This window comes from Centrocercus urophasianus, unplaced genomic scaffold (genome assembly GCF_019232065.1).
Source record: "Centrocercus urophasianus isolate 14NV4802_14NV808 unplaced genomic scaffold, USGS_Curo_1.0 seq_17, whole genome shotgun sequence".
NCBI classification, from domain to species: domain Eukaryota; kingdom Metazoa; phylum Chordata; class Aves; order Galliformes; family Phasianidae; genus Centrocercus; species Centrocercus urophasianus.
Window position 1 is genome coordinate 31,400,285 of NW_024884722.1, and position 72,089 is coordinate 31,472,373.

The 72,089-nt window shown below is 38.8% G+C and overlaps 1 long non-coding RNA gene across 1 annotated transcript; it reads right to left on the minus strand.

Moving 5' to 3' along the window:
- Positions 1–12,590: 12,590 nt before the first annotated feature.
- LOC122160432 lies at positions 12,591–26,092 on the minus strand. The gene is made up of 3 exons (XR_006168819.1): positions 26,029–26,092; positions 19,535–19,610; positions 12,591–12,778 (listed from the first exon to the last, which is right to left on the minus strand). It is a non-coding gene; the product is annotated as an uncharacterized LOC122160432 (long non-coding RNA).
- Between the last annotated feature and the right edge of the window lie 45,997 nt (positions 26,093–72,089).

Below are 72,089 nucleotides of genomic sequence, written 5' to 3' on the forward strand. Positions count from 1 at the left end.
TTTTAATTGATAGACAAAATAAAAACCTAAATGTTTCTAGAATTATGACTCAAACAAATAACAGTACTAATCATGTTAAATGGCAATTTCATAAATTCTTAGTATAGTTCAAGTAATAACAATCTGAGAGCATTACATAGCCATAAAAGTAATGTGAAGCAAAGTTTTATAATTTAGTTTCCATTTACATACATTACTTCCAATATTAGGAAACAAAAATTTGTAGTTCAAGCTGTCTTCCTTGGATGCATTCAAATTACATGAGATTAAAAAGTATGTAGTTTAAATTACTGTAATGCAATTATCACAGATTATTACTTGTGCCCCCAGAATAGAATTTTAATTGAATTTGGGATTGGTTTAGAAAGAAATGGTGCAGCTGCTGGATTTCAGCCATCATTCTAGTCACTTAGACAACAAAGTCACCTTCTACTTCTTATTGTTTTATACTTAAGTGAAAGCAATACATTAACTAGAAAACTGATACATGGATAAAAGTAAAGGAAAATGCATCTCAATGCCTTTGCATATAAAACAACCTACATATGTATACTAACAAACCCTGCAAAGACCTATGGATATATTTTCTGACATGTTCTCTTCGCCATCTTTGATGATTTTTAATTTTATTTTTTGTATAATTTCAAAGGCCAAGCAACAACTAGAAACAGTCAAATAATAATGGAATAATAATACAATATTGCACCCATTCAGAAGCACTTCATTTTCTCCTTCCTATTGACCATTGCTTGAAAGTCTTTGGAACCTATTTCCCCTTTCTGTTGTGTTCAGTAAAGTAAATGTGTGTGCACATGTAGTGTCACGTAGGCAGATAAAAGTAGTATGGCTGCATAACTGAGAGAAGGGCTGGTATCAGTTAGAAGGAGCTGTATCTGTTGCCCTAGAATCTGTTTATTGTTTCAGAAAGGACCATAGGGAAGCTCTGTAAATAGAGACTTCTCAGAGCCTGGCATTGTTTTTGTGACTTGCTCTATCTAACGTGCTATCGCTCTGTTAGAATTTGTCTTTTTTTGCTTCTGTGTTTTGTAACTCACATACAGAGATGACCACGGTAAGCAGAGATATCAAAATATCAGCAGAAAGCAGAAAATTGGTATTAGCTGCAAAGCGTAAGGATGCATTACTTCATATCTGAATCCCTCACTATCTCGACAGAAAAATAAATTGTCTTACATTTTGGAGCCAAACGTGTTTAAAGGACTAGCTCCAGGTCACTGAGAAAATAGGGAGGAAATTACATTTCAAAAGCAAATGGGAATTATTATGTTGATATTCCTCTTTTTTTTTTTTTTTTTTTTTTTTTTCCACCAGTAGTACCTGAAGTCAAACATGCTGAGACATAAACTAGATAAACAGCTGAATAAATAAGGAAAAACTGTAATTTCTACTTAACAAGTAACCTGAATAGCAGTTGCTGACAGTGAAGTCAGATCACCAAAACTTTTCTAGCATGTTTTTCATTTACTGGCCTGAATTCTCCGCAGTTCTTTCAGAACTCCATTTTGGGATACTGTCCATGCATTTCCACAATTTTCCCACTCCACCACTCCATATTTAATATTAAATATAAGATGCTTTCCCTTTGAAACAATTTATCTCATAGCTGCCACTAGAGGAGCAAAAGTGCAGACAAGAACACATTACATTCATGTGAATTTCTAACGTGCTAATTTATGAGGGTTTATATGCAGCTGCTGAGTGCCCATAGCTTCCTGGCCCCTCAGGCCTCCAGTCACCAATGGACACAGCAGAGCTTTGCTTGGGGTGGAAAGGAGTTGGGATCAGCCTGCCTGTGCTTTGACTTCACAGCTCCAAAGCACACAGGGCCCTCCAACCTCACCATTAGGTACAACCCACAGTAATGTCTTGCTTAAACCGATGTTTCATCAAATGCAGTTATGCTGCTGGCGCAAAGTTGTTACTGCAGGCATGGACATCTCACTTCAGAGTTGGAACACGCTGCTGGGGACAGGACATGGCTCTTTTCCCCATGTGTATCCATCTGCTTTAGGACTATGGAACGTACCAGTCTCCAGCATCACAGTTCTGGTGAAGTGTACTGCTGGCACATTCTGGTTAAACTTTCTGACAGGCCATTATGGCTTCTCTGAAAGAAAATCTTACATCTGAATGACTAACTACATTCCACATAAGCCCAGTGCTCTTTTGTACTGTAAATTACCAATCGCAGCATTACCAAGATATGAAACTGTAACTAAAGAGGAAAAAATATTTCTTATGGCTCTAGGATCTGATGACTCCTACCCCTTTCTCCCCTTGATATTTTCTCTATTCCATCATGTTCAGTTGAAAATTAAGTAGAAGATATGAGTTAGCATCTTTCCTATAAGAAATACTTCTGCAGAATTCTAAACATTACATAGCACAAGCTCCAAACTGCACGTGTAGCTGAGTATTAGGTTGTTACATCTAAGTCCTTATCCTTTTTCCAAGTACAGATACATGTTTTTAACTTATTTGCATCTGTCTGAATTGCTGTTTGAGTCCATAGAAAATGGACTGAGCTTTGTAAAGGCAATTCCTTAGAAAGTACATTCTGAGCTGTTTCTCTAGATACTGCAGACTTCTGTTAGCTGTTACAGCTACAGAGCAAATATAAAAAATGTTCCCTAGTGATGCAAAGATGGCTGTGGCTTTTGCCACTGCATGCTTCTGCTTTGATAACCAAAGCCAGATGAGGATCCATCATGACCTTGGTTTGCAAACAGCCATCTAACTGCTCGCTGCCACTTGATGCAAACCTTAGATGTGCAATTGATGCCAGCTTGGCTGCATCTTTTAACTTATGCCCTCTTACATTTCCTTTAAAACTGAGCTTCAGTGATATTTTCTTGGCTCTGCTGCACATCACAAATAATTCCCAAGGTAGTTCTTTTTCCATGAAAATCTTAGTATGCTGTTTATGAAGCCAGTCTCCCAGTGCAATGCTTGGCACACACAGGGATCTCTCAGCCTTTCTGGAAATGATGTAGACAACACTGCAATCTGTGGCAGGCTGTCTGGAGGGGTATGCAGGTGCACAGCCTGCACTAAGGCCATGCAAAAGAATATTGTCACTGTCAGGGTTCTTCTAGCCCAGTACAACCACTGGCAGTCTAGGAATAGTAGATGTCGAGAAAAAAATAAAGGAAACTCAGGAGCTGAAAAGAGGAATAACTAATCTACAAATATATCAGCAAAATGTAGAACTGCATCTTTCAGAATCATTTATGCTGGGTACGCTGCCAAGCTCAGTTCTCATACAGTGGCTTATAGTAACTGCAGCATTTCAAGCAGACATTTTTCAACCAGCTGCAGCACAGCCAGCTGTCTACATCACTCATGTTTGCCTTATTCTCCTTCAAAATCAGTACAACCATCAGGTCTTTAATATCTTACCTGCCAGTGCAGAAAAATGGCAGATCTCTGGGAAAAGGAGTACACACACAGGTACTGTAGGACTTCCTCATCCATGGTCACTAGGAAGAAGAACAGATCTGGGTCTTTCTGTTATTTCATTAATTGCATTTATCTAAATTTCAAATTGATATAAGATGCATCTCATTCACTTTTATGTGGCTTTGTGCATTTTTATTGTCACAAATATTCTCTCCCAACCCTTATGCTAAATCTTTAGTTTTTGGGGTTCTGTTTTCAGGAGGAAAATTGAGAAGTAAGGCAAGAGTGAAAATTTAAGTTCCAGATGAAGTCTGATTTCAGTCTTGCTTTCCTGATCAGTACAGACTGCCAGGTTGGCCTGCAGCTCGTATCTTAACATGCATTAAATGTTTGTTCCATTTCAATTCCATACTTTTTTTTTTTTTTCTTCTCCAGAACTCAGAAAAAAAAAATTTTTTTTTTGAATTTAATCTTTCCAATCTAAAATTTTTGGGTTTTTTTTTTTTTTTTTTTTTTTTTTTTTTTTTTTTTTTAAGTTATAAAAATGCTTTCTGCTGCCTTCCAGTTATATCCAGTTATATAAAACTAGAAGAAAATTTTTACTGACTTAAATAAAACACAATAAAATTATGCACAGACTTTTCTTCCACAGACATCTTCAAAATTACCTTAGCTCATGAAATTTAGAATGCATAAATATTCAGAGCTTAAGTTCCACCGTCATGACACAACTGAAAAAATGTGTGTAAAAAAGTGTTTGTTCACATTTATTTTTTTCAGAGGAAAAAGATATTCCAATTAATTACGAACTCTATCAATTAATCAAGAAATACTGTATCATGTTTTTATGTTGTGATCCCTGCTCCCCATCCCATTTCTGGGGAACGAAACACATGGGGATGGGAGGGAGAAGACTATTTTTTTTCCCAAGATGTTCCCTGGAGGATCACTTCGAGTACCAGGTGCTTTTTTTCCACTGTACTGGGAGTAAGTTCAGGTCCAAATTGGATTTTGCTTCCATGATGACTGATGTGCATAAATATTCATGAGTTAACACCTGGCATTGGCTATTGTCTGTAAGCTGTGTAGCCATTACTGTGGTTGTAGCTGTGGACCATAACAACTCATTTGAATTCATGAGGCTTTTTATACATTTTAAAATATATATGAAGTGATATTAAAGTCTAATCAAGAATAAGAACCCCATCTGCTTTCTGCAACCTAGTGATACCTGCATAGCATAAGAGAGAGAAGCAGTAATGTAAGTAGTGAAGATGGAAACTTGTTTGTTTATTAAAACTTCAGATTTGTTTTGATCGTTCCTTTTAGTCCCTGTTGGTAAAAACTATGATCCAAAGTGGCTTCTTTCCAGTTCTCCGTAGAGATCTCTGAGTTTTAGCCCAATAAAAGTTTGGCAGAACATCTAGCTGCCAATTTTTTCTTAAAGAGGAAAATGATTTAAATTCCCTAACAACAGCCTATTTTATATGCAGCTCTGCTCACGCATGAGACTCTCTTGCAGATGTACACTCTCTTTTCTACATACAGTAAGACAAATTAATTTAGGGTTTTCAACTGAGTTTTGTGTCAGGGGAACCGCAGGGACAAGTACGGTATTACTGAAAAGTTATACTACCTGTAGAGAAGAGGACCATCTACACAACAGAAAATAACATGCTGATACCTAATCTTTTACTTCTCAACAAAATCTTTCAGAATTGACGGAACGTTGATGGAGACCAACCAGTGCATGTGAGCATAGTGGGGCAGTGGGCAGTACATCTCAGCAGTGATGACAAGTTACTGTTTCTGGTTATCTTCTTGTATTTCTAAACATGGTTGGATAAGGCTGTCTGGTTGCTTTTTCTTTGTTTTGTTTGAGTGTGTTGCACTCAATATGCACTCATATTGCACTAAATATGCCACTGTATAACAAGTGGATAAACTAAAGAGTATTGAACAAGGTGGCATTTTCTTTGTATGTATCTAACTCCAAATCCATCTGAAATCTAGTCCATTAACTGGTTGAGAATGAGCTTACTAATGGTCTATGATAAGATCCATGCAGATTCATCACAACAGGTTAAGAAGATGCTGAAGAGAATGAAAACATAGGACTGAAGCCCACAATCTGCAATCACATACAGATAGTGTCAAGCATGTCCTATGTTTCTCAAACCAAGGGTAAAAAAAGCACACAAAAGGGAAAGGACTTGAAACATTTCTCCTTTCTTTGTCCTTCTGAAGATAAGTTCTTGGGGAAGGAGAGAATACAAGAGCAAAAAGCTGTTATAAGACTGCAGAGAAGTAATGAAATGATAGGGGTAACAAGGAGCAAGAAGGACAGGTGTGGATAATCTCCACTATGTAAATTTCAAGAAGATAAAGCATTACTATTAATATTACTATTTCATGTCCAGATTAAAAGCAAAATATACTAAAGAACTAAAATCCTCCATTTTCCCTGGCTCCTTCACTACACACATTCATAATCTGTCAAAACTGCCCCTTTGTGACTGCCTCTATCGAGCACCATAGTTACAGATTTTCTGTCTCTGTATCACTGAAAAATATGCAATTGGCTACAACATTTCCTCTGTCAGATGCATTAAATGCTCCAGCAGTGCCACACACTGACTTCTCCAAGTGCCTTCCCTGCAGCAGAACTTCCCTCTCCAGAAGTAGGGAGAGGAAGCAACAGTAAACCTGACTTCTTACAATTGCTGTTACTAGCACAGAAGAAAAAATCCTGCTCTGTAAATAGAAATCTCAGTGTTTTACAAATGGCACAACAGATGCAGTACGCTGATGGAAATGGTGTAGGCAGTGATGCTGCAAAAACTCTTCAGGCAGAAACATAGTTGTCATGTACTGAGCAACATCTGACACACACATTGTCAGGGAACAATTGTAGGAACGACCGGTGGGGCTCAAAAGTAAACCCCTGCTTTTTTTGAAGTATTGGAGTTTTCATTTCCAGATGGAGAAACAATAGAGATGAGTTCATCATGTCATCTTTGGGATGACATCTCCCACGATGCGACACCCCCTGTCACTGAAATACGGTGCCAAGCATTGGGTATGAGCCTAGTACATGAGGTGGAAATGGAAACCACAGCCTCTGCTGCAGAGATACAAGCCAATAGTTGAGTCATCTCAAGGCCTTTGTATAAATCCTTGTACACTGTTTTCTACATTAAAAAAAATGGATAATCTGCTAAAAATATGTGCTGCCAGGATCCAGTCACTCAGGTGTCAGGAAGAGAGTGAAGAGAATAAATACAGAAGTACATGTTCAGGTTGATTTTTATGAAGAACAGCATGCTCCTCGTGAATTCCTGGAAGACTGTAATGAAACCTAAATTAAAATTCTATATTACAAACAAGATAAAAAAGGCAGGGAAACAAACAAAAACCAGTGATACCTGAAAGGCAAATCAAGGCCTTGCCTTGGCAAACAGATTGGCAAAGGGATGACTGGCTAAGAATTTATTCACAGTTAAGCTGTGCTAGACATGCTGTATTATTTGATGTTACCTCATCTTCTGGCTCAAGATATGCTTCATTTGTTAGGCTCTGTTTTTTAATCTCAAAATACAATGGCAAAGTGATTGCCTGTGATTTTATGCTTTTCAGTGCCCACCACAATAGGACTGCACTACTGCTTCAAAGAGCTAATACATACTTTATGATCAGGAAAGAAAAGCCAAAGCCCCCAGGGAAAGCACTTTATATTAAAAAAAAAAGAACACCTGCTACAGCAACTTTTTTCACAATACTACACTTTTAAAGTGCCTTAGATTTTCTAGAAATAAAAAGTATAGCACGTTGAGATAAGAAATCATCAGATGCATCTAAGCCATTTAAAATATTCAGGTGTCATTCTGAACTGCATTAGTCTACTGTGATTCAAAATGCTAATTGCTTCATCAAATACTATCAGATGTGAGAATTTCAGTTATAATCCGTGACTATGAAGGTTAAGGAATTGCACAGTGGGCTTCTATAACAGCATATAATCGCCTTATCTCTTAAAAAGGAACCTTCAGTTTGACACTTGCTTGGCTTTCTCTAGACAGCCCATGTGTCTGGGAAGCTTTCAGACTCATTCCAGATTATATTATACCTCACCATAATTGAGGTGGAATTAAAGTCACTGCTATAAACTCCAAGAAGAAAAGAACACCTACAGGAAAATAAATTGGACAGTTCTCTTTTTTTTCACTTCCATTTTAAGTATTTGTACACGTATGAAAACACCTTCATTCCTTCAATCAGTCTCTTCTATTGTTTATTTCAGGTGTGAAGTTGTAATCCTGCATTGGCAGCACCTGGAGATGATTGCCTTTTTACAAAATCAGCAACATAGAATTGTTGTGCAGAAGAAAAGAAGAATCCAATCTGGTGTGAAACAAGCTGCCTACTGCAAGAGATACAGGCCCTGAAATGAAAACTGTATGAGGTACTCGAAGTCTATGTAGTAAAATTCCAAGAAACCAAAGATAAATACAGAGAAAAAATAATTCTGTGGAAGAGGACACTTTTTACATTTTCTACATTTTTTAATGTAGAAAATAGTGTGCAAAAGAATTTCCAAATCAATTTTTTAATATATAAAGTAGATAAGTATGCATACATATATATACATATCTATGTGTACAAAAGCGTGTGAATATACTTAGCCTTCACCTCCTATAAACTGTATCCCAAATTCTATATCAGAATTACTTTAAGTTTCATTTTAGAAGAAAATACTGATTCACCTGACTGGGGAGTAAAATACAAGGAGCTGCTATAGAATTGAGTGAAGGTACAACGTAAATCAGAGAATATTTATTTCAGGCTTCCTATTGTAGGACCAGATGATAAATCAAATAAAAGGAAATTGGTGTGGTAAAATTAGAACAATACTGATTCAGCAAATACTGAAATTTCACGATATGTAGGAAGGGATCTCTTGACTAAGAGATAAATATCAGGTTTGCCAGAAAGATTAGAGGGACAGAAATTAGCAAGCGAAGCCCAGGATTCACAAAGATTGGGCTTATACCAAGTGCTGCAATGGTCTGCCTCACCTCAGGACACCATAGCTCAGTCTTCCAAGACTGCAGCTCTGAAGACAGCCCTGACCAGGCAGGGCTGATGGACAGTCTGTTCCTTAACATCAGTCTAGGTTTCTTTCCTTGGTAATTCTGAGGGTCCTTGATATGAAATTATCTAGTGTGTGCAGTAACAGAAGAAACACTGCTCCTGTACTGGTAGACAGTATTAATTAAAGACTGCTTTATGCCAAAAATAAAACATTAAAATAAAATCCCTTCTGCTGTCAAATATTGAGATGGTGTAATATAGGAGATATAGCACATGATGAACAAGAATTGAGACTGCAACAAAGTGAGGAAGTCCTCTTCAGTGAGACTTCCTCTTAGGAAAAGGTTTTGCATGTTCTAAGATAGCTAATGACAAATAACTCAAACCTTGATTTAAGAAGAAACCCACAATCATTCTCACTGAAATACCTTCTTCCCCTTTGTTGTGTTGTTCTCTGCAGGCAGAAGAGATGCCAGGCAAATATTCACTAGATCTGTAACAATACACAGAGTTTAGTTAATGTAAAGATAACTGGAACATAAAGCATGCAGTTAATGTCTCAGATTGTGGAAAGCTTTCAGGACAGGAAGATTAGCATCTGACAGCACAAAGAGTTATGATAACGAGACAGTGCCGTACAATACTGTTAGAATAGCAACTAATTTCCTGCACAAGTGATAAGATGTGAATTACGAAATTAAACAGACTGAGGAAACTACCACAAAAGGAAGATGAAATGTTTTCGAATCCCTACTTATCCCACAACACTATTTCTTCAGTTTTGTGCCAACAGCAAGCAGAATGACCACAAATGTTTTAAATAAATGACTGCAGTGATATGGACAACAACGAAAAGGGGTTGATCAATCTGCTGACAAAACAATAACACAAGAAAAATAATAAAAATTATTCAACTCATTTAAAACCTGTAATATAGTCTCAGGAGCATGCTGGAAGGTGTTATCACCAAGGTCTTACATGAAAGATAGAAATCCAATGTCTACTACGACAAAGAGGTATGGATCATACTTGTCAAATAAAGAACATGTTGAACCCCCAAAGAAAAGAAAAATGAAACTACTGTTCACAGAGAGCACTGGAAAGTGAAACACAAATCTGCAGTGCATCCACAACTGAAGTTTCATCTACCAGCCTTACAAGAGATGCACACAGGGTAATATTTCTGATCAGCAACTTCTGTAATAAATTTTAGTTAAAAAAATAACAGCAGCTTTGTTCTTTGATTTTCAAAGCTCTAGCATGCAATTATAGAAACACAGGATTCAGGTTGGAAAAGACCTTCTAGGTCATCAAGCCTGACCATCAAATCATGCCAGATTATAGCAAAAGCCAGACATTAAAAGAGTTGAGTATCATTCAAATCAAAAGCAAACCTCCTACTGCTTTCAAAGCAAGAATAATTTTACTGAGGGATTTCATAAAACATATACATTATGAAATAGTAAAATTCCTTACTGCTTAATTATTCTTATTTCTAATCTATAAGCATTCATTTGTACACATGCGCAGACACAAACAATAATAAATAACAATAAATGTAAACACACAAAAACACCCTCAATTATATTAATCCTAACCACTAGAAGTTTTGGCATCTTCATGGAGTTCACTTGGACAGTGAGCTTGAGGATTTACTTACAACTGGTGGGATTCAATCTAATCTTAATTAGAAGTGGTTAAAAATTCGCAATAGAACTAAAAAGGTGCGTCTCAAGGATGCTCTGGCAGATGAAAAGAAACAAAGAGTGTCATTAACATCAGGATTTTTAAAACTCCCATCTGTTTGCTGAGGTTTTATTGCAATGCACCTGTATTCTTGGTAATTTTTCACAGTTTCCATTTTCTACTACCAACATTGCATTTTCATGGTGGGAAAGCAAATCACCTCTTGGGAGAAGCACACATTCTCTGCTGATGATATCCAAAGTCATGCTCTGCTGCACACAGAGGTTGTGAGATTTTATTGACAAGATCAACATCTCACACTTCCATACATAATCCTTTAACTGAAAATCTAGTAAAAGGCAAAAATAAAATAACAAAGTTAATCCTGCAAGGGCAAGCTTATAGGTATTTTACTTTTGTTTCTCTTAGAATGATATAGAAACAGTAATTTCACTTTAAAAGATGTTACTAAGATTTCCACTTCAACAATTTGGTAATAAATAAATGCATTATTGTAATTAATATATTCACCCAGTCAAATTTTACTTGTTGAAGTTCAGCTTGAACCTCAGCTCTACTGAGGAGGAGGAGACAGAATGGACACAAAGTGAAGAGTATTCAGTCTAAAATAGACAGAGACTGAAAAGTGAGATGAAAGGAGGAGGGAAGATGAGAATTTTGCTCAGTTACAACATACATACCCAGTCTGAACTGTGTTATAGTTGATGTAAAGTCCCCTTTGCTGTAAATGGGCTTTGCAGTGAGCCCAGAAATAACGCAGAGTAGGTTTAAACTCCTTAGTGTCTTAGGATTCATTCTCCCCACTGTAGAACTGGGAAAAAAACTTTAAAATTTATTCTCTTTTGGAAGAGAGGAGGAACAAAAAGAGAGTGGGAAGAGCAAGGGAGAAAGAATGACTACTATAGAAAAAAAAAAAAAAAGATTCAGCAAGGTCAACTAGATTCGCAGGTAGTTCACAAACCATTCTACCACTGTAGAAATTGCAAATGAGCACATGGGCCTCAAGAATAGCTTGAAGAATTCTGAGGGCCACAATATTGATTGCTCTTTACTTTGAGCGTGTATAGGCCTTACTGAGTAGAGCCTGCATATGGACAGAAATGATTCACGAAAGAGAAAGTCACATATATTTAAAAAACCACAACATCTAGAAACTTCATATTTTAGCTCATGAACATAATTTAGTAAAATACAAAATATCACTTTTGCACATCAGAAGTTGCTCCTGCTGTTATTCACAGTACTTTTTTTTAAAGTTGGCAAACAGGTCCTTAACATCAATTAGTAATTTATCCAATTGTAAGTTACACTGACATTGCATGGACTTTAAACTATAAATCACTATAGATCCAAAATTACCTACTCAAAGCGGGCATCATCCACTTTTCTTCCTATTTGTTTTCTCTAGCAGTTGTTTCCTTACTCCTTCTTCTACTGCTCTCTGAATATATGCTTATATATAGTAGTACAGTTAAAAGAACTCACTCTACCTTTGGGAGAGACAGATCAAACAATGTTAAAAGACTTTTCAGTCATCTCTGTCCACAACAGGAGTAATCTCCCATGTCCCAGATGACAGTGACGAGAACATTGTCCAGTAATTGTAAACTGTTTGATGACAGATATTTTTCTCATGAATCACAAGAAACAAAACAAGACAAAATTCTAATGTCTGGAAAGAATAAGAGTAAACGATTAACGGAGAGAAACATCACATTTGCATGGTCATTCTATGGACAAATGTACTTCCAGTGACATTAACAGAAATCTTCTTGGCTTTACCTTCATTTGCTCAGTGTCTTCATCTTTCTGCTCAGCCCAACACTAGATGTGAAGCCAAGCTACACCAATTATCTCGCACAACAGATGCTGAGATCAGATTGCAACAGCATACCAAGACTTGGATTGTGAACGCCGTCACCTTAGCCTTGGCTTTACATATCTTACACATTCACCCAAATTCACACACAAGCATCTCAGGCATAGGATGATTTAGAATCTTTTTTCATGAAGAATCAACATTTAGCCAAGAGACAGAAAAGAGCACTTTCTCAAATTACGTTCTGTTTCTACCTGTGCTAGTGTGTTAGGTCCGCCTGGGATGGGGTTAGCTGGATTCAGTGCCCAGCTGCACTGAAATGGGACAAAAGCTTCATGCAGGTGCACCCAGAAAAAAAGGAGGAGGAAGTTTACCATCCCAGCCTCTCAGCCCTCATACCACACCTTGGTGAGGCTTCTTTGATGGGCTTGGTGAGTGCTTACTCCTTGAAGAAGGCCACAGTTGGCTGAGGAATGCAGCTCGCCATGTCACCGTTTGGATCTACCCATTTTCACCATGATTCACTTACTGAACAGCTGCCTGCTCTCTACTTTGGCATTTCACGTACTTACCTTAAAAACTTTAGTCTGCTTTCACATGCTTTTCCCAAGGCAGGTATCAGATGAGAAGCGAGGTTCATAGCTGTTGGCATCCAACGTCTCAAGATAGCTTGAACGTTTCTCCTGTGGACAGACTTTCCATGCTTCAGTTCTGCTACATCTGTTAAGCCTCACAGCCGAGCTAAAGAGAGAAGGGAAAATTTGACTTAGTCCAGGTATAATGTGGGTTGCAGCATAATAAGATCAAGTAGTCCCTAAGTAACTCCATACACACCCAGTGGGTGTTGGAAAACCACTCTCCACAGCCCATGCAAAGTAACTGGGGTGGGCCAAGGACCAGGCTGCGAGCAGAGGAGCTGCTCCCTATCATCAGGATGTGAGTCTGCTTGCCTCAGTCTCCCAGTCTCTGATGGCAGCCTAAAAGACGCGAGTGAACAGAAGACTGTTTTTTTAATCCACTGATAAATAATAACACTGCAGCTACTAGTCTCTGTGCGCTGCTTAGGAGAGAACAAGAAAATGAAAGGAGAGTCTCTGTTCTGCATGAGCAATTTACTTTTCTTCTTCCCCCTCCAGAAATCAAGCATGAGCAATAGGCATTTCAGTGTTTCCTGTATAACACGGGGAGATGAATTGCAATAATATAACAAATGTTTTATAGGAACATAAGCATTACAATTTCAGAGCTCTCCTGTGAATTGAATGGATTTCTGTAAGCTTTTGTTTAAAAACAAGTAGCGTGATTAGAGCAGAAAACAATACAAGCCCTAGATGATTTAAACATATGTCTGAAATATTAATGCTACTCCAAATTCTTCTCTCCCCCAAAAGCTTTTCATTAGCAAGCACATTTGGATCAGGAGGATTACTGTTACCTGTTTTTAGCTGTGGTTCTACTTCGAGCTGCTGTCAGCAGGAAAAGCTGATGCCCAGGACAACGTTATTACAGAAAAGAAATGCTGAGACCATAACCCGCTCACCGTAATGGCCCATTAGTACTGAAACATTACTGCTTCTGGTGGCAATTGGGCTGTACCTGCTAATTACCATGCATATGGCTGTCATGTTGGCTTTTAAGAACTGATTTAATTAATATGTAGCACTCAAGAAAGGATTGTTAGAAGAAAATTGGTAGGAGCAAATAAATCTAACAGCCTTCGTAAATATTATGTTGGTCGCTCCAAAAGTAATGCCTCCTATTTATTTCCATGGTAACTACAACAGATGCAAAAAACATAATGGCACTATTTCAGAGTGAAAATTCTCAGCTACAAAGCACTTTTTCAACACAGTTACCACCATCAGCTGTGCACTTTTACCAGTGATGAACAAGGGCCTGCATATCACTCATAAAAACCTGCATGGCCTTTTGGAATGTAGCTAGTTGTTGTTACCACTGCTGAAATGCATCACCCACCACCTCACTGTGCTCACATCCACTGCTTGATCTCCATAAACGTTCAGCACATAAACTGTTTCTCATCTACTCAGAAACAGTATGTCCTAAAGATTGACAGTTTCCAGAGGTATATAATGCAGATGAAGACTATTTATGTTTCCCAAGTACCACGATACCTTGTGGAAGGTAAAGCCAGTCAGAAGCAATAATGTTAAATACAACTTACTACAAAGATCAGAAATAAACTTCAGTTTTACTGTCTATACCTGTGAGGATTTGTAACAGAAAATAACTGCTAGAAAAGGACAGAACTGCTGATATATCACAGCTCTAGATTTGCGTTAGTTCATGCAGTGTGCTTGGTAACCATGGGTACTAAACAATTTCATCAAGACTTCAAATAATCTTGGAACTATAAATAGATTTGGAAACAAAGTAGGAGCTTACCCACAGTATACACGGGAAACACAATATTCTTTGTAATGTAATTCATTTCTGTGTGCTTCCTGAAAGAATCTTAAGGTATTTATCGTAATACCACCCCATTTTTGTGCCCTCCAATCTAGCCTGCCTACCCTTTCTGTCTTATTTTTCAATCAAACTGAGCTTGGGCAATAATGAACAGGATAGTAATCATAAGCTCTCACTCAACTGCATTCAAATTTTAGAGAAAAGAACGTAGAATAATAATGTGTACTAGCCAACACCAAGAAAAATTAACAATGTGAAAGATGCGTAGAATACTGGTTAAGAATTTGTCAAAAACTACTAATCAATAAAATAACTATTTTTCAATGCTGTAGCATTTTTCATTATTATTATTATTATTTAAACTCTGACTAACTTCAATTAAAAATAACAGCAAAAAATGCAGAAGAACTGAATATCTCCCAGAGACAAATGAGCAATACTGTACGCATCTCCCTACTCAAATTGTGCAGAGTCCAACATGCAGATAACTCAGTTAATCAGATCATCCAAGTCAAGGTAGAATCTGTTTCAAAGCAAAGCTAACAGTAAATTAGGTTTGGTGTTATTGGTTCTGAAGTAGGCTTGGAAATGTATGATATTATGGAGATCTCTGCCTCAGCAGAATAGGGCTGCTATAAGTATATATTCTGTCCACATTTCAGCATCCATTTGAGCATCAGTGGTGCCTGTACTTTGTGGTTCTGCTGGTTATGGCAATCGTCAAGTGAAAATAGAAGAAAAAGCAGCAGTGTGTTTCAGTATTCTCAGACACCTCAGAATACAAATGGTCTCACAAACCGAATTTGATTTCCAGCTTTGTAAAAGTTTCTGATGTGCTGCTTAAATTTGAGCAACTTCATGATACTTTCTGCCATCTGTCATCACTCAATCTATCAGCCTATGTATTTTCTATACGTCACCCTGCCATCCTTTTACGGATGCCTCCAACTTGATTTTAAGGAATGCTTCAGACCTGAACTAATCAGCCTAGTAGGCTTAATATTCAAACTCTGCTGAGACTCGGAGTAATAATGCAGTGGGACTTCATCTACAAGCAATAGTTGAAGTTCACATAATTTATCAAAATCACAGGGGGCTCCAAGGCTGTGGCTGGGTGAAATAACTGGCAGCAGTGCTTGCAATAAAGGCAGGGTGGAAGCACACCAAGTCCAAGTGAAGCAAATGCTCCAGCAGCTTTTCTCTGTCAAACTAATTCATGGGTGCTCAATTTTTAATGGGAACATCTTAATGAATTTTGAGCCAAATGGCTTTTTTTCTAAAGTCTAACCAGCATACGGATTTATACTTGTATAGCTGGAACTAATTATAACCTTTTTCCATGCTTTTTGGCTACCCTTATCATTGAAGTGGAAAAATACGTATGATTCAATATTAAGGCAGTGAAATGTTTTTCTCATTCTAGAAAGAAGTTTCAGTTATTAGATTTCTGATTTTAAAATAAGAATCACCAATAATCTGTGCCAGCACGGACTGGCCACATTAGCTAAACACATTAATGGTCTAAAGAGACTTTTCAGTACTTAACTGTGAGTATTTAAAAAGTTTAAATCATTGAGTGTTTAAATGTGCATGCTTATTGCTGAGAGATAGACTGAGGATGTCCCAGGGAGCACAAGAACCAAGGCACATGCTGGGGCTCAGCACATCAGCACCCAGCCCAGCCTGCACAGAACTGCCTAACCACCAAAAGCAACACACTACCGTGGGGCTGGTCTCTGCTGAGTGACACTGGAGAGAAGAGGCACTGCAAGAGCTCAGAGACAAAAGAGAGGACAGGAAGACAACTGCCATCCCACTTTGGTCGAGCATTCCCCCAAAATCTTCATACTTTCCCATATTTGCCCGTGACTGCCTTTTAGATCATTAACCACAAGCCGTTTATTTCAGGCATGATTTATGGCCTACATGATCATAAAAAGAAATCTGATGTGGACAAACATGTTAAAAACAAAGCTTTCCTTTTTCTTACTTTATTACAAAGTTATGCTTGACTTCACATTCATTACTAAGTATCCTCACAGTCAAGTCTCACATCCAACCTAATGCTGTCTGACATTCAAACTAATACAATCAGCTTCACGAGGGAAGCTTAGTATGCAGTGTTTTCACTTGTGTACCTTTCAAGCAGCAGCAAGATCATTTAGATATGAATTCAGCCACAACCAAAAATAATAAAAAAAAAGAATTAAAACATCAAAACATTAATCTGTATTGGTTTTCCAGTATTCCACAGAAAAAGATATCTGTGCCAATTACCTCAATAGATAATACTTTCCTTCAGTGAGCATTAGAATCTTAATAAAACCTTTAAGCCAGCTTTCCCTGTGAAAGGCAGTGAAACTTCATTAATTGGTATCATTTCAGATGTGGTTACCCAACAGAAATGGTTGGCTCCATGTGTTCTTCTTCTCAGAAGTGGAGCGAAGATTCATCATACAGCACAAAAATGACCAAATGTTTGGCAACTTATAAACAGAAACAAAATGGTACATAATTTATGTCTGTAAGACAGCTTTCAAGGTGAAGGACCCGTATCTACCTGCTGATAGTGGGCGTCTATGTCTGTGCAAAGAGACAGAAGCTGTATTTCATCCTTCTGTTAGGAGCTCTCTTTTTGGACACCAATTCTATCAGCTTCCATAAATGTCAGTAGGAGTTAGAAGTACAAGAGGAATTAATACTTCTTCCACTCAGGCCATTTTCTTCAGAAACTGCAATGAAATCTTTTTGTAAGTTTTAGTCAGGCTGAAATAAAGCCTAGGAATCCTTATCAGTTGCTAGACTGAAGTAAATGACTTCTCTGTTTCTCCAGTGAGATCAGATCATATGAGGATAGAAGAAGAGCAATTGCAAGAGGTACAGGACAGAAAAGGTAATTATACAAGGAAATGTGATGATTCATTTACAAAACCTAGAACTGCGTAAGGTGAAAAACAGACCACCATTATCATCACTTACACTGAAAGAACTCTACAGAAGAAAATTTACAGATAAAAGAAGAGAATATTTTAATAAGTACTTAGAATAAATACTCACTAATTACACAAATAGGAGATCGTAAATTCTTCACTACTTTTTTCTTAGTCTGCATTGCCAGTAACGTTCAAATACCACAGTTATTTCTCTATCAAGACCATATTTGGGTATCAAAACTTGTAACTTGTAAACAAGCAACACTTGTAATTTACACTATGCTCAGCATCTTTGAAGGCTTAAAGGATACTCTAGAAATCCCGTGGAAGTTCACTATGGAATACATTCCTTAACATGACCTTATCAAGCCTGGCAGCTATTGGAGACATCAAAATCTCCTTCTCCAACTGTGTTCATATGAATGCGAGTCCTGCACATACTTACGGTAGGCAATACAATTAAAGAAGTAACAGCAGTTACTTCTCTAAGAATCAGAGAACAAACGGAGCTAACACAAAACTGCAAAATGATTTCTTCTCTTAAGTCTTCTTCAGACAGACTGTTAAGTTCTGTGAGTGCTGACAGTGAGCTGTGCAGAAACTTGAGGTTTTCTGCTAAAATTCATACACAAAAAGCTTTCCAGCCAGTGCCATCCCTAGAGTTTGTTTTGTCATTCCTAAGGGACCAACACAAAAACCAACCACCGCTCTTAAAATTCCTGCTGCCTGATTAAAAGATGACTTACTTGACAGCTGAGACTGCCTCCTCTTACTATGGTTACCAAAGCTTCCTACCTGCTGAATGCAGGTTCCAGTTGGATCTGCTGAGTTCCAGTTGGGCTATTTCAAGCCACTGTTAAAGCTATTTGGCTTTTCTTCCTCTCTGCTGTTATTCAAAATGTCCCAGGACACAGCCCCTCTTTGCCTGCTGTTTATTGCAGTTGCTTTCAATCACTCCATTCTAGTCCATTATTCATAGAATCATAGAACTGCTCAGGTTGGAAAAGACCTTCAAGATCATCAAGTCCAACCACAGCATAACCATAGCACCCTAACAACCCTCAGCTACATCTTGTCCCTGAGCACCACAACCAAATGGTTTTTAAACATCCAGGGATGGTGACACAACCACCTCCCTGGGGAGCCTATTCCAGTGTTTAACAACACTTTCTGTAAAGAAGTGTTTCCTGATATCCAACTTAAACTTACCCTGGCGCAACTTGAGGCCATTTCCCCTCATCCTTTCACCTGTCACCAGTAAGAAAAGACCAGCCCTGCTCTCTCTGTAAGCACCTTTTAGTTATTGAAAGAGAGCAGTAAAGTCTCCCCTCAGCCTCCTTTTCCCCAGTCGAAACAGCCCCAGTTCCTCCAGTCTCTCCTCCTAGGCCATATTCTCTATGCCCTTCACAAGTCTTGCTGCCCTTCTTTGGACCTGCTCCAGCACCTCCATGTCCTTTCTATACTGAGGTGTCCAAAACTGAACACAGTACTCGAGGTGAGGCCTCACCAATGCCAAGCACAGGGGCAGGATGACTTCCATAGTCCTGCTCACCACTCCATTCCTGATCCAAGCCAGGATGCCATTGTCCTTCTCGACCACTTGGGCACACTGCTGGCTCATATTCAGCTGACTCTCCATCAGAACACCAAGGTCCCTTTCCGTCAGGCAGCTTTCCAGCTGCTCTTCCCCAGGCCTGTAGGGTTGCCTGGGGTTGCTGTGACAAAATGCAGGACCCGACACTTGGCCCTATTGAAACTCATACAGTTAACCCATCAATCCAGTCTATCCAGGTCCCTCTGTAGTGCCTTTCTCCCCTCAGACAGATCAACACCAGCTCCCAGCTTCATGTTGTCTGCAAAGTTACTGAGAGTGCACGCAATCCCCTCGTCAAGATTGTTAGTAAAGATGTTAAATAGAAGTAGCCCCAGTACCGAGCCCTGTGGGACATGGCTCAGGACCAGCAGCCAACTGGATTTAACTCCACTGATCACAACTCTTTGGGCCCAGCCATCCAGCCATTCAACATGCTTCGCAATTCTCACATTTAAAAAATTACTGCCATTCCCAGATATTAAATAGACATGAACATTTATTTAAAATAACCACGCTACACCTTGCAGATATTTGACTTACAGTTTCTTGGCTGTATCTCCTCTTGCTTTGTTTCTCCACAGTTCTTATGTGCCATTAAGCATCTTCTTTTGCACCCCTAAAATTAGCAACAATTATACTCAGCTTTTAAAATAAAACAAACCTTTGAATCGTGACAGGATTTAATTACATCCTTCTTATACTTATTTAATTTTAAAGTAACTGTCCTGAGGTGGGAGGCAGAATGCAGGAACAGCTGAAGAATCAATGAGTGCATGGGACATTAATTAAACTCACATTGAGGAGTCACCAAGTACCAATTTGCAAGTTGCAATGCAAGAACAAAGTAACAAAAAATAGCCGTAAGTATTCTAATATCCATACTCTCAAGAACCTATAAAATTCAGAAACTGTTTTTTTTTTAATGTTAGGTTTTCTAGAATTAAATATGTAATTCCTTTGCATATTTTCCAGATAATCTTTCAAATGTTCTAAGAACTTTCTTGAAAATAACTTTTCATCATCTCCAACTCCCATATTGTGTTGGGTTGTAAGGCTGCGTGATAAGGTGATGGAAGAGACCAGGGATACAGAATGTGCTTGGCTGCTTGAATCAGTTTCTCAGCTAAGTCACCAGAACTGTGTAAGTCATTTACTTATTTATTTATGTTTCAATCTGAGAAATGCAAAGCTTACAGCAGGGGGTATAATGAAATTCCTGCTGAAAACAAAATTGTATCAGGAATATTTTACGTAATTTTTTATTCTTTGGCTGCTGTTTTATTATTTCCTTTTAAAACAATATTTCAACTTAAAAGCTTTTAAACTAAAAACAAAAAATCCCAAATGATTTTGTATTAATGCTTTGTTTAAATTAATTAAAAGGGAAATAGCTTGATCTTAGGTTACGTTTGGCAGGACTGAAAGAATTCTAACTATCTTAGTGTAGAAACCTCAGCAGATTGACCTCAGTAGAATAGCTAGTGGTCAGCTAAGTGCTTGGAAATAGGGATAGCAAACCAGAAACCCCAATAATTTTGGAGCCTCATGTGGAATTCATCTTCACCACCAAATCAGAAATCACTGAGAACAGAAGTGTGGCAGGGAACTGCAGAACTCCTCCATTTCCAGGACAGCTGCTACCACAAGAAATTAATCTACAAGATAAACACCCAGGAAACTTTGGTTTTATGGGTTAGGGCCTTCAGGGTTCGTGGCACATAAAAACTAATGAGGTCTATGTACTGTAACAAAAGATCAGCCTCTTTTTTGCCTTCTGTTGACCAATAATACAAACAATTTTCATCAACAGAAAGCCATGGAGAAATGAACACTTGGATGTGTTTAGGAACGTATCACAGGATGTTTCAGGACCCCAGATAACCAAAATATCAAAGAAAGCAGTACTCAAGCAAACAGACCTGGGAAGCCTCTGGAGTAACAACACTGCTGCCCTTTTGCTGCGACTGAAAATCCAATCTCTATATGGCCTCACTGCATAGGCACCCCAAATCACTACGAATTCTGAAAACCTTGGCCAGATGAATTGCTGTAAGCACGTCCTTCACATGATGCACTGTTTTATTTTTGTTACAACATTAAAGCAACCCTGTCATTTCCTCTGAACAACAGATATTGTAATTTGCAAAACCAGGATGATGGGCAATGGGCATAAAAAGCCCAGCTCAAGTCAAGAGCCATTTTAGCTTCAAAGAGGGTATGATGGACTGAGCGATACAGAATTACAGAAAATCACTGTATAACAATTGTGGGAACACAATGGGATGTTTCAGGATTTCTAAACTGCAAAGGCAACAAAGTACAAGACGAAGGGAGATCATATTTAGGAAATTATGCAGCTGTTGATATGTTAAAGGAAGACTTAAAGCTGGACACTTAAAAGTGACATGGAACAATCAGCAACACTTGACAGCAGTGAAAAGAACTGGCTGGATCAAACCTCCTTTCCCAAATTATGCTATAGAATGTTGATGTAATGTTCCAAAAACAACAATGTAATGAAAACTAACCTTTTGGAACATTACAGTTGCTACTGTATCGTATTATTTATTTCACTGTCACCAAAACACAGCATTTAAGGTCACATCAGAAGCAAACTGATTTGATTTCTGTTTAAAAGGCAAATATGCAATTTTAATTCCATTTCCTTTTGCAGTGCCATTTAAACTCAGCTCTGACAGAAAGGAAATCAGACATTTGGATAAATGAGAGAGGTCGATTGAATATTGATAAGCCAATTTTTAATTTATCAAGGTTATCTGGAGGTGCTAACTTGATGCCGCATGCTAACAAGAAGTAGCAACACAAAAAGTGATGTGTGCAGAGAGCTGCTTCTTTGGGATTATAAAAATGAGAACTTTGCAATGGGGACAGAAAGCGACTTCCTGAGGGGGGAATTTAAACAGATAGGAAGTGTGACAGAGAGATGGAAATGAATAGGTGGCAAGTTTTATGCTTCACAGATTGCAACATTAAAGCCACATCAAATTGGTACAGATGAGAGAAAAAGGAGAACTATCTTTGTGGAAAGTACAGTTCACGTGTCACAAAAAAAATGCTCATGCTTCTCTTTGCCAAATTTCTGCAGCAAGCCAGGTAATCATGACAGATCTTACAGTGCATTCTCTACATTGCCAAAAATCTGCAAGGCTTGACAGCTACCCACAAAAGACAACGCCCAAACAGTTTAGAGTGAGCAACCATTATTCTTCAGTCTCAGGGATTCAGGAGAAAGCACAATACTAAAGCAGAAACAATGTTAGAGGAATAAACAAGACTGCAGAAAAAGAGCACATATTGGCTCACTGAAAAAATTTAATAAATGGCATTTTGTAGTGACAGTGGAGCAATCTCACATATTTGCACGCTTCTATTCATTACAGATAAGAAACTAGAATATTTCCTTCTGTAGATTTGTCAATAACTTAAAAGCAACATGAGACTCTCAAGTGCACATCAGTGTGGTGAGGAAAGAGCAGAAAAAGCTTTTCTTCAGGATTTTTGTTGTGAAGCTAGAAGAACTGACTGAAATCTTACGTAGGAGCTTCAGACTGAGAAAATAGAAAAGAATTTTGAAGCGTGGAAAGCTCCAGTGAAAAAGGTTCCAAGGAGACCTCATTGTGGCCTTCCAATATTTGAAGGGAGCATACAAACAGGAGGGGGAACGGCTATTTATGAATGATAGCAATAGGACAAGGAGGAATGGTTTTAAGCTGAGACAGTGGAGATTTAAGTTGGATATTAGGAGGAAGTTTTTCACACACACGGTGGTGAGGCACTGGAACAGGTTGCCCAAGGAGGTTGTGGATGCCCCATCCCTGGATGCATTCAAGGCCAGGCTGGATGTGGCTCTGGGCAGCCTGGTCTGCTGGTTGGTGACCCTGCACATATAGCAGGGGGTTGGAATCAGATGGTCATTGTGGTCCTTTTCAACCCAGGCCATTCTATGACTCTATGAAGGAAATTCTAGCTTGACAAAAAGACTTCAATGATACATTTCAGGGGTTTGAAACAGGCATTCCTTCAAATTTTTACAATCATCAAATACTCTTCAATAATTTTGTCTCAAAGTCTCAAAATACATGAGAATAATCATTTCTCAGAAGAAAATTAGCTGATAAGGTCATGCCTGCTTGGTAGTTAAACAACACAGGCGGATGACTGCAGCTGTGACCCACCTCCTAACTGGAGCAAAATGAACCTACCAAATTTGGGCACATTGCAGTATTTGTGGAGTCACAGGATAATTTCCTTTTTATGCATTTTAGCTCCTGCCCACTCACTCTGCCAGCAGTAAGCAGCATTGCTGTGGCACTTAACTCTTCTCCTGACTGATGCCAGCTGGGGCAGTCACCACAACAATGTCCCCATGCTGGCTGCTGGCAACACAGCTCTAGCCAGTGATTTTCTAATTACATCTTCTCTGGATCTACAAGACCTTGCTTTCTGCAAGCTGTACTTGCAGAAGTATTGGGCACATGGACTGAGATAGGATTTCTTCTAAGTTGAACTTGTAGCATTTCCTTTCATCAATTCCTCAAAAACTTCTTGCTAATATTCTCTCAAGATTTCAGAATTTGTAGCAGATTAATGCTGTATCTGCTTTATGTTTCAGAGTCAGACACAAAAACATTCTTACAGCACATTCCAAATAGAAATAGAAGTGAGTACAGTCAGCAGAGAAACTGTATATCTGCTCATCATAAGTATCACTGACCTCTTTTGAATGACCCATACTACTGCCTTGGTTCAATTCCTCCAAAGTCTTAGACCCTATTAATTGGAAATAGAAATCTGAGATATTAAACTGATAGTGCACAACATTTAATTTCCTTCAGACATAATTTGCACAGCTCTGAGAATCAGTCTCTGTGAATTAATGACGCATCTCCATATCTGTATGATAAAGATAGAGGGCTGTGACAACGTTTACATCTGATGCTATTAGAGTCTCTTCAATGATAATCATTAGCAAGTCCATTAATGAGAATGTATTTCCCCAAGGCACAATGGCCATTCCACATCATAATCTAAATCTATAGTCTCCAGAATCTCTATTTAGAAAGCAATGAAGTAAGTCCCTGAACTATATAGTGGTTATCACTCAAATCATCAAACTGCACGAAAAAGATGAGGGAGACTTCCTTCAACACTGGCAGTGTAGAACATTAAAATGTACAACTGCCTATTTTTCCTAACCAATAACTGTATTAGAAATGCCAGCAAAAAACTGAATGCAGCATCCCAATGGCTTTGAATAACTGAGCAACAAAAAACTCAAATTCTTAACTTAAAGTCCTATTTAAATGCAGTAACAACATGAAAAAAAACTCACCACACTGATTATTTTAAGCATCTAATGATTGACTTGCTAAAACACATTCCAGTTTGCCTGAAATCTATGAGTAAACTAAAGACTCCGCAATATGCATTTTCTTATTCAGATGAAAACATGATTCAAGAAATGGAAGATTTAATTTCGTTCCAAAATACTTAAATAAAAAGAAAAAAGAAAGCAAAGAACAAATGATCAAACAAAACAAAAATCCAGCTTTCTACCTGCTATGAAACTAATAATTCACCCTACAGCAGCTATCTAACTTGTCAGTTTCACAGCAACAAATACTGTATGTAAAAACAAACCACTGTTCAAAGTCCTAATATCTACAGAAAGAAAACAGGAGGGCATCTCTCCTCCAGCAACCTTGGAGCCAACACTGTTTCAGACCCCTGGACAACATGCTGGTACCCTTCATCAGCGTTAAACTGAAAGCTTGCCAGAGGTAGCAGAATTGAAATTCTCCTTTAAATCCATATTTTTGTTTCTTAAACCACAACAGTGCCATGTCCTCCCATTCATGGTTCTTACTAAAAGATTCTTCACAAAGGCCCAATTTCCAAGAACGTTAGTATTATGTAAAGCAAAACAATTTATGCCCAGAATATAAAGGAGATGTGTAGATTGTTGTACTGAAGCCATGGGTAGTTCTTGGAAAATGCATCTTTGTCACAACAGCCTCCGCAATCAATGCTGAACTTGTTCCACATTACTACACACCTGCCCTGACCCAGAAGGACTTCACTTTTTAAAAAATATGTATCCATTTATCTTGGAAGTATTACAGAGGATGAAAGACAGCTGGCAATAAGTTAGTTGCTTACACTGCAATACAAATGCTAACACTGCTCGTTTGATATTTTGGGGATTATCCTTTTCCGTTCCAAAATTAACCACATCCAGAAAAGTGCAGCTCCTTCATGATCATCTTAAGCAGTTGCCAAAGATGCTGACAACTTCCAACACGAAGCAATAAATTAGAAAAGAGATTCAAGAAAGGTGGTAAGTTCTCGACATAATCATCTGAAAAAATACATGGTGATGAATTTTCTGAAACACCCTGGGAAAACTGCCTCAGCAGACACAGGTATACAAACCATATTGAGTACCAACTCACAGGAAAACCTGAATTCAAAGTTCCCAGTGCAATGTTTGTTTCCCAGCAGATTCAATCACTGACAAGGCTGTTCTCTCATCCTTTGTTGCACTGGCTGAATGAGTTATACATCAACACTTCGCAAATGCAACTGAATTCAAATTCATAATAAAGGTATTTGAAATATATGCTCTTGATTTTCATTATGTATAGTGTTTCTTTTTTTATTTGTGATATGCTGAGCTTCTCTTAACAAAGCAAACACTTGGTTCTTTTTACTGACTTGCAGGAACTTCAGCAAACTGGGATCTGCAAATGTAAAAAGACATCCCTTAAGATTTCTGTGATCATCTTTACAAGATAATGTTTCTAATATTTTGCATGAGGTGCAGGATCACAGTCTTCCAACTCTTACTTCAAGCAGGGTATTAAGAGCTGTCTGCTTTTTGATCTACTATATTCTACTTGAGAGTAAACTAACACATGACTTGTTGTACTAATGAATTGTCTCCTTGAAGCTCGGCATCTTCAGCAGGAACATGATTTCCATGGTAATAAAGCAGTAGGAAGATTCCTAATTACCTTTGGACAGTTAACCTTCATTATTGTTCCAAGACTTCACTGAGTCAGTATTTCTGGATACCACTCACCACAGTCGGTGCCTCCAAAAAAGCTGACTCTGCCTGTCAAGAAAAATGCCATCGTACTGAATTTGTGATAATAACCAGAAATATACAGAGATGAAATTAATGTGTAGAAAAAAAAAAAAAAAAAAAAAAAAAAAAGCAACATCATGCAGACTAGAAGAAAGGCAAAAAGAACAAGAAAAAGAAAAAAAACAAAATCATGAGAAGGTAAAGTTAGGCAGAAAGTAGAAAAATGGGAAGGACGCTCAGAGAAAATCTTTTAACATAAATGTATGCACAACTAACACCAGTTTGCTGTACAGTGTTCCAGCTCTCTGGTCTCCTGGGGTTACTTCAGAAGTCAGGATCAGGTTCTTCAGAAAGGTTACAAAGTGAAGTTTCTATGGACAATTGCTCCCTGAACTGTACAGGTTTTAGAAGAAAAACAAAATACATGAAATGTGACTTTCTAGATGGGCCATTCTGGGTCCCCAAACACACTCATGTGGCAGTCCATTTCTGGGAGAGAAGTTGGCAGATATTAGTAGTTCACAGTCTCAAAAAAGCTTTTAATAACTTCTGTTCACTCTGTATCTGACTATAAACGAACCTTTTGTCATCTTCAAAAATGCCAACTGCACTGGGAGTACACCGAGCTTCAGAAAGGATTAGATTTAGCAAGGCTCTTGCTGAAAATATTACTTTTACAGTCTCAAATATCATCTCATCTAAACACCCGCAAGTCTCTGCTATGACAGAGTCAACACCGACTGGATCACTTAATCACCAGCCACCAAGTCTTCCTGATTTTCTGGTCTTTTCCTCGTACGTTTTACTTTCTGGTGTCTGTAACAGCTTTCTTGGAAGGTAATGTTCCTTGGGAAATTTAAAGTCTTTTCAGTGAAATGATTAACTGGCTTTATGAAAAGTAAAAAAAAAAAAAAAAAGGCTGTAAATATATTCAGAGAAGCAGAAGGGAGGATTTTACTTACTGGTTTCAATGTAAATAATGCAGTGTGAGATATGCAGAATAATACATCTAAACTACTTTTACATTTTGGAAAAAAAAGGGTTTCCAAGATCTTCAGAGATGAGAACTAATTAATTTTTCCATGTGCTCATTTAAGCTCTTTATACAATATCATGTCTAGAATTACTACAGACTTGAATTTCACCCTAGCAACCAATTGCAGCTCCATGATAACTTCCTAAGCAGTCCAGGTAGTTCTGTATCTTTTGCAATAACAATTACCATGTGGCATAATTGCAAGGGACAGTTTGGTCATAGGGAGAATATACTCTCATAGTATTTCACGTGTGAGTCATCCCAGAACAGAAATACAGTAATAAAACTTAGCTGATCATAAACTTCAAGTGTTGCAGCCAATAAAGTCAAAGAGCAAACATATTTCCCACATATGTGTCACAAGTTTCTTCTGCTAAATTATGCAGCACCTGGTAAATACTGTTAATTCACTTGTACCTAAGTTAATTACAGATTCCAGCAAGCAATCAGATATGATTAAATTACATTTTGGGAAACTATCAAATGGTTAAGGCTGAAGGAAAACAGCTTAAAATAGACTGTAGAACGTAATACTAATTAGGAAAACTCTTAATTCTACTTATTTCTCAGCTTTGGAGGTTTTTTCTGCTTTGGGAACAGGTTTTCCTCTCTGAGCACCATGCGAAAACCAGCTGTAATCTCTGCAGGGACTACCCAGGTAAACTGGAAGCAGCATTTGACCTCCCTGGGGAATTTCATTTGGCCTCCTTTATATTACAAGAAGTATTCTAAAAACAAGAAATAAAGGCTTGATAAACAACATCCATCTGTAGGTGAATTTTGACAACTGGCCCAGATGCTGGGGGGTATTCACACAATAGCTTTCTTCTCTATAAAGGCACTTAAGTTGGGGACTATTGGAATACTTTGCAAAAAAGAGGTGGAAGAAAACAGCTAAGCAAGTAGAATTGCTTCAGGAGGGATAATAAGTAGGAAAAGGAAGGAGACGGGAGGTCAGGAACTCTCTGAGGTCATCTGAGACTCTGTTTCCAATAATGTAATATGCAGAATGGTTAATATCACTCAGAATTTAAATGATCTCAAATCTGTCTCTGACATCTCCTCTCGACCAGGCCTATTTTCCATTTTGATTGAAGTTACCTGTTCCTCCCTAACTTCCCTAACGCTCCTCTCTTCCTCACCTATTCTTGGAAACATCAGATTTCCATTTTTGTCACTGCACTGAAACATGCCTCCCTCAGTAACCTCAGCACACCAGCCTTCCTTCTGTCTCCTGCTTCCACTTCTAATCATACTAGAGGCTCGAATTAATCACTAAGCTAAAAAATTGCCATAGTTTTCAAATACAAACTTAGCACACAGAAACACAGAAAAGCCTATCCCGACCTCAATTACATGGATCTTCTTCCTCTGCTGTACCTACAGCATCAGGAAACTGCCTGACTCTATATCACTGAGTAACAAATGTGTTTTAAAGTCACTAATGATAGCAAAGGGTAACTTTGGACACCCAAGTATAGCCATGCTGTAACAACCGTCATTAGCAATGAGTGCCACATTTTTCCTGTTTGACTCATTAGGTCATTGCCCAAAGACACGAGGTATGTGCCTTGGGCAGAGATATATCTCAGCTGTTAATCAGGATCTATCTAAGACTATATGATCTTCCACTCTCTGGTAACTGCCAAGAAAACAAAATGTATAATTAACAACCGGACAAATGTGTTTTATGATTAAGACTGCAGCCTAGATGGTGAAAGCTGAACACTTCCAGCAACAGTGAAGTCTGTGTTTTATTTTTAATAATGTACTGGTAACAGGTTTTCCATTTTTCTCAGAATAACAGAATAAAACTATTTTACCATGCCAATACTTTATCTTGAATGAGAGTACTTAGTGTTTAACAAATAGAGCTGATAAATATTTAAAGAAAGGATACTGAAAATCTCTGGTTTTAAGAGCTCTGGATACAGCTCCAGCATTTGGAAAGAAGCAGCAACCAACCCATGTACTCAGCAGTATATTTTCCCACATGTAGCATATTATTTGTTCATCAATTTTGTATTGTGGAGCCCCAGAGTGGTGTATTTCTGAGGAAGACAGAAAGGGCAAAGTGTGGGTGGATAGACATGAAGTGCCTGTACATACCAGACTGCCTGGTTAGAAAAGGGGAATTACTCACAAATGGGACTTCTAAGACAAGTGTTAGGCAAAACTTTGCCTCCTAATTCTTTGAAAATTAGATAGATGGCCTCTACTCCACTGCAGATGGAACCAGCAAAGTAGCAAATTAAAACTTCATTTTTCTTTTCCTTTTCAGTATTTTTTTTTCCCCCTTGACTTATGCAACGCTGGCAGAAGGCTTAATCTTGCAAGATACAACTTCACTAGTGAACTTCAGTGTGACAGATCATGTGAAAAAGGACTGCTGCCAGTTCATTTAGCAAGATCAGTTCCTTCACATAATTGATACGCTGGAGGGAGATGCAGAGGAGCTCCCACAGGCCCCTTATGAAAATTAATCCATCAGATTGAGGGAAGAATGGATGGTCTCCCTTCCCTAGGTGGAATCAAATCCCTTCAGACGCCCTCGAATCTTTTCAGTAAGAATTATTTGTAAGCCCCAGGGATATAAAAGTATACCTTAAGATCTTCCTTTTTCTTCCTTGTCAGTGGACTGGTAACATAAAAATGTCAATATTCATAAACAAATTACCAGCTAAGAAAAAAATTGATGCCCAGAGAAGTATCTTGGAGAAATGTTTAACAAGTAACACATATTTCGACGCTAATAAGGAGTTTCCCACCTTTAATTTCAACTTTTATTTTTTAAGCAAACTCATACATTGAAATATACATTTGTATATTGAAATATACATTTATATATTGATAGACTGAAATGAGCTAGTACTCTTTCTATAGAGTACATATAAAATACACATACACCCACACACTCAAAAACCTTACACACATGCAGAGACACAACTCAATAGAGGGTCTCTCACACTGGAGTGAAACAATATACGTTTGTGCCTACTGCTCCTGTCCCCATCTCCATCTTTTTCTTAGAGATCTCCACCTCGTACTAGATTTGCTCTCAATCTCCCCTCTTGCAAACAAATTCCACCTACAAGATGCTTCAGAACAACTTTCCTGCCAAAAAAATTACGTCTGCAGCTCTTCCTTATCATCTCCCCTTCGCTATCTGAAGCATTTTCATTTGACCCACTGACTGAACAGTCACTAAACTCTTTGGGCTTTGAAAGGTGTCCCATTTACAACCTCAGAAACATATCTTTAGAAAAATTAACAGACAATCGGACTGAACAGAACAGTAAAAGCTGCAGTAGTGTAAGGGCAAGACCACCATCACCACAGGGAAATGGATCAAATTAACAGTTCGTTCCTTTTGAGCTATGAAATCAGATTTTAAATGACCTCTCTTTCTTTCAAATACCACTGGTTAGTCCACCTTCATAAGAACAATAGCACACATAGAATCATAGAATGGCCTGGATTGAAAAGGGCCTCAAAGATTACCCAGTTTCAACCCCCTGCTGTGGGCAGGATCACCAACCACCAACCAGGCTGCCCAGAGCCACAACCAGCCTGAATAGATGGAAGGTTTAAACTCGTGTACAACTCTCTTGTTTTGAAAGAAATTAACACGTTTTTTTGAAGGTTGCTATACATCTGTGTATTATGTAATTTGACTTTGATTTCCTCCAGAAATAGTACTTGCTGTCAGTTTACACCCACTGAACAATTTACAAATTCAAAGAGAAACAGCCTGGGAACGTTGCAGCTGCCCTACAGACTGGCCTGTGTGCTACGTGTGCCCCTCCCTCTCACTAACAACTCAGCCACAGAAAAGTTACCATACTGCAAGGCAGAAATTATGGAAAATGAAGGCATTATCAAAAAAAAAAAAAAAAAACAACCCTCCTACTCTTTTAATGGGACTGATGCTACCAGATGCTTCTTACTCTGCAGCATAGCTTCAAAGATGAGTCTAAGTCAGTGAACAGGTACCAGATATGCACCAGAAGCAGACTTTAAAAGACATGTATATGTAATTCATTGTACCTTAATCAACATCAGAGGCTTAATATTTCTCTTCTGCAGCTCTCCATCTTTTCCATAACTTTCTTATGTCTGACTCCAGTTAGAACATCACCAGTATGCTTTTGAGCTGGAAGAACTTGATGTTTTCAAGGTTTTCTTTCAGAGAAGGGAGAGATTAGAAAAATTTCCACCTGAGCCATCCATACACATCCAAGCCAGGGTAACAGTAACTAATAGAAATCTGGAGAGTGGGACTTTTATGAAGCCAGTTGTTGGGTCCACCTCTGAATGAGTTTGCAGTCAGCAGAAAGGCAATAATAGAGCAGAGATTAGAAATACATATTCTGAGCTCTAAGCCTTTCCTTCAGCTTTATGTACAAAGAACAAAGGCAGAGCAAAAACTTGAAAGGCTGGTTCATGTTTTAAATAAGGTTTTGCAGCAAAGTCTCTGGAGTTACTGTTGCAGAGGCTTTCCTGAAAAACTGCTGCATGCTTTGAAAGCGGAGCTAAATATCTGTGCCTTTTTTTTTTTCCTTCCAGTACAGCTCCTTTGAAAAATATCTGATCTTAAAGTAGGGTATAATTCATTTGACAGAAGGCAATGCACCAATTTCTCAGTTGATCACACGGACAGCCCACCTTTCTATTGTGCTATGGTAACACCAAGAAACCATTTCAGGCTTCTTTAAATGGTGAATTTACGTAGTTACCGTTCATGCAAAATGGCATCTGGTGCCAGAAAACTGGTTATTCTAAACAGTAGAACCATTCAAACCAGCTGTTGTTTGGCCACATCTGCATGTTTCTGCACTGAATTTTTCTGAAGCACTTTTCTCTCTTTCTGCTTGCTTACTGAAACATACCTTTCATTTTTAATTTAGAAGGACAGACGTCCTTTTTTTTTTCCCAACTATATCCAAGTTAATCCATAATAATTAAAGCAAAAATAAAGTTGTAAAAATTCATTTAATCATTTCTAGCAAATAAATGTAGCAGGAATTTGAGGTTTAATTATACATGCACAGCATATTAAGCTAAAAAAACCCCTCCCTGTGATCTTCTGATCTTACTTTGGCTTAATATAATTTGTTCTGGAGACAGTAATATGACATAAAGATCACCCTGATCAATTAAAATCATCACAAAAGAGAACTTTAAACTTTCCTCGCATGGTTTCATTTAGAAACATGTTATCCCTATCGTACAGGGCAATATCATCAGAATCGTTCTTTGCATTCAGAAATATCAGTAGCATCCTTATGTATCATTTGGGAATGCCTCTGAATATAGGAAAAAAACCAAACTTTTTTAGGCAAAGTTGTAGGCTAAAGAATCAAGAACATGAATGCGAGCCAGCAGGGCTTCTATCAATATGAAAAAAGAGCAATTGACCTCACACACGTTCATACGTGCATTTTCAAGCTCATAAACAAGGTCACTTTCAAAGCAGTGAGAACTTCTGTGATGAGCAAAGCACATGAAAGGCAAAAATGCTTCATTGGTTCTAGAAATGAAATATATTTATTGCTTTAAACCAAAGTGAAATAAAATAATTCTGGACATATCCCACCATCCAAATGAAAGTACATTAAAGTACTGAATTAAAGAAGTTTGACAAAAATGTGGCTAGCAAATTTGCTGGCGCATCTCCTCAAAGCACATCAAATGCACACTGCTAGGCTTGACGTCAAGAAGTTATAAACCAAATCAACACAGAAAATGGCTGAAGGAATCCAATGTCATCAGCACATTAACAGCCTGGTTTCAGCCACGTGCGTGAATTTCATCAGCGCATGCGTATGCTGACAACATGCTATGCCCTGGGCTTCCAGCATGACTCACCAGCCAGCTGAAAGTGGATTCCTGTCTGTGGCCAGCTCAGCTGCTCCCTATGAATATTTTAATTCTCATTAAAAACGCATCACCTCTACCCTGCACTTATGGCTTTGTAGGGGTGCTTGAGGCATATGTTCAAGCTTCCTTTGAAGAACTGCTAGCAAATCCAATTTTAGGATTGACAATTTGGGTTTATTTACTGGATATTTTATGGACATTCTTTCTCATTCTGATATGCTTGCTGAATCTCACTGTAATTTTTTGATAGGAATATTATTTTCTGGGGAATTTATAGTCATGGCTCAGCATCTTTTTTCTCTAAGAACAGATGGTGATTCTTTGGGGATCCCTATCCCAGTCACAGTCACCATATTTCTTTGGAAGAAAGAAATCAGTTTCATCCATGCCCTACGACAAAGAATCTTTGAAGCTTTTCTCTGTTCCTCTGTGTCAGCATCACTTTCACTGACTCCAACTCATCTCCTATACTGTCAGTTGCTCTCACAGCCTGGCCCTGGCCTTAGCAAACCTCAGCAGCCCCTCTCCTTTAAGCTCCTTTTCTCATCCACCTGGTGCAGTCACTCCTTAATGTACTCCCTCTCTTTATTCCTTCCTTTTAATTCAAAGGGCTCTTTGCCTCGCCCATCTCTGTACATGCCACCTCACGTTTTCTCAAGTACCATACAACCTGAAGAAAGGAATAATCTAAAGCACACTACAACATATGAATGGCAGCAGTGCTTTGTGCCATTTGTTTTGGCGTTCTTCAGAACCGAAAGCTAAATGAATAACTTAACAGGAGAAATTTAGTGAGCAGAACCAAAAAGAGAGATCTTAGGTTGTACTAAAAAGATGATACACCTCTTCTGAGTTTAATATATTAATTTTAAAATGCTGGTGTTTATATAAGACTTATTGCACAGTATTGACTTCAAGAGTTGAAACATGCTATTCACATGAGAAAATTTGAGAAAGGAATTCAGAATCTTCAGAATTTAATAGATGTCTATATCAGCCTTTTCCATTCCCTCGCTTTTACATCAGCATGTACCCAATTGCTTCATCTCACAAGACAGACAGTAGGTCAGAGATCACAGAAGTGAAAGCAATCTAATTTCTAACGTATTTGCTATTCCCTTATGATTCTTAATTTGTCTTTTATTCTACTGAGCAGATAATTAAAAGAGCTTCATGCAGTAAAATTGGCAAGCGGCTTGCACAACCAAGATAAATCACCATTGTTACATGCCAACACATTACAAAGACACAAATTGTATGGAAATATACCAAAACAACAACATAGGAACAACTGATGGGCTGAGATCCCCTCAGTAATACTCCGTTAACTTCTTTTATCCAAGAATATATTTTAAATTATTCAACTACCTGAGTTCTTTCGGTAGACATTCACTGCCTGCTCTTAATCACCATCCCACTCATAGTGCTACAGTTCAATAAGGTAACGCTGGCCTTGACCTTTTATTAACTTTGATTCACTACCCCTGTTTTTTAGGGCTGATAACATATCAAGTAGAGCACCTGTGTAATAAAAAGTTGCCTTAAACATTTGCATGAGTTAGTAATGGAAAAAGAACTCTGCCTCCCTCCTGTCACCCCATCCTTCCCTGCTCCCCCGGTGCTTCAGGTCCCTCAGCACATAACCTCAGGGCCCAGGCAAGAGCACCAAAGGAGCTGCAATCACCCCATGTTATAGAAACGGTGCAGAAAGGAACAAGAAAACTGTTTCCCCAGGAAGAAATGGAGAAATTCACAACACATGGCTGCCTCACAGTGACCTCTCCTTTAGCCCAAGGAAGATGTTTATCTGGTTAAATGTCAACAGCCCAAGACTAACTTGCTTTGCAATGCAGTGAAATACCCATGCCAATAACCAGATTCAAAGTATGGGAAATGTACTAGTCTGTGCTCTTTAATAAGGCTGACTCTTTCCAGCTGACCTACAGAAACATCCCAGAGCACCTCACCGATTAGTTTATGCACTCAAAACATCTCTGCTGTCAGTAGAGAGCCTGTGACTTTCCAGCCAGTAATCTCGAAAGCAAAGCATATTTCTTCCTTGCAACCAGCTGAAATCATGTAATGCTTTGACCTCCAGACAGCACACTCCAAGAGTCCTCCCAGCATTACAAGACCAGTGTGGTTTGAAAGCTAATGGGGTGCCAGCACCTCGACAGTGGGGATAACAGGGCTGTGCTCCCCCAGAGCTGTGGTTGTGCCCCTGTGTTACACAGAGCCAGCTGTCAGGCTGCTTGCCCATAGCTGCAGCGGTTCCTGTGGCAACCAGTGCTTCATATTCTGCCACGGAAGTGCCATAAATAGGAGTGAGAAATAGGATAAGGGAAGTGGGCTAGAGAGGTTACAACACATTTGGAGTCTAACATTAGAGTGACATCTGACATCTGTCACCTATGCAAGTTTCACACCGTGGCATGAAAACGTATACTAGAGTATAAGTGACAGAATGAATAATGGAAGGCTTGCTGTAGGGCAGCTGTAAGGAAAAGGCTATTAGATATTTAATCATTACTAATGGACTTGATGGCTTGTACATGCTGTTTCTCCTCAGTTTCAAACAGGCCTATTCCCACATTCCTGAATTCCCGAGAACTGCTGCTCATGTGCCTCCATGTGGGCAGAATTAGGAACACAGCCAAGAACTAGAGCAGGAGTAAAAAAGGAGGGGACCCCCAAATGCAGAGTGATGCTGGCAGACTGGAGGAGCGGAGCAGTGCTGTGCTGCATGCCTAGCTGCTCCCACCAGTGCTCTCAGCCTGCAGTGAAATGCCCGCTTCACAACACTCAGGAATAAGGATCACTGGAGCACAGCTGCTCTCCTGCACTGCAGTGCTTTCAAGTGGTTCTCTATCTTCAATTAATGGCTGATAGGGTTCCTGCCTTTGGCTCACAGCCTCCACAGGCCTGGCAGCCTAAATGCTGTGCCTGCTTCCTTTACAGGAAGGTTGTTCAGAAATACAGGCAACGCCGACAGAAGTTAGAATAAGGGCTGTTCTATCAGCCCTTACTAAGAGTAGCAAGGAGGGAGGGGAGAAATTCAAAAAGTTCCAAAGACATATTTTCTATGCAAATCTGTGGGTTTTTTTTTTCCCTATAACTTTTAATGAGTTTTAAATAAACCTGTTATCAAGAGGCACATTGTGTGAATTAATACAGAGCACTAGAATGAAATGTAAAATGTGTTCAAAAAGATAAAACAGGGCATTGTTATTGGCTGTCACTTTTTTTTTTTTTTACTGAAACACTGCATTCCCTTCTACCGTGCCATCAAAGCTCATCCTCTCATTACATTTTATTTGCTTTGCTTCCCTATAATACGTTTACACAAAGAACAAAATATCATCATTTTATGTGCCGTGAATGGGACACAGATAACAAGGCAGAGAGTATGCCTGTGCACCTCATAAAAGACAGCTTTAAGAGACATCTACGAAGGAAGAAGTTTACTGTAGAATACATTTGTCAAAAAGAGAGGGATAGAGAGCAGCAGCACACTGCATAGGAAGCGAGCAGGTCTGGGATATGTTTCTGAGCCAGATTTGTATCATACTCAATCTGATGAAATTCAGATCAACTCCATTTAGCTAATTTTGTGACACCTTCTCCACAATTAAAGTCTTGCTCAGAATGCAGGTTTCCAATCCAAACAGACTGCTTTATTTCCCTTGCGATGTAATCCACCAAAGACCACGCTAGATGTAGTGCTACAGGCCAGCAGCATTCTTTTGCGTATAACCAAGTTAACATCCAATTCAAGTTCCTTCTTCTGTGAAATGATAACACTTCCTATGTTTCTGGTTTTTTTTTTCGTGAGATATCAGAATGAAGTACATTAGTTGCATAGTATTTAAACATATATATACCAACAGCTTTCGCTACAACTATAAAGCATTAATGACAACTTCAATGGTAATTTTACAAAACTGTACAAAAATAATGATGGTTATCAAACCAGCACTACTTCTGCAAAGTGTCCTTACAATCTCCATTTACCCATGAGCTTCTTGGTTTGACTTTACCTAAGAAAAACAATGGTACAAGAAGTGATAGCCTAATTTACGGATCAATACTTGATTATTAACTGACCAAAACAAGTCCAACTTGAACTACTCCTTTTCCATCTTGTAGGAAGGAGCTGTCCATTCTGGACAAATAAGAATCCAAACGCTACTCCACAGTCCTAAATTAACACTGGTACAAGCTTTACTTACATTAGATTAAATTCTTAACAACTTCACTGCCTCAATGTATATTAAGACAACTTGATAACAAAATCCTTTTAGCTTATGGCAGCGTATCATGACAGAGGACTTGCGTGACTGAAAGGGTTGATATTTAGCACATTACATACAGACAACACTATGTCTACACCCAAGGAGATTTTGAGGGAAAGCTTTCCACTTTGGAGAGTTGCAAACAGAATATGAATTATACAGAGAAAGGAACCCACGTAATGTGGCTTTTTTTTCCCCCCACTTTCTTCTAAAAGTCACTGTTTGCCACACACAGATACAAATCTAAACTAGACCATCCACCATTATTAAATGCTTGGAGATCGTTTTTATTCATGGTAACTGTCTCTGATAACACAGCTAAATGAATATCAGAACCTGCACAGTAGTGTCACTTCTGCCCTCAGCATATGACTTTAATATTTTAAATTTCATTAATTTAAACTGATACTTGATCTAGGGCCAGAAGGTGATGAATAGAAGATCTTAAGAGATCAAAACCAACAAGAGTGCAGAAGGAGGAGATGGTTAACATATACAATCTCAGCAAGATTCAAAGGTATCAAGGGATAAAGTCATAAGACTTCTCAATGTCATTAGTGAGCAACTGTTGTTTAAATACAGAAAATTAATCTTACTAAAGTCAAATCATATGAAAACCAAGGTCACAGAAACGTTTAAACATTAATTTCACACTGAGGTGTCTTGGCCACCTTGTTCAGAAATTAATTTAGACCTTCACTTTATATATAGGGTCATAATGAACCATCGATTTACAACACTGAATTTTCACATAAAACTTTTGAACTTCTGTGACTTAGTAGATTTTCCTGCACAAAGTAGCTAATCTGCATTATCTGTGGGAAGAGAGCAAGAAACAAGAAAATATCAGCAAAACGTGTGCACTTTCTGCCCAGAAAGCCAACTGTATCCTGGGCTGTATCAAAAGTGAGTTGGCCAGCAAGGAGAGGGAGGTGATTGTCCCCCTCTGCCCTGACCTTGTGAGGCCTCATCTGGAGCACTAGGTACAGATCTGGGGTGCCTAGCACCCCACTGGAGCTGTCAGTTATAAAGAATGACTGTAGTTACCAAACGAGCAATTACCTCAAACTGCATCAATTCATCGAAACCAGTGGTCCTAGCTGACACTATCAGTGCATTCACATCATCTGTCCAGGAAGGTGGTCTTCAAAATCCTCCCCATTCGCACACAGTGTGTATATACAGTATGGGCTGGCACATGCATGTACACTTGCTTGATAGAAGTATATTCATTTTTACAGGACTTTAATTAGGAAGATGTTTGCGACCCCAGCTTTGCAGACTCACCTGACAAAAGAAATTCAAACTGAATGCTTGTTTCGACAGAGTTTTGTTATGCACAATCTGTGCACGATTTTGATCCTGTTGCAGTACAGAGCTGATAAATATCAGAAGACTGAAAGGTCCTATGGTGCAAACCTGCAGGTCGACATCTGCAGCCATGCCTTCCAGCTCAAAAGGAAGAGATGAAAAATAGAACAACTACAATCTTGATTGCATAAGCTGCAGGAAGATGATTTGGTACAACTAGGGCATTAGGGACTTCATCAAAAACACCTTCCTGAACACATACATTTATAATATTCCAGGCCAAGTCCCCATAAAGTTTGCTTGCTTGCTTGTTTTCTTGCTTCTTTCATTTCCAACTAATATAGACATTTTGCACATACTACAATGTGAATGTTTGATTTGCTAATGAGAATTTAGCTCCAGTGCACTACCCTTGGTGCTCCATCAACAAGATTTTAAACCCCAGCTGGATGTTCATATTCATGACAAGACTGCAATTATATCTGGATTTCTGTTGTACTAACATGAGAATTTTGCTTTCAGTAATCAACGAAGAGCTTGTAAATTCTCTTTGTGCATGTGAGCATCTGAGATGGTACAAAATCCAAGAGAATTTTAACTACCCATCACCCACAGGATCCAGAAGAACTGTGGTATCACTTCTAAAAGACAGACTGTAAAAATCTAAATGTACTTCTCAAGGTTTTTATAATTAATATTCATGTGAAGAACCTTCCTCTGTATCACTTCTTGTATGCAATATCTTGCATAAGCATTGCTTTCCAGACTAATTTTCGCAACACAGAACATGCCTGGGTGGCAATGAGACTAAGTTGCCCTGAGTTTACTGCAGTGGTAATGGTAATTCCCAGGGCTTTAAGGATAGTTGATATACTACACCTAACTCCTGCTGATTGCTTTTAGGAAACTGTTGGAACTGGGTTCTGTTTCAGTTTTCAGAGCTCTGAGAGTGAAGCGGAACTGAAAACTGTACTTGGTGAATATTGAAATTTGTGCAACGCCTTACATGGAGATTCTCAGGTTGAGAAGTTGAGAACTCTAAATGTGCCTAGATTACATCAGTTCTATACCTTTAATACCCTTTACATCATGAAAGAGCTGAAGAGGCCTGTAATTACGTGTCTTCTAAAGGAACTGCTCAAATACTGAGTATATGTGATCATTCCACAGAAACAGAAGTCTGCACAACCCTGGACTTAACTACACACCCATCAGACACTTGTAGGTCAGTAGCTTTTAATCAGATTGCCAAATTTTTGTACCCGGTTCCCGGTTGCATGTTATTCCTCAAGCCAGAGAATACATCAAATTCATATCTTTTATTTTGAGGCTATAATATGGTTTGTACCAGAACTACGTGCCTCATTTCATACAAGCAAGAGTCACAGTCTGTACGCATTGCATGCGATGAGAAATTAACACTTTGGTTTCATTATGATATCCCTGCCAGAAAAGCAGAGCTGGGAGCAGAAGTGCTTGAGCTATAGCAAGAAGAGAGAGAGTAAATCCAAAGAGGGAAGCAGCAATTACTATGCACAACACAAGGGCCAGTATCTTGTCAGTGCCTTGAGTGCAGGTGATAAATTACATTACCAGAGAGCTGAAAAATTGCCTTCTTAAAATACAGTGGTAACTAAAAAGGAAGCTGATACTAACTAGATTAAATCCAAACACAGCACTCTTTTTTTCAAATTAATGATTATGGTGCAACACAATATTATGTCTATCTTGTGGACCTGACTAGAAATTCAAGTGTTTCATCTCTTTGCTGTCTAAAGTCAGCAGCTACAAAATATGTTTTATTTGCTCCTCTCTGGCTAATACTTCCTTAGGGCACAGACTCTTAAACATGCCAGGGAGCTGAAAGGTTGCAGTGCTTTAAGCTTAAATCCTATGTTTCCACTAAAATTCAATGAGACTGGCCCCATTTTGTTCCTCCTCCTTTTCTCCTGCATAAAGCTATACTTGAGGTGCCACTGTAGCATGCTGGGCCCTTCTTTCCAGATCTTTATTTTCCTTTGTGCAACCAAGATTTGCACTCATGCTGGTAACCCAGGTGATTCAGCACAGTATTTCTGCAGCGCCTCACAAGGTCTGTAATAGAAACTCTGTTGTCAATTTCAATATATTCTCACCAAAATCACCGGACAGTTTCAAGACAGGAAAATGACACTAATCCATCATCATAGTCTAAGTCAGCACCCCAAAATACCCAGTGGATAAGTCTGAGCTCATCTCTCAAACTAGCACTGCAGCTTAGGACCGTTCCTTGTCTAAATACGCCTTCTGCTAGCATACCATGTTCTGATCAAGGAAGTCTGAAACTAACTTCCAGGAGGTTGTTGTAGTCTGCCAGGAGTACTGGACAGGCACCTCTACACCCTGCTCTACTGCTTTATTTTCCCATTACAGTTTCATAATCAATCTTTGCCCAAATAAATTCTACCTAAACTTGCAGTTTTCTTGAGTGAAGATGGAGTTCTGCTGCTGATGTCCTTTGTTTTATTTTAGGTAGTGGACATGTATTTAGGTTCAGGTGATTAGGAGAAGCACAGAACTAAAATCCAACAACTACGTAGAAGAACTCCAAGCACTCCCACAGAAACTGAATTAATTACAAGAAGGCTATACATACACCATAGACATTTTCATTGTGCAATATATATTTTCATATATCTGAAAAGAAAAACATCCTCTGATACAGATAATCTTAAATAACTTCACATTTCTGTAATATCCTTGAGCCTGTAAAAGGAATAAACTCTGAATGCCTGCAATTTTGTCATGAATATTTCACACGTCTCTACGACTAACAACACATATACATCACAGGGTTGCTGTGAGACTTAATTAATGTTTGCAAATCACTGTGAGACATGAGGATGAAAGGTGCTACAAAACAGCAATAGCTCATTGGTAAAACCTTTAAGAACAGATCCTCAGCTGGTGCTAATTGTCACTTCCCCTCTAAAGCCACTGAAGCTATCCAAATTATAATAAGCTCCTGCTCCTCAAATCAAATGGGTTTTGTAAGAGGACAAATACCATTCTTATTAGAACGATATCTGTGGAACAGAAAGCCAGCTTATCAGCATGCTTCCTGTACAAGCTGTTTCTGAATTTGAAGATAGGCTTTGCTTTTGACAAGTGTATTTCTTAAACCACAGAAAAGGACCGTCTTTGTGTATTTTAAGCAAGTGTATGACAACGCTAAAAACGAAATGCTGTAGTTACTGGCAAGTTACATCTTGTTTTCTTATATATCAAGTATAGGTATAATAATCACCACGTAAAACAGCTGTAGTTAAATGAAGGAGGTAGGCTCTTAGCTGGCACACAAGCGCAGTGCAGTGGGGCAGGGGTGAGCACGTAGGTGCTCCAGTCACACCAGTGCAAACAGCATGTCAAAATACAGCTCTTCTATTCTACATGGCTTTGTTGATGAACAATACCCAGCGCTCAGAAACAGCTACAAAACACCCCCTGTAATTTCTCAGCTCTTATGACTCACGCTTGCAGGTGCAAGCAGTTTCCAGGGCGACACACATTCACAGGCTACAAGTCTCAAAATCATCTGCGATTTCTTACCGCGTCTTGCTACAAGATGCAGTACCAGAAGCCAGCATTCCTTCTGTGAGAGCTCAAGTAATTAACCCACAAGGCATGCACTGAAAGAGCCTGTAATGGGAGTAAAGGATCAAAACTATGTTGGTTCTCTGCCTGCATCTTTAATGCCATCTGTCAGTATTGGCTATTACAGCCACATTGTGAGGCCAGGGTGCTTTCAAAAAGTTGCAGCCCTCCACACTACAGGGAGCCCTTCTTGCTAAGCTTATCTGACAACCTCTGTAATGGTCGCCTTTGTAACACCTCCCAAGTATTTCTTGACAACGTTTCTAAGCACTCGGCTTCCCTCTCTCATCACCTTCCCCCAGCCCTGGCTCCCAACCAACAATGCTTGCTTTTACACAATTACTTCTAGAGCTGAAAAAGAAAATATAACCCAAAGTGTACTCAAAACACCAATCCTTGTATATCAAAATACAAGGAGAAAAAAAAAAAAACAACAAAACAAAACACAAAAACCACAATCAACCAGGTGAACAAAGCATACCAGCTTCCTAAGTCCATTCCTGAAGCTCTTTGAAGATGCTGTGCACCTCTCCTCAGGGACAGCTTTGGACAGTCACACTCCTGTGATACCTTATCATGACACTTCCCACCCTACGCTTTGCCCCAGTGCTCCTTGGCATTGCAGATTCACAACATATTGTTACTGTTTAGGAAAACGTGTCTGTAAATTCACTGCACCTACATATGCATCCAAGCTGACAGAATCTGGGATATGCTTCAAAAGATTAAGGTGCTGAAATTATAATTACATTTATAATCACTCTTCCTTAAGGATCCCCAAGTACTTTGGGAAAATATGACTTAAGCTTCACTGAGCCTCTTTACGGTCACATTATTCTTGTTTTATCAAGAGGGAAAATGCACGAAGAGCATAAGGGCATTCCCTAGGGCCACGTGACTAGTCAGCTGAAACATGGGGAGTTTTGTTTATGGGATCTGAATGCTACTCAACTTTTCCACTCCCCGGTACAAGCAAACTCTTTGAATCATACAGCACTGTATGCACAACCTTGTACGCTTTCTTTTCATTTGGGAAAATACCATCTATACGTTTCAGCTCATTAAAGCACTGTTCTCAACTTCAAAGCATTTTGAGCATAATTAAGAGATTTTCTTATAATGAAGGTGATTACAAAAAAATGCGATGTAGCTGAGAGCCATGGGACAAAAGTCTTATATCATTCTGTGGATTAGGAGAGACATACCAAATTATGATCACAAATGCAACTTAATTAAAAAGAGAAGTATGCTTATGTTGTCACATAAGACAATTATGCTAGAGGGATTCTCCTTTTGTGGAAGACATCACCAGCTTCTTTTTCTCTTGATAAGAAAATGATACAAAATGTTCATTTTATACATGTACAATAAGTTCAAGAATCAATAATCCCAATTACCATCAGAAGGATTACGTTTTTTTTTTTTTTCCTTCCTTTCTTCTTCCTTGATTTATAAAGCAGGATAAACTTTGCAAAAGCCTAGGACCAAGAAAAAGATAAAATAGCTGCATTTTAATTTAGACTCTGACAAGTTTTAGCACAGATTGCTTGAATGATTCCTTCTGTTGAATGGAGACGTATGCTGGCCAAGAGTCAGAGTGCCAAACAGCTCTATGAGGAGAAGGCTTAAAAATCACGGCTGTGCCTCACCCAAACATCCAGCTTAATTTTCCATTGCATTTTTAAGCTCCCTTTTCCAATCCTTATTCCTTGCAAAAGTGAAAGGGGCGTAATTGTACAACATGCAATGGTGAGGAGAATGGTAAAGTTATGAAAACTCCTTCCGTCATACCATTTTTAACAACTGATAACGTGTAAAGAAACCTACAACTAAAAATAATATCTGATCTGGGGACACATGGGGCAAAACAACAAGCCTTACCAAAGAAACTGCAGAACTGCAAGGTGATTTGAAATTGACTTGCATCACAGAAAGATGAAACTCAAGATAAGAACATGGACACTAGAGCATCTTTCATGAAATCTGGGCAGAATTCCTAGAAAGATTTTTTAGTGTTTGGAATGCAACCCAGCCAAGATTTTAGTGTAATGGGGCCAGCCTGCAGCCTGGGAGCAGACACTGCGTTGTCAGAATGAACTTTCACTAGGAAACTTTCCTGTAAGGAAAAGCAACACCAGATTGCAGACTTCCCATGCCATTCATATTTAATTCAAAGAGCTGAAGCATCCATTTTGTAAGAAGATGCAAGAACAAGGTGAGGGCTTTAAGCAAATAGACATCAGCTTGTTTTGATTTATAGATTGCAGAAAGTGTCTCCATTAGACCTGACATGTTTTTGATAACCTCTCAGACTAGAGGCAGTGAACTTCTATTTCTCATTTCCTTGTCACAGTCCTCTTAGAAACAGACTTCAAAATAATCTTAGAAATAGATATTATAGTAAGCTTTAAAACAGAGGCAAGACGGGCTATTTTTATATATCTGATATTTCTCATCTCATGGATCTTACAGACACATCCAGCTATTTGGGGCACCCTCTCAAACCACCAATACTAGACCCACCCTGGAAGCACTCAAGGCCAGGCTGGATGGGGCTGTGAGGACCTTGGTCTAGAGGGAAGTGTCCCTGCCTACAGCAGAGAGTTGGAACTACATGATCTTAAAGGTCTCTTCCAACTCAAACCATTCTGATTCTATGACTCTAGTCCATAAACAGACTTTGAGCCCCAGCTGAACAAAAAGCCATCACCAGAACTGCAGAGAACAGCCTTGACTTCTGTGCCTGCAAAATTAGGGTGATAAGAGTATGCACTGAATTGGTAGGAAAGAATTCACTGAAGTATGCAGGAAGGACTGTTCATAGCTCCTCCCTTTACAAAAGAAAAGGTGATTATTATTGTTTTTAAATTCTGATTTAAAAACAAATAACAGTTGTTCCAGATTTTGTCTCTCCTTTGGGCAGCAGCAGATTTTTCTGACTGACTACCCCATCACAACCCTTTGTAGTACAGATAGTGATCCATTCACTACTAGGTCATTCGCAGTTTTAAATGAAAGACCTTAAAACACATTATAACATTTTCATCCTTGGATGAAAAGGAAACAACAATGTCCTTTTCAAACCGCATGAACTTGTTCATCTCATGGATTTCGTTCTGGCAGCTGCAGTATGCCAGAAGCTCTTTACACAGGTATGGGGAAAGGAGCTTTGGTTCTCTGATTGCATCTTGCAGTTCTGATTTTTCACCCTGCAGCAGCAGTTGCATCCATTGGACTGGACAGAGCAGAGAGGGTAGTGTGTGTGTCCCAGGTCCTGCTCCCTGGGCACAGCAGTGCTCTTGCACTGAGCCCAGCTGCTCATTGGCTGCAGCTCATGGTAGTATGGAATTATGCAGTCTAGTTCAATTTGACATTCACTCTCAAGTCATATCTTCATTTCCATCCTAATCAACGCTTATAAACGCTTATATTTATACATTTGATTACCTGCTCCCAATGGGATCATTACGGCATTCACTGCTACAGCTTCACTCATCTGATTTCTGACTGTTACTCCTTACTTTCTTTTGATGCCTTTGCCTCAGAATTAAATACGCCTCCTAATATTTGTGTCATCAGTATATTTCAACAGGTCTCCCTTGAAAAATGCAGATACTGAGCTAAGAACCACTGAAGCACTTGAGAGCTTTGTTCATTTGTTCCCCCTAGTGAAACCTTGATTCAAGGTTTTCATTTCAGCCAGTCAGAGAGGATTCCTTTGTCAAGGGAAGCCAGAGAGCCAAAATCTCAGCCAGCTTCTCTTCCACACTGACTGATCTGCACGGTCTCCTCAGAAAAGTGGAAGCCTCTTTGCTTCCTCAAACCACAACCTCTGAGAGATGATTCCACATAAATAATGCAAGACTATTAAAAACACTGAATTGCCACTTAGAAGGGTGATAGTTTTCCCAGAAGGGTCACTTTTCATAGGTAAAAGGGAAAACTGTTTTCCTTCCCAGCCACAGGAAGTACTTACTTTGCATATACTGTCTAAGCTTGTAACAGTTAGGGATACCTATAAATGTAAATTACCTTGTACAGGCAGATACTTGGTTTATTAATGATAACTATTGCAGTTGGGCATTGATTTTTAATCTTTCAGTGGCAAGGTTACCACAAGTTTCAATTAAAATTGATCCATCTCTCTTCTGCTTTTTTGCTACTTTCTTTTCCCTCCTTTCCCCCTCTCTCCTCCTTGCAGACAGGAAACAGATACCACAGCAATTAATTGTCAAATCTTACTCCGTAAGACAGATCATAGAACATGGCAATTCAGTCAGTTTTATGGCTCCCTCTTAGGCTACCCACTTCTATCATCCCTAGCTATTTATAGCTGAATTTTTCATGGCAGAAGTTTGAAATTTCAGTAGCAAGCTGTATGGAAACAGATCTGTCTCTGACAGCATGCACCCTTCTCAGCACTGAGATCAAAGATGTTTTGATGCCTCATATGTGCCTTGGCGTTATCTCAGCAAAAGGAACATGTGAGCAGCTCAAACCTCTACTGCCTGACAGAGGAAGGGAAATCTTGAGGGTCTACATCCATTTGATATATCATCTCTTAAACAAGGAGTAATAGCAATCATGGAGGTGAAGCATGTCACACCACCTCCTACCACTGCTCCCCATTCATACAAAAGATGACATCAGCTTCCCCATCAAACCTTAATGGTGCAGAAATTTCCCTGACTACAGCAATCTACAGCACATTTTAATTTATTGCATTCAGGGCTATAAACCCATGTTTTAGTACTGAAACTAATTGTGTCTGACACTTCCATCACAGTAACATACATTAGGCACCATGACCTTTGGATGATCAAGGAAGACCTAATTTAATAATTTAGAGACAGTGTGAGGTCTGAGTAGGTCCCAAAAGGGTGAGAAACGCAGTGTGAAAAGCGATGCAATTTTGCTAGTGTGGATATTTGCTTACTAAATCTGCCAGATGAACTTTGGCAGCTACTTTACCGTAACTTCTATGGGTCACATGCTGCATGTGAAGCTCTCAGAGCACTCTATATTCCTTTACAATGCTGGATGTGTAATGCTGTGCCACATATCCTCTAAGTTCTTTGGAGAACAACATGCTTTTGCCCACAAGACTCCAGTCTCACAACAGACACGTTTCACCCAATGCAGCTGGAATAGCAAATGGGCTGAAGACTGCAATTAAACAAAGGCATCCATAATTCACTTGGAGCTCACTGTACAAATCTGACATTTTTAAAGAAATCATTTTGTCAGACAGAGCATAATCACACCTAGCCATCACTTAGAGAAGACTGATTCTCATCAACTTGAATCAATCTTCATGTGAAAGTAGGTATAATTCAGTAGGAACAGGCAAGTTGACAGAAAGAGTGTGGGAACAAAGAAAGGGAACATTCTGTTCCTAAATGGAGGTGTCCGAGGAATGCATGGCATATTCTTACACCATACAAGTATCCCTAGATTGAATTTGCAGGACAACCCTTGCTTGTTTGTTAATTCAAAAGCTTTTCTTTTCATAACTGAACAATCCTTTTAAAAATCTCATCACAGCACAAGTATTCCATGCCACTTGCACTCAGCTAACTCAGTTTAGGGACTGAGGACCGGCTGTCTTTATCTACTGTATAGCATGAGGAGCTGCCTCCTCCTAACAAGGCAGCTGGCTAGTGCTGCTCCCAGCTCCATTTCCAAGACCAAAGAAGCTGAGCAGGGTAGTCCAGAGCAACAGCTCCTGCCCAACATAAACTGATTTTCTCAGCAGTAAGCTGCCAAATATACCACAAAGGCATCATAATAGCATGAGTTCTTTTGCTTTCTCTGAAATTGGTTCTTAACTCTTCTGCTGTGTTTTATTTTCTATGTGTAATTAGTAAAATCTAGAGCAAAATAATTATCTTGCTACACAAATCAAACTCTGCTCTCTGTCAGAATCAGCCATCTCCTAATCACAGAACCACAGAATGGCTTGGGCTGGAAGGGACCTTGAAGATACCTAGTTCCAACCCTGCTGCCAAAGGCAAAGTTGCCAAACCCTTATACACGGTAGTAAACAATAAAATAATTAAGAGAGTAAATAGTAATAATAATAAAAAAGCACTAATGGTTAATACAGGCTTTGGTTATTTAATTTCTAGCTGCAGTTAGGAAAGGATGGGTAAGACAGAGATAGAAAAGGATCTAGACAGAAGAGAAATACATTAGACAGGGAAATGGAAAAGAAAATGGATCAAGAAAAATGGAACATGATAGCGCAGTTGCATTGGATACCACCAATGCAACAACAAAAAACTAACCAAATAATGAAAACTGTAAAATTTCTTAGTGCTAAATGACTTATATTGCAAACGTATTGTTGTAACTGTAGCATAGATATACACACTGCACTGCTGCAATATATTTACATAAACTCCCACTGACATTGGCAGAAGTTAACCCCCCGCTCGGATAAGCTGTAAAGTTTCAGATGTCAACTAGTAGAAAGGATATACTTCAAAAACACAATCTATTTTCTCCTCCTTCAGCGAGTTTAACACTTCTGAGTTGCAGTAAGAAAAACATTCCTCAAACACCTACCTAAAATGTAAAAGTGCAATTCTCAGTCAGTGTAGCGTGCTGTTGCTGACGTTGTAAGACCCATTTCATCCAGAATGGGACAGAAGGATTAAAATGCAACTATAGGTAAAATATTAGGCTATTTCAGACTCTGATTAAACTTTTATGGCCTTAATGAGTCACAAACAGCTTGACAAATACACAGCCTGAGAATGGCAACGTGTTGATACAAGATATAATTCAGCACATGAATTGTTGTACAGCAAATATAGCCAGAAGAGTTTTGTCTCATTAAAAAGAATTAAGCTTCATTCTAACACACTAGCAAGCATAGATTTACTTTTTTTTTCCACAGCAGCAGTATCAAAACTCCTCTAGAGCAATTAGCAAAGTGACAGGAAAGCAACTAGAGCAGCTTCATGAGCGCTGGACAGCATCTAAAACTGTTTATTTCACACCTTGAGAAGAGTCCTAGTTTTCCAGTTTGCTTCCCCGCACTCTAACAATTGTGTCATGCTGCTCTCTGCATTGCAAACAGTTTTGTTTTTGACACAGACTTAGTGCCCTTGGTATTTAGCATACCCTTATGCACAATTTCTGTGCTGGTTTGACACGAAAGCCACGAAGTCTCCTTGTACACAGCAACTTTACTCAGCTTTGTTTGCGGCGTATACTAAAGCAGAAGCACTGGAAAACCTTTGTTCCTTAGAAGCAGTTAGTGGTGCCATGAGGTGCCCCTGGACAAGCTGCCTAATGTTCTGCCTCAGCCCAACATGGGCCTGAATTGGAGTGATGCATGCACAGGTGGGAGGCTCTTCCACTGTCCCTCAAGACTCACAGGATCACGGAATGGCCTAGGTTGAAAAAGACCTCAAATATCATCTAGTTTCAGTACATCCTCTATGTGCAGGGTCACCAACCATCAGACCAGGCTGCCCAGAGCCAGATACAGCCTGAATTCACAGGCTGATGAGAAGCTACTGCTCTTTTGGGAATGCAATCACTAATTAAAATGAATCATAACCTTCCTGTCGTACCAACTTTTGCTGGGAATGCAAAGTGAAGCAGAAAGGTTTCTGTGATATGAACTCCCATGGTCTTTCCCAGTGCCTTTCAATGGATATTTCACATGTAGGGGACAGCCACAGTTGCCACATACCCTTCTGCTTTGCTAATCCCTCTCAGAGACATTTCTTTCAGCTCACTTTTTTCTGATAAAATTATGTAATTCTATCAGTCATAAGTCTCAGCCTACTTTGTGCAAACACGGTAACATGGTAAAACCTAAATCAATGATGACATTCCCTACCTGCTTTGCTTTTAATGGGGCACCCCACATTAACATCCCTTCAAAAGTTTCAGTAATATTCTCAAAAGTCTTAACACTTGATGTTGACTAATGTATACTACTTGCTATTAAACTATCACTATTACAGAGGGGGCTCAACATCTACCTACTGGTGTCCATTTGACAGGTTCTGTTTGCTTCCCTGGTGTTTTCAGATCTATGCCCTGTTTTGGACTCTTCCACTCCTTACATGGGATAACACCAAGTGTATGGACAGACTCTGCAAAGTGCCCTTTGCTGCACAAGTACTCTCTGTCCTTGAATACTTGGGAATTAATAAATATGATGATTTTTTTTATCCTGCTAAAATTGCATGGCCTTTTCATATTTTTCAGCAGAATCTGTTTACCTCAGGCAGAAAATTATCAATATAAAATCATTACTGCTGGATGGAAAAGTGGAAAAAAATTATAGCTTTAAATTCTTGAAACATACCTCTCTGTCTTGAAGGGAAAAACTCATTTATAATTTAGACAACCAACTGAATAGAATGGCATCCTTCCTTGAAATGATTTTCACATGCTTTAGTGCCTTACCTGCTTTTGATGTGATAACTGAGCTTAAAAATGCTGACTATCCACCTAGAAAACAATGAGAGAAACTTTGGCTCTGAGTATCTTATGTGGAACAAACTGGAGAGAAGAGAAAAAGGAACATGACATTTGGGAGCATTTTGTACACTGGCAGTAGCAGACAAAAAAACAAAACAAAACAAAACACTATCTTAAGACATTTTTTTTTTCCACAAAATTATACGACGACATGAACATGCAATGTACAATCTGCAGCTACATTCACCAGGCAGTAATTAACTACCCTCTAAAAATGCTGATATTAAGCATTTGGGGCAAAAGGGAAGTAGATGGAAGGAAGAATTAGAAACTTCGGAGACCACACCATTTCTATGCTTTTATCATTTTGGATTATTGCTTGAGATTTCATACTGCTAGCAACAGACCAGAAGCAATACTGTCCTGCACTACTAGCCTGCTTAGCCTTTTAGCCTTTCATATCAGCAGTACAGCAGCACAAAGTCTTAGGCTGTTTTCAGTGTTGCTTTTACACATATGGATTATGCAAGAAAATTCTTCCCAAAGCAACTCCATAAGGGCAAACAATCATTGTCAATAACTGATATTTTTCTACAGGATTTCTTGTAACAGAGTTATTGTGCTTCACAGACCAACTCACTTACTACTTTATTGAATACAGTTCAATATTTCAACTCAATTTCAACAATAACACATTGAACCAGCATCTGTATATTCTTTTCCAACAGACAGAAAAGAAGGAGAAACAAGAGTCTTCAATATTATTCTCCAAAAATGCCAAAATAAATTGTTTTTCAGTGCCTTTTTGACCTTTACCCTTAGCTGCAGAAAATCCAACACTGATCTTACTGTTCAGAACCACAAACAGTATTTCACTTCATTTGTTATCAAATCCTGAAGTTGTACTTATGTTCCTTAAAAAAAAAATAAAAATTCACAAGAACCCTAGCCTCCTTAAAAAATAATTCAAAATATTATATATATAGCTACCGAAAAAATCTTGAAAATGTTAAACTCATGATTCAATACCAAAATGCAAATAGAAATGAAGTTTAGATGAGCTTTCTAAACACCTATCTTTCTGAGTTTACATCATCAGATTTTGTTTTTAGTTGTTGAATACATTTCTTTTGACTTAAGAAACTTCTTTACAGCACGTGGAAAGTGACAATCAAGAATGAAATGTATTTTTTAAAGATAAGGACCATCTATCTACTCTACAAAAAAAAATCTGCTTCTTCACAGTCTTCAGCTGCATCTTCTCATGTCAACAGAAGTTCCTACACATACATATTTCTGTTTCTTTTGAATTTTAGGCACCAGTACACAGTGGTCTTGTGACATGGATAGCAGTAAGAGCTCTTCACTGAGCCAGAGAGTTGGACACAGCATACATAACACACATAAAATATCCTCCCAAAACTTTTGCCACAAAAATGCAGCTCTATTTTCCAAATTAATTTTTTATAAAGAAAAAAACATACATGTAGTTCTCCTGCAACATAGAAACGTTGACTTTTTTTTCCCCCCACAGAGTCTATTAAAAAAAAAAAAAATTATGTAAAAGCAAAGATTTTCCTTTTCTTCCCCACCTTGAAAAATGACCCAGAAAGAAAAAAGTGTTATGCCTTTCTTCTTGGGAACCACAAAGAAAGAACTATCATCCATCATACAATAAGTACACGCCCTTATTGTTCCTTAATTTTTACAGTAACAGGGTTGGGTCATGTGTGTGCAAAAACCATGAATTCCTGTCATCAGGGGATGAATTTGTTCAAAGTTAAAAACAAAAACTTGAAGCTAAAGAAGCAACCTCGCCTATAACAGAAATCCCATGAGACTGCCTGATCAGTATTCCACAACCCTTTATTAAACATGACATTAAGCCTAATCAAATCTGTGATCATTATTAAGAACAGAAGAACTGTACTGAGACATGTTAACCCTACTGAAGGGTAGAAAAACCAACTGCTACACTAGAACCAGCAGAGACCATTCCAATGAGCAGAGATATGCATTAACACCAGAGCTCCAAAGAGATAAAAATGAAAAACTCTGTAAGTATCTCTGTGGGTTCGAACAAAGACCACTCAAGCTTGAATGCTGCTGAGAGTGTTGCCTATAAAGCAGCTTTTTACTACCAAATACATAGCAAATGGGCAAGAGGAAAGAAGGAAAACAAGGAGTACAAGGATTCTGCTAAATTGAGAGGGCTTTTTTGAAATAAACTGGAGACGTACGAAGCTCAGCAGCACGAGGCAGGGTTGAGACCACATCTGGAAAAGGCTTCCTGAGGAAGCATGGTTTTAATGGGGCCCACAGGCTGTAGCCCTTTCCCTTTAGAGGCGCTTTTCTATTGATACCATACAAGCCCAGTGGCAGGTTTCTGAGCTGCTCACACTGCTTCTTATCAAGTATGGTCACAGAGAAAACATCTCTGGATTTCACTCAGCTGATAATGCTTTGTATAAACATACAGCCACATAGATCACAAACAAAATCCTCTTTTTAATGACTGAGCAACACAGCGGGTGCATGAAGTACGTTGTCAAGGAAATACTGCACGCTCAAATCAGCAGAGCTGTAACTGCAGATGCAATTCATTGTTAGCACAGGATAAAATTTAGATTCCAGGCATGAAATTCTAGAATGCACTAACTCCTTCCCCTTTCTTACAGTTCCCCCTTTATTTCTGCTTTTGATATTTTTGATTTGATATGCAGAGTTCCACAGACTCACTTTTAAAAAGATCATACTTTCTCCTTCACCACTGCTGTATTTTTGGTGGGTTTCTAAGATACTGTTTCTAAGCATTCACCATTCACTTCTCAACATTTCATCAAGAGAAATGAAAGGAAAAAGAGGTACAGGAGGAAATTACTTCCAACAGAAACTAGACATGGCACATGAAGGCAGAAGAAGGCTGTGCCACACTGAAGAAGCTGAAGGGGCAAAGGGGAGAGGGCCATGCCAGCACCAGACAAGCAAGATCAAGATGAGTGTTAGCTGTTTTTATCCAAGGCTTTGCTGCAGCACTGCTATCACAGACATACTCATACCACCCCCTATATCCTGGATAGCCATAGAAGCCCAAAGCGCATGGCAACTTTAATGAATGTTTGTTCAGTTTCTCAAGTGGGTTTTTATCGTCAACAACATGCCTGAACTATTGCCTCTCTCCCCAGCCGAACCAATTCAAATCTGGGTTCTTTGCACTTCAGTCACCACGGTCTGGATGAGCCCTTGGAAGTCCCGCTGAGCAGAGCATGTAGAACACATCAGGGCTCTTTGTCAAGTCACATGCTTCTGCTCCCATAAGCAGCTTCTTTGGCTGAAAGTATGTCCTCAAAGCATAACTATTTCCAGTTATATAATCTACTAAAAAGACATACAAATTAAAAGAAAAGCATGGTGTGCACATCAAACCAAGTAACTTCATTGACCTTCCAGAAGGAGGTGAGGGAGCCTGAGAGTGACATCTGCACATCCCAGAAATGTGAAAAATACTCCAACATAAGAGCTAACTGGAAGTTCTTCAGCTGAGCCTATTATTATTATTATTTTTAAATCAGAATGTGTCAGTTTGCTGAAATCATAAGCTTTTTATGAGAAACCATCAGTTCTGGCAAAAGAACTTAATGGGAGAAATTTCTCATGCCCCAGCTCCTGAGAGCTTGCACAGTGGTTTACTGAGCTGCTTTCATGTTCCAAGTAGTTCTGTAGCTGTAACTCCTAGAAATGCCAGAGAACTTGACTAAGAAACAAAGGTTTTTTTCTCAGGAAAGCAGTAGATGTGTGTGATATGCTGAAGGCTCCCTGGAATTACACTGCCGTCTTTATATTCTGAAATGTTCTACTTAAAACAGTTTGAAATTCTTGAAGAAATAAAGATTTTTTTTCTATATTTTCTAACACCATTTGAACCTTTTAAATTCTACCATGGAACTTAATGGTTCAACAGGGCTAATCGTAGTCCAAAATAATGAAATGGTGAAGTCTTCACTGGCCTTAAAAAAAATCCTCACCTAAAATTATATTGAGCTCAACAAAACACATAACCTCTTCAAGATCTGACATGCTCAATGCAAGCATTATGGAGAGACTGCAAAACAACCCGTAAGAACAACTCACATTTCATAACAGCAAAAAATCAGCAGCAGCACCAAAATAGTTGTAACCATGAAAGCTGGCTAGAAGCTTTTCAGCCCTGTGCTGAAAAGGATGCCATTTACCTGTGTCTGTACTAATTTTAAGGAAGGGATTTGCAAAGACAGATCCTAAAGATCTGGGGAAAGTCAGCACTGTTTATTTAAAGTTCTGAGTTTCTTTGTATTGGCATAAAAAGTGCTGTCAGGCTTGAAGCAGTTTAAGCGAATCTCATTTCAAGGCAGAGTCCAAGCTTAAATTATTAGAAATTCTCACGAGAAGAGCTTTCATGAGATAAACAGCCTTTTGAAATATTTTTCAGCTGGAACACAAACCCATAGTTCCACATATGTGGCTTTGTTTGTTTTGGTGCTACATGCAGTGCACGTTTCCCAGAGTCTGCTTCCTAAAGTAAAGGAATGCTGGCAGCCCAACAGAGCAGACAGAACTCACTCTTGTCTCTTCTCTTTTAACCCACCAAGAAATCAAACATCTTCAACAGCTGATGTGGCACATAAGTTAGTATTTAAGACCATGAACTGTTCCTGCATCTGATACTTTAATGGAAACCTGTGGAAATCTGCTTTTGCTAGACCCTGCTGTTCATGTTTTACCCAGCATATACCTGTGAATTACCTCCATAGTTGAAAAACTATGAAACCTGTAGATGAAGATGAAAGCAATACCCTCCAGAGAGGAAAATTTCTTCGTCAGAGCCACAGCAGAATGCATGTGTGTAAGTAAATGTGCAAGAGACCCTCCAAGAGGGCAAATGGATGCTCTTCTGGAAGGATCAATTTTACTTTTGGGATGATCAGTTCTTAGATGCTAGTCCTGAGGCTGCTCTGCTGGCTTTTACGGATTTGTATCTTTTCTTGTTCCATGATCTAGAAAGGAGCTCTCAACACAGGAATTTTTAAAAATCTATAGAGGTTTTACAGTGATGTCACAAATTCACTACCATCCTTACCAAATACTGCTGCAGTTATTTCATTATATGGCCCAAGACAGTGAGCAGCAAGCCAGCAGTACCACAGCTGTCACAAAGATTACGAGAAAAAAAGGGGTGAACCCACATCAGACTGAAGAAGGATGCATGGGGAACACGTTACACAGACATGCAAGTTCATTCAGATAAAGGAAACGTGAGCAAAGAGACATGGCTGTAGCTTTTATCTCAGAACATTGTTAGTCGCTGTTATCTGCTTGAAGGAAACCTGAAGGAAGGAAAAAGAAAGTGAGCTCAGTTTAGAAGAGGAAAAAGGAATGGAAAGATATTTAAGTCTGCATTACTGTCAGCTACCCACTGAGAGAACAATTCTAAGAGCTTTCTGCTTAGTATTGATATAACTATTCAAATATGCATTGTTCTTTTCATACACAGCATGTTTTCTTCTGCACTTTTTTATCAAGAGTCACCAAGATCACTTTTATTCATATAAACAAGAACTTTAAATCCATAAGGGCTGTATTCCTCTAATGTTGAGGCAAGACAGTCTCCACTCTTTTGCCACAGTATGTAGCTGCTTACCAGTGAACAGCTAATCAGTAATCAGTGCACTGACTGTGTTTTAATCTGTCCCATCACTGCCTTGCACTGCACTCCTCATCCCCCAGATCAACCAATCATGGATCTCAAATGAGGAATCAGCACAGAAGGACTTAATCCATTTGTATATCCATTAAAACTAAAAACGTTATTAATGTAACAATAGGCAGAAATGAAAACATTCAGAAATGACTACATTATAGCCACTCACTTGTAGAAAGTCCATTTAGTCAAACAGAATTGAAAAAAGGATTATAATCTTCAATGGGCAAAATTTACATTTTCTCCAGTTAATCAGTTTGCAAGGAAAAAAAAAAAAAAAAAGGGTTTTAACACTCCTAAAATTTTGAACATTTACCAGATAAAGGATTTTCCTAATACGTATTCACACAAAAACAATCAATTAAACTTTTAAAATAAAATCCAATTTACTGCAGCTTGATTGATTGAAACAACGAAATGTTTGAGAAGATGCTCAGCAGGATGGTGGGCAAAAAAAAAAAAGACAATTTTTACTGCAACGTTTGGCATAATGAAAACAAGCCTGCTTACCCTTCCGTATCCATAGCAAGTGCAGGGTATCTTAACACAAACAACACACTACAAACAAACACCTCCAGCCCCAAGTGAGTTTTGTCAGTATTCAACAATCATTACTTGATAAATCTGGCAAGATCAAAATGCTTTTCTAAATTGCAGCTCATCACAAGCCTGGTAGCTGAAAGTATACTTGAAAATTTGCTTTATTCTGATACATCCTGGTCATGGGACAGAGAGGAGGTAAATGATGAGAGGTTAGAGCAGAACTATCTTCGAATTCAGTAATAAGGCCCCTAGGTCTCCTACATGCATATCATGCAAACTGCCTTTATTTCCACTGACCGAAGATGTTGCAAAGGTGGGTTCTCCCACTACACAAGCCCACTAACACTTCGTATTCAGCACCACTATTGCTGCTTCTTGCACAGTACAGCCATCAACAGGTGGGTCTACTTGTGACACAGCACACTGAGAACAAGGCAGGAGTTCAAGCTGGGAATGCTTTGCTTCCATCTACAATCTCACTCAGGCAAGGACCAAGGGCACAGAGTTGAATATGGCTCTGTACCCCAAGGGAGACAAGGCTCCTAATCCAGCTCTCGCTCATGACTTAGCTGATGCTGAATGGCTCAGCAGTAAGCAGGATGAATGGCAGAGCCCACAGGTGCCCAGTACAGAACATGTGCAGCATCCTGTGGTGATCACAGTGACACAGAGAAGAAACCAGTTATAAAAAGAGTAACAAAAGCCTGCCAGTTCCTTGTGGGCAGTTAAAAAAGTGATAGCTTGCCCACAAAATGGAGTATGAGCTATGCACTAGGTAAGAGGAAAGAACTGAAGAACAAAAGGGCATGTAAAGATGCATAAGCTTCTACATACATGGACTAGGCTGACAGAAGGAGATTTAGTGGTGGAATTCAGTTCCAATACAAGCCTCAAAAACAGGCGCAGGAACAAAGCAACTAGGGATCAGTGCAGGAGGACTCTGCTTTGTCAAGTGGGGCCCAGGCTGAATTTCCCTCACCATGAGAACTCAGGCAATACTGGAAAGCTGTCTTGTATAGGGTTGATTTGTATCTTGATAGGTTGATACTGACCAGGCAGTAGTGTCACGTAAGTAAATGCAAAATCACCACATTACTTCCCAAAATAGAAAGATAAAATGTTGACTTGGACAGGCTTAAGAGTTGCTGACTGAAGATGAACGGATTAGAGAAGAATAGAACATGTTCTCTGTTCCATTAAATCACTTTGATGGTTATTTAAAGTTAAAATATTCAAATGCCAGTTGGAAGTCATGGTAATACCTTGATTTCAGTACAAGCAACTGATTAAATTTTAGGAATACTGCAAGATCTAACAATCACAGTAGACAAAGCATCAATTCTGATCACCTCAGAAGCACCTGATGTTATCTTGTGAGGGGGGATCTGACTGTGGTACTAGAAAGAATGACCCAACACAGAGCAGAGTATTTCTTTCAGAGTTGCGTTAGCTGGAGAGGAACAGAACTATGAACTAATGAATAGAATAAACCTTAAATGTCATTGAAGTGCATAACCAGAAAAAAGAAATGAATCCAAACCACCACCACCACCACACACCCTAGCTTCATGCAGCTTTGCATTTATTGTTTCTTATCTTCCCATTATACTTCTTAGCAAGAGGAGATAGATACGTTCATACATATTTATATATTTTTCTCTTTGGAAATACCAGCTTAATATTTGGAGCAGAAATCCAAATTGGATTTTCATTTCCTTCAGCATGAAGAGCAGGAATAAAGCTTTCGGAAAGCAAAGCTTTGGCTCTATGGCTGGACTGCCATTTGTGTGTACCATGCTGTCCCCACAGCCTTCTATTTTGCTGACATTAAGTTGCCAGAGCATTACTGACTGTTATTTGAAACTATCACAGTGCTCACAAGCAGACTTCATACTGAAATTTTCTCCACAGCGTAATGGTAAATCACAGAGACCAAGGCCGTCCTACCTCACAGCTCTCACAACTGGTCTCAATAGCAACAAAAATTGAAGTCATCAGTCTCATCTTCTACTTTCAGTAGTTCTCAAAACATATTCCACATATTCTATTGCAACCTTACATACAAATACATTCATTGTTCACTTTAAGGAAGCAATACACATTGAAAATATTTTCTTTCCACACTTGGATTTGGAATATACAGAAACAATATTATGCTTGTCCTGCAGATTAATTGGTCTATACTGCAGTACAACTGGACAATAGTTAGCTCTTGCCCTTACCTTTGGGCTCAGTTACTCTATTACCACATTAATGTGCTAACACATTTAAGATTTGTATTGCAGAAGAGATAATCCAAAAAACACAGAGAAATCTGGGTAATTAATGACTTCTCCTGAATTTGCAGGCTGCTATATTCAGCATAACACTGGTGTTTCACTTAGTAACGGTGCTCCAAGAGGTAATATGATGCAAGTCCAGTATGACAACACAAATCCTTCTTGCTGTTAATCATCCAAGTTTTTAATGTCTTACCATTGTCACGCTGGTTGCTCAGCTGTACAGGGAGATCAGCTGCAGGCAACTATCATTCTCAGTCATCTCAGATATTTTCCTCAAAAAAATAGACTCTTCTTATTAAAATACTCCAGTATCTCATTGACTTAATGCTTTAAATCAGTTGAGTAGCAAAGCCACAATACTCTATAACAGAAAACAAATTCTACACACAGTTCATGCCTGACCTCTCTACTGTTTGAAGCCTTCAGCCAGAGAGACAAAACTAATAGCTTTGTAGGTTTTCTCCACTGAACAAGTTCTCTCTCCTAACATTAAAAACTAGTACTCTGCAAAAGGACTCTAAAACATAATAGAGCATAACAACCCTCATTCCTCTTGCAGCCTAGGTGCAGCTCAAGTTCCAGTGAAACAAGTTGCCTGTGGGCAGGTCTTTACATAGCAATATACAGGGGACTTGGGAAGATATGCTGAATACAGCACCACAAAATGTGAAGCCCAGTCTTGCTAAATTGCTTATCTCCCATCTCAAAGCTGAAAATCATAAATAAGACAGTAAGGAAGCATGCTGTTGTTGCTATGACATATTTTTCTTGAATGAAAAGATATCATTAGATTTCCAACACCATAAAGCTTACATCTTTTATGAGGTAGAACATATTAATAAAAAAGAAGCATCTTTCCCATCTAATCAAAGGGGAATTACTCAAAGACTGGCACAGTACTGTAGCAGTATCATTTTCTCCCAAAATTATCTTATTCATTCTTGTGGCACAGGATCTTCACAATGCATTCCATTTCTATTTGGAATATCACCCACCCTACAAAATATTTGCCTGGAACCTGTTAAGTGCCTTCAGGTGAAAGAGTCAGAATGAGTACTTCACATAAGGCATCATAAAGTGTTCTCCTCACACATTTTTTTCTGGTTAAACTCCATGATGTCTGACTGTAGTATGACTCATACACAGCATTCTGCAGCCTGTGCTGCTTCAAAGATGATTACACAGGTACAATCCATCTCTCTAGCTTTGGTTGAGACTATGCTAAGAACAGGGAATTGAGTTCTTCTCTGCCTTTATATGCTGGGAACACACAAAGCAATGGTCCAAATAGTCTTAAATGCAGATGAAATGCTTTAGATTTTTTCCCCAAAACTCAGTAGATTAGGAATGGAAACATTCATGTGTTATAGGATTACCATCTTAGGTGGAATGACATTGACTAAATAACCCCAGATTACTGAATTCTGAGCATTTCCTTCTCCAAACGTTAGCTTTTAAGACTGCAGAGCAAATTTTTTCCCACAGACTCCACTTTAACATAGGAAATTGAATTGACTTGAGTGATTAAGCCATTAAAAGTCTGAATGGAAAGATTCTCATAGTGCCAAATAAATGGCATAATTCACACTGCAAAGGCAAAAACTAACTAAAAGAGATCAATCACCATCTGGAAAGCAAAAGTCTTTATGAATCAGTTATTGTTTATTAACACTAACGGAGGATCAAAGATGGCTTTGACACCTACAAATGTTTGTGTTTTACTTCCATTCCACAGTGAGGAAAAATGCACCACCTAACATGATTTAAAGATCCTCTGTTTGAACAGGCTTCTCTGCATCTGTCCAAATACAGATTCCATAGCACCTGTGCAATGGTAGCTAGTAGTTTCCCAACAATTTAGCTGAATTCATCACTGGGAACAAAACTTCTGGTAACAGCTGTGATGAGGGAAAAACAGAGCACTTAGGTAGGGAGAAATGCAGAAAGAGGAATGAACACTAGTGCTGCCACTTGTGGCTAATAGCTTTATGCATCAATTAGCAGCAGTGCAGCTGCAGTTGGGTTCATGAGTTATCTGGGGAGTTCAAGGTTTCTTTTCATAAGCCTCCTGGGTGCCTATCTAAAAGAACACTTACTTTCATGTTAAAGAACAAACATAATATCAGGTTTGTAAATTAAAGCCTTCACATTTTCCCCAACTACCAAGGTTTAACTTTGTGTGTAGTAACATAAAGAGTTTCTTAATTAAAAGGGCATTTACAACAGAGCAGATATCATCTCTGCACACAGAAATAAGAGAAAGGGCTCAGTCCTATGTTACCTGGGTACCATAAATGTTCATGGTTTTGTTATACAACACTGAAAATTCTCGTGCTGAGGTACTGCTACCCTCTCTTTCCACAAGTAAATTACGCAGTCACAATCAGTTTATAAAAAAATGAAATATGTCAACAAATATGTGACAACGTACAATGCAGCTATAAACTCACCAAGCTATGATTTCTCCTTTGAAAGGTAGCATTACAGAGTTGACCGAGTGTTGCAAAATATATAACCCATTTTTTAAAATGAAAGCCAACTCCATGGTTTTCTTTGCTGTCTTCTTCCCGTAACAACTAAAACAAACCAGAAAACAGCTTGAGTCTTCAAGCAAACTACTGCGGGGGAGGAAAGGAAGAGGAAAAGTCGTGTAAACACTCTTTAAATGTTAATTCCAGAGTTTAATTGTAGCTCACTGCAAGCCTATTAAACCCTGACTAAGTGCACCTGACAGACTGACAACAGCATAATGCTAATGCATGCCAGGGAAGAGTAGCAATTAGCTTTTTTTTTTTTTAAAGGGTGAAGATTTGGGGAAACTATTAACAGAACAAAAGAAGGGAGGAAGGAGAAGGAAAAGAATGATTTTTTTTTCCTGTTTTACCTTTTTACATATTATGTAAATCTCCCTACAGAACTACGCTATAAAAATTTCTGAATTACACCTTTCTTTCCAATTCAACCTTCCCTCCCCTCCCACCCCCCCCCCAAAAAAAACACAGCCAAAAAGAAAACCAAACAAATCGAAAAAGCCAAAACCCAAATGCAAAGCGTCAGGATTACAGGAGAGGAAACCAGGGTTGTTGACTTATTATGTCTTTCTTTTCTTCTTAGACTGTGGGAACAAGCTGAGGCATGTTAAAAAAGGACTTGGAAAGAATATGTCTTGCTAGTCTGAAATTCGTGCCAACTGCATAGAGCTGAGAACTTATTCAGCGCATGACCTTATCCAACATAGCTTCTTCCCTTACAGTGTGCTTCGGAAGACAGGAGACAGCAGACCTGGCACAGGTCAGGCAATAGCTATCTCGTGGTTGGCCATCTCTCTAAGTAGATGCACTACGCTTTACTGCACGTGCAAGTTAAGTGCCAGCATTGGGCTTTACAGCACAAGCTGATTTGTTTAATTCTAAACCAGGATCAGATCCTTCGTCTGAGATCCAAAGAGTTAGAGCACCAGAAGCTTTGATGGGATTAATTTGGCTTATCAAAACTATATTGAAGGTCTATATATCACATTTACCTGCATGTTACATCCAAACTGCTCTAACAACCATGGCAGACTTCAGAAGAAGACTGAGTTAGTACTGCAAGGTAAAATGTTCAGTTTTATTAAAACTTTTCAACTGTATAATTTCATTTAAAAGTATGAATAGAGAATTGCATGCTACGGATCTGTTACTTCTTTCAGAGTGGTCATTTGCAGCCTACTCGTTAAGGAATATGTTCCCAGATTACTTAACAAAACAGTAACTAACAAATTACAGAAGTCCACATTGCTTTAGGGATCCTTGCCACAAGACATCCGGTTGGCATGGGGACTGTGTGCAGTGACAGCTCTGTTTTGCAGTGACATGGCCACAGTCTAACAGAGGCATTGCCCTGTTGAGAAGAAAAACTCAAACACCTGGCAGTGAAGGATTTCCAAGGTGTTAACAAGCTGAGATTACATGTAGCAAACTGAGACAGATGGGAACATCACTTCTCTTCCACTCACAGCAAACGTTTCCTTAAGACTCGGGGGAATATTTATGGACTGTAGATACACTATCTGAATCCACAGTGAACTGAGTCCAAACCGTAGGAGTATTTTCACACATCTGCTTTCGTATTTAGCTACGCCTTCATGGCAAAATCTTGAACACTATTTAAATTAAAATTAAAGGAATTAGACTTCATTTTCATAAGCATTTTTAGTTTCCATTGGTTTGTTCCTAATTCCTACACATATAAAAGCAAACTGCCTGCAATACTACAGTTTTTCAAGTTGTTGGTCTTACAGCCCACTGTTGGTTCCTATGCCCCGAGGTTGGAAAGCAAAGCGATAGCAATTAGCTCCCATTTCCTTGGAAGAGCATTCTGTGCACCTGGTGGGAGAGATGTCTCTTAAATGGCTGCCCCAGGAAAGAGGGAAAGTCCAAGAATTAAAGTGCCTCCAAAGCAATAACCGTGCAAGCTGTTCCCTTGGCTCATGCTTGCTCTTTGTTAGAAACGACCTTGCAAAGTGGCAAAGGCAGCAGAGAACCCAAAGAAATGAAAACAGGCAAGGAAACAATTAAAAAGCAAGATGTTCTAGGAGATGGAATGAGAAGCATTCCTAAAGGCTCATGAAAAGCTGCCTGATTGTTCTCTTCTCCTTCTTTCCCAGCTACCTAATTCTATTTCAATTTACTGTAGGGTACAAAATTCCATGCTAGAATATCAGTTTCCAATGTATGTTTTCTTTTGTCAGCAGATAATAAGAGTTTGATGCAGCAGACACCTCATATTCAAAGACACTCTTAGTGGATGCAGGTGTCCCCCCATTAGACAGTAACAGCCACAAGTAGCAAGTTAGACCCCTTGGGCTGCCTTTTATTGCTATAGAGAAACTTCCTCTAAGACTGACCTTTTAACTGATGATTTTACTGCCTTTAATGACCCTCTGAAACTTGGAAGTATTTGCTTGCATCTGCCTCTGTTCCCAGAGCTGGATTGCTTCTATCATCTCCAGTCCCCCACAGGGGGCTGTGCCTCTGTAGCTCTCTCACCTTTTTCAGTTACCACTTGAGCCATGTGGATAAGAGATCCGGACGAGCACGTGCGACTGCCCTGAAGCATCAGGAGTTGGCTTGGAAAAGGCAGAGATTTTCTTGCACTGTGGCCAAGCTGCCCACTGCTCCTTTTGTTCCTTGCTCTTGTTCCTCACCATTACTACAATAATCCTCTCTGGCAGCAAGATACAGTGCCCAGAGAGCCAACAACCAACTTGCATTTGTCACAGGCAGAAGTTCTGGTCAGTGGGTTAATTTTGCAGCAAGACAAAACCATTGCCAGGCTTTCAAATATGCAACAAATTTTTGTTCAGCTTTGTACTTTGAAGACCAGGAAAGAATTCTTAAAAAAGAAAAAAAGGCACCAGCCAGAAAGTGAAGATTATTATTTCTTTTATGCATAAGCTTTCAATTCTAAACACAGCAAAGTATGATATCCTCTGGAGACAACAGACAACATGGTAGATGAGAACATACTCAGCTCTGGGGGAAGTTGTCTACTATAATCCTTTAAGCTCTGCCTTTCCTTTAGTATCTTTATAATGCTCTGCTACCATTTGCAGACAATACTCAATCAGAAGAGCTGTGAGCGTCAGAGCACAGAAACAACACTGACAAAGCCATGGGCATTAGTGGGCAGAAAATGACAGTGTGAGTTTCCATTTAGAAGAATACACATTAAAACACCTCAGGAAATAGGATTCCACAGGTGGCTGGCTGTTTAGTGGGTTGGAAAAGTCTAGCAAATTTGATCAACAAAAGAGAAGTTGGAATGGCAGATGCTCCCATGGTGCAGCAATACCGAAGAAGATCACAGGCTCAGCCCAGCTGTAGGCTAAAATCCATGAAGAAAATGCATCATGGAGTACAGAAATGGTAACTGCCTGACCTTTGGACAGCTTCTAATGTGAGCACACTATAAAGAATAAATTCTGTGCAGGACATAATGTTAGCTGTAAGAGTGACAAATTGCAGAGAGTTAAGACAAGACCATCAGAACAGATTACAGCACGAAAGAGCTGATTTATAAGGGAAAATTTATGTAATTAAATATTTATTAGTCTGGCTAGCAGAAACCAGCGACAGGATAGGAAGAGCTATCATTGTAAAACACCTGAAAGAGCATTAACAATGAAAACAGAAGATTTACACGCGCCTAGGTCTGAAGTGCTGGTATGGGAGCAACTTCTAGAACAAAATTTAAATACTGAGTCCTAGATTGCTGCTAAGCAGGACAGTAAGAATGAGACAGTGAAACAAATGGTCTTATGCAGGGGAAATACCACAATTCTGAGCATATCGAAAGATTGAAGGTCTTTATTCTAACCTGCAGCCTTATGAATCCTTACATTCTTAAGCTATCAGCTGACTACATTATTCTGAAATATATATAAAAAAAAAAAACAAAAAAAAAAACAAAAAAAACACCCAAAACATTCAATTTGTAATACACAACAAAATAACCCAGTGACCTGAATGTATGAGAAGTAAATGCATTAGCAGCAAATGAAAAGCATTCCTAGAGCAAAATGACTACTTCTATGACAAATTAAATCCTAGTTCTAACCAGTACAGACCTAAACAACTATGAGCAAAGGGAAGGATGCTGTAAAGTGACAAGTTGATATACAGGAACGAAAAAAATTCCATACGACCTGTAGAGCATGTATTCCAAGAGTCTGATCTTTCTTAATTCTTGTTTTGTTTCTCTCTCTGACCAGAACCTACATTTTGATGATGCTGGCTCTATTTCCTTGTGCTGTATCTCAGCAAGACTTGTGCAAAATATACAATAATCTATCTATTTTAGCTATGTAAATAAAAAAAATGTTTGTTATTAACAAGATCAGGTGTTAGGATCTTAACTCAACCACTTGTGAAAACTCACCAAAATTCTTATGCTTTTCCCTTTAGGGGTTTGCATTGAACTAATCTCAGTATTTTGAGAGTAGTTTGCAGCTCCAAATGTACCTATTCTTATAGGGAGTTTATAGGGAGTAAGTGGAGAAGTACTGCTGATATTCCCCATTCATATATGGCAGTAAATATGCAAACAGACCTGCAGAAGATGCAGGGATGCTCTGGCAGAGGTGGTGAGCCAGCTCTCATTGTGATTATGCCCTCCTCAACAACAAGGCAAATTTTTCAGAAGAAGCCCTCCCTTCATTTTGGTTTCCAGCTCACTCCCCAAACATCACCTTGCATTTTTGGTCCCAACTTGTCTTCTCAGTTATTTTATTCTTCCCCATCTCCTTTGCTCCCAAATTCCTAAAGCTTGGCACCAACAAGGCCTAGGATGGGTGTGGAGTTAGCTTCTTCCTGCTCAGATTTCATTCTGTTGAGAATGCACAGTGAGCTTTTTCAGGAAGACTTTAACCACCTTCAAATGTGCTAAGTTTTCCCATAACCACATGTGAGCAGGACCTCAACTTCTCTCTGTCCCCAGAAACACCTCAGATCACAGTCCTGGTTCAGCCCACCTGTACATGAGTGAGAACACAGCTATGGAGCGTTACCTGAATCCTCTGCAATGTGGAGACTGACTTTTGACAGCTCATTTGGTGTCGTCTCTACATTACTGACTGAAGCAAACACTGGCAAATACAGTAAAATTGCATGTTTATCACCTTTCTATTAAATCTCATAACAGCTGCTAGCCAGTATAGGAAAAACAACTATTGCATGAAAACTTCACCAGATGTGGCATTCAACATACTGAGGCTACACAACACAAATATTTCTGATTCTGATTGCATTCTGCAATATTTCAACCTTTCAATCACTCTCAGTATGATTTTCTTTCAAAATTAGTTGTATTTTCTTATAGTAGATGATAGGAGGCTGACTTTGTAGGCTTCGAATAAAAATTCACTGCATTTAGACATTTATCTTGGGGAGAACATTCCAAAAGAATTTTGTTTGTTGAAAAAAAATCTATCCAGGGCTGAAAATATTTACCTGAGATTTACGAAACTTCCTGGGAGACTCAAATGCAGTACCTGAGAAAAATCAATGAGCTAATATATTAAGGAAGGTGAGAGATTTCTTTTTCTTAGACATTAAAAACCTTGCATTACTCCAAGGACTCTAATGATGTTAGCATTTGCAAATAACAAGTCTTCCTAATGAGGTATATGTACTTCTGATTATCTTGCTCACTGTATATGGGACAAATAATGTCCCAGGTAGTAATTTACATATTTAATGGCTCCCCGCAGACACGTTGCTCGACCATCTGTTCCCTGGACCCAATGGAAATGGATGTCTGCACCGTGCCCTACCTGCTGGGTGAGGCAGACATCTCTCCCTTGTTTCATGGCACTGTGCTAGCCTCTCAAGAGAGGCATTTCTCAAGAAATTAATGACTGAGGAGAACTATTACAGAAAGCTATAAAATCATGAATAATACAGAGAAAGTGAGTGGGAAATGAATATTTATTATTTCTCATAAAACGAGATATGCAAGCAAATCAGTGTTATGCAGCTGGCTAAAGCAAACAGAAGAAAGAAGGAAAAAGGTAGATTTTGAAGCTCGCTATTGCCGTAGCTTTAAGACCTAATGTACAGATGGACCCCAAACGGAAAGAGGGACATTCTTTGAAAGCATGCCAAACGATACCCATAAAACCAATAACGTCAACACAGGCTCTAATTTGAGGAGTCCCCAGTACGTTCTCAGAAATGAGAATCATGTGCCAAAGGCAGGCTGTTGTGTGCTTCCGACATCTTTGACCACGGCCTGCTCCTGCAGCCAGAGTGCTTATGTTCTGATCTATCTTCTGCAGAACTCTATGCTTCAAAATGAAATGTAATGATTTAGAATCACATGTTTTAAAGAAGACTTTACAGCCATATTTCTGGAGATTATCACTACACCACCTCTTAAAAAGGAAGGCCACTCAGTCCTGTGAGGGAAAGGTTTTTACTGCACAAATATGAAAATATCAATTAACAAAGAGAATCATAGTATTCTGCATGTTTTTGAGCAGCTTTACTAACAGTATTTGATCATTGATGCCCTCCCTTTGCAAGCATAGGGCCAATGAGATATTAACTTAGTCACACAGGAACACACTAATTCCATCTTCTATGCCTGAATTCACATCTGAATCCAAATCAAAACCACATTCCTGTTTCCAGACTATCTTCGGCCTCATTTTCTCTTACATCTTGACTGCCTCTGCCTAGCACCTTTCCTTACACATCATCTTTCTCCTTTCTTATCAACCTTTAAATCCTTTACACAGATAAGAGATTACCCTTTCTTATGCTGAACCTCTCCAAAATATCCATTTCCCAAGTCCAGATATCCCCTTCCCCTGAGTTTTCAGCACAGTAGTCCTCTGCGTCAAATAAATATGATCACTAAACACTTCAAGCTTAGGGTAGAAAACACTACAAATTAATAATTTGGCAGAAAATACAATCACATAGATCTACTTGTCACTTGATAAAATATAAATTTCATTAAAGCTGAAAGTCCTGTAGGCTTTTTTACTAATACATGTACACAAATGAATCCACAGGATGCCCATTTTAATTTAGGAATCTGAATTCTCAATCAACAGTCAGGAGTTATTTCCAAGAAATACATTTTTAAAATTAACATTTAAAAATTACCACCTGTATTTCTAAGTGAAAGTAGAATCTTATTCCAATCTTATTAAAGCAATGACCATTGCTTCTTGCAGCCCTCCCCAAAGCATATTTTAGTCCAGTATATGGAGCCATAAGACAAAAACCTAAGAACTCCGGATGATGTGCTGCCATTAGCTGCAGATGGTTTCAGGTGAGTTCCATATGTATATACATGGAACTATTGAACTTGCTCTTTTTTAGCCTACCTAGATTTCCAATAACCTAATGTTCTTGCAGTTAACTACTGTTTCTCCTTAGCAGCTTCTATCAGTAGTTGGGACATGTGAGAAATTCACACAAGCATAAACCCTGAGGCTATCCATCATATCTGTCCCTAGCTCCTCTAAAAAAAAAAAAAAAAAAAAAGGCCAATTGTGAAACCAAGCACTCAAGACCTTCGAATTCTGAAAACTCCATTACAGTATCACCTTCACTTATTCCTGCCTGGGCCACATTACTGCTGGTATTATTTATCATGCAATTATTTAAGCAGTGGTAAACAGATCACGTAAACACACAGTCAAGTCAGGAAGAAAAATGTTATGCATGCTGCATTTGCACAGAAAATATAGGCGCAGATGTTTTTCACCTGTGATACAACACAATGAAAGCTCATGTTTACATCCTTAAGGCTTAGTGCACTTGAACACGTACAAAATCTTCAGCTTTAAGACTCAATGTGATGCACTACCTCTTTTTGCTATAACATTCCTCCAGAAACAAATCTAAGGGAAAATCAATTATATATTTATAATGGAGCTGTAGAAATCTTCAGCTCTTTATACAGTGGTAAAAATTGTCTACAATTACTGTTTTTGTTCCAGAATAGATAAATGTGGAGGTTGGTGGCCTACCTGCAGCAAGGGGTTAGACCTTGATGGTCCTTGAGGTCCCTTCCAACCCAAGCCATTCTATGGTTCTATGATTCTATGAAAAAGGTACTGTAGGCCATTTCAAACAACTTGGTATTTTACAGTTACAGAAACCAGTAACTGTATATACTGAAAATATGCATTAACACTCTCTCTCTCATATATGGATATGCAGGAAAAATAATTACTTAGGTAGCTTAAAAGCGCACGTATTCCAAGCACAAAAACGGTGAACACTCACCTCTTCTTCTGCAGCGCATGAACCAACACAACAAATGCTCTTGAAGAGATAGAAAAAATGTTTTCATCTTAAAACTGGCCAAGTAAAATCAATTTTGCATAGACCATGTTTGTTAGACACAGGGAAACTTAATGCCTGTGGGTTTAATCTATGAAATTATACATGCTCACACGTGCATCTCAGGAGGTAAAGTGACTCAGGCAGAGCTTACTGCAGGAGTGCTGCAGTGCAGGTCCTGAAGCTCCATCCCTCTCTCTTTTTCTGTGGGACCAGTGAATTTTTTTTTTTTTTTATTTTTTTTTTTTTTTTTTTTTTCCAAATTAGACTCCAAAATCCATAGTTTTTATGGTTTCCTGCAGTTTCTAGCCTACATCACAGAGCAATGGAAGTTTATTCAAAAGTCAGCTAGGAGGACTCTGGATTTCTGTGTGGTAGAATGAGTCTAATTAAGGACACAAAAACATCATCCGGCAGAGATAAGATGGGCAGAAGTTTGTGCTGATTTATCTAATGAACCTTCAGGTCTTCCTTTCTTGTGGAAAATAGTTTTTTCTTCCTCCAAATTAAAAAAACAAAACCACAAAACCTTGAGAGGCCCTTCCACGTGTAACTCCTGGCCCAGCTGAGGTCACCAGCAACTTTGCCAAATAAACATCCATAGAACTGTATTTTCAGCCTTCATGTTTAGCCTGATCTGACAGTGAAAGCAAACAAAGGTCAGTCATTGAACTGCACAACTGGAAGGCTTAACATTACAGCCTGTAGCTTAGTCTCCTAAACACCAAATATATCCTTTAAATATAACCTGCACTTCCAGATTCAAGAAAGGACATTAATTACTAGCCTCAGTATTTTTCCATAATTCACCAAGTGGCTGCAGCTGCAGCAAAACGTTCAGAAGAACAAATGCCCCAAAAAATGACGGATTACTGTAGTTACCCACAAGGTGTGTGCCACATCTAGGGACACTTTGGGGGTGAACACCCACGTGTTGTTAAAAATTTGCATCAAAAAACAGCTGCAAATAGCAATCCCTAGAAATGTATGTAAAAGCGTGGAGAGATTTTCAAGATCAAGATGTCAAGTTCAACAATATTTTTTCATCATGTGGGGAAAAGAAAGGAAAATATCATCCAGAATTCTAGTAAATTTATAAAATAAAACCATAGTCAGAAGTTTTGTGCTGATCATTCTCTGTATGTATAGATTTCTTCTGTGAATAAAGCATTTTAGGACAAAATCAAATCAGTAACTGAACAAAGACAGAAAGACAGAAAGTCTTTACTTTCTGACGGTACTAAAAATGAACGGTGCAATGAATTGACAAGGAGCAAACAAGAGCAATAGAGGGATGGGAAAGCTTGAAATGGGTCTGGGTTAAACAAGGGAAAATAATGAAGTAGAAAGAAAAGAGTACTGAAGATGACAACAAAGATCTGTAACACGCATCCCTCTTTAGCCAAATTTGCTAATCAGTTAATTACCAAGGGAGCAAGAACAACAAAACCTGAGATAAACAACAAGGTGGTAACTGAGAAGTCTGGGACTAGAATACAGTTTTGGGATCCCGTAAGGCTCCTTGGAATTGTGGAGGATTGGGCTCAACAAATAAACACATCAAAATAGGGAAAGATTTTAAACATTTGCATATTTAAAACATGTAGAGTTCCTAATGCAAATTTCCAAAAAGGAAGTGCAATGTTTATGAAGTGGAGAAAATTTCCTCTGTTCCCTCATTTTCTTTAGAAAGGCCATTTTTCTCCAGGCTCTGCAGTACTGATACCATGGCATTAAACCAAGTTTCATTTAAAAGTGAAAATATATTTTACTGTATCAAAATAAAACTTAGGTTGTACTCTAGGGAAACATCAGCTCATTGGGAATTAACAACAAAAATAAAACAAAAAGCAGGAGAGTTTTTGGAAGAATAAATCTTTTTAAGCACTCTTTTAAAAGGATTTTTTTCTCATTTGTTTGAAGAAAAGGAATGGATCCTTAATTGCTGAGAAACCTTAGAAATCTCCTAATATATACTTCCTAATAA